Source organism: Pelobates fuscus, chromosome 10 (genome assembly GCF_036172605.1).
Source record: "Pelobates fuscus isolate aPelFus1 chromosome 10, aPelFus1.pri, whole genome shotgun sequence".
NCBI classification, from domain to species: Eukaryota; Metazoa; Chordata; class Amphibia; order Anura; family Pelobatidae; genus Pelobates; species Pelobates fuscus.
Window position 1 is genome coordinate 143,581,682 of NC_086326.1, and position 65,359 is coordinate 143,647,040.

Genomic DNA, 65,359 nt, shown 5'->3' on the forward strand with positions numbered 1-65,359 from the left:
AAGGTCTGTGGTTCGGACAAAACATTTCTCACACTCAGTGCATTTAAAAGGCTTCTCTCCTGTATGAATCCTTTTGTGTATTGCAAGGTCTGTCGCTTGACGGAAACCTTTCCCACACTCCGGGCATTTAAATGGTTTTTCTCCCGTGTGGGTCATTTTATGTGAAGCAAGTTCTGCAGCTCGCCGAAAACATTTCCCACATTCGGGGCATTTAAATAATTTTTCTTCTGTGTGAACCAGTTTATGGGAAGTAAGACTTCCGGCCTGTGTAAAACATTTCCCACATATAGTGCATAAAAACGGCTTTTCTCCTGTGTGAATCCTTATATGGGAAGCAAGATTTGAGGCCTTACTAAAACTTTTCCCACATTCGGTGCATTTGTGTGGATTCTTCCCAGTGTGAATCAATTTATGTGAAATCAGCTGGGCTTGCCAAGTAAAACATTTCTCACATTCAGAGCATTTAAATGGTTTTTCTCCTGTGTGAACTCTTGTATGAGAAACAAGAGTCGAGGCCTGGCGAAAGCTTTTCCCACACTCAGGACATATAAATGGCTTTTCTCCTGTGTGAATCCTCTGATGCTTTATAAGCACGGACTTTCTATTAAAACATTTCCCACATTCAAAACACGAAAACGTTTTTTCTCCTGTGTGAACGGCGTGATGCGCAGCAAGTCGTCTGGCCTGAGCAAATGCTTTCCCACATTCCATGCATTTAAATGGTTTCTCTTCTGCGTGAACAATTTGATGTGACGCAAGAAGGGTTGGCCGACTAAAACACTTTCCACACTCTGAGCATTCAAATGGCCTGTCTGCAGTATGAATCATTTTATGCACAGCAAGAAACTTGGCCTGGGTAAAACCTTTCCCACACTCTGTGCACTTAAATGGCCTTTCCTCGGTGTGAATCAGCTTATGCATAGTAAGACGTCTGACTTGGGTAAAACCTCTCCCACATTCAGAGCATTTATAAGGTCTTTCCCCAGTGTGAACCATTTTATGAACGGCAAGCAGTTTAACTCGGGTAAAACCTTTCCCACATTCTGGGCATTTAAAGGGTTTTTCCCCAGTGTGAATCATTTTATGAGACTTAAGCAGTGCTGCCCGAGAAAAACCTTTCCCACATTCAGTGCATATAAATGATGATTTCCTTGTGTTAATCTTTTCATTTAAAACAATATCAGACTTGGAAAATAAGACATTCTTCGTACCAGAAAAAGCCTTTTTGCTTCCATTGCAAACGGGTAGATATTTGACAAGTTCCAAGTTACCATCACAATTCACTTGATAATCAGAACAATGAGATGTTGCTTGTGTATCGGATGTGGGTTGTCGAGATTGTTCCATAATAGAATCAGTTCTCCCTGATTCAGTAAGGGGACTGAAAGAAGTGCTGTTTGAAGTATGTAAATCATTCAAAGAACATTTGCTAAAAATGAATGCATCTTCGTTCTCTGTATATTTTGGAAGAGAATGGTTGTGTTCTGTAGGAACAACTTTACAGATGGTGGCTTCCTCGTTAATTCGAGTAGATGTACATTCAATTGGTGTCTGTTCTGTCGGTGTGTAAGTGACAGTGGCTGGGAGATTTTCTTCTGCAAATGAGGCAGATTGCTCTTGAACACAAGTCAATATATATTCTTTCTGTGTATGATCTGAAGGTATTTGAATCTCAGTATGAGGAAGATTACATCCTTCCAATGAGGTGGATTCCTCTTTAATAAGAGTAGGTGTATATTCTGTTTGTGTAGGTTCTGTGTTTGTATAAATGTCGGTGTCGGTGAGATTTTCTTCTTCACATAAGCCTGATTCCTCCTTACTATGAGTAGATGGATGTTCTGTCTTTGTAATTTCTCTGGCTGTATAATTGTCAGCAACTGGGGGATGTCTACCTGCACATGAAGCCGATTGTTCCCTAATATGAGATGACGAATATTCTGTTTGTGTATAACTGTCTGTATCTTCGCATGACACGGCTTCCTCCTTAATATTGCTGGTTGAATCTTCTATTTGCATGTGATTTTCTGGTGTGTAAATGTCTCTGACATTTTCACATGATAGGGATTTGTGTGCCACGTATGGCATAGCGTTGGCATCTCCTTTCCCTGGTTTGCCGATTTTGTTTCCAGTTTCATCTTTGGTTTCAATATCAGGCAAAGAGAGAGGTGAATGGAATTTACCAAGTTCAGATGTATCTGTTTGAAGAAAATACACATTATTGTATGATAAATAATTTTGTAAAGAATTCATTGTACATATAGGATAGTGATTAAACCTTGTCTTACCCAGAACACTGAGCCTCTTGTGATTCTCATTTATTACATCCTTGTAGAGATCCTTGTGTCCTTCAAGATACCCCCACTCCTCCATGGAGAGATGGACAGTGACATCCTCACACCTTATAGGAACCTGTCACACACAATGATACAGTCACCATCCAGACACATCCCTTGGTTATACTGTATAATGTCCCATTCCCAGCAGCCTCACCTCTCCAGTCAGCAGGTGGATGATCTGATTGGTCAGTTCCAGGATCTTCTGCTCATTGTTTCCCTCATGGATCAGTGAGTGAGATGGAGGCACTGTGTTCCGAGAGGATCCTTGTGACACATGGGGACTGCTATTGTTTGTGGCACACTCACAAGGCTTCTTCACAACCATATAATCCTAAATATGGACAATGACATTTCCAAAATTAGGACTTAAAGGGACACTCCACTGCCCAAATACAAAATAAATATCACTGCTTAGTAGATACACCCCAAATGAAAACTTGCATGCATTTAATTATGTTTTTTCATTGGGTTATATATAAAAACAGTTTGCGGGGGGCGGGGCTTAACCGCGGATCGGAGCGGACGCCATTACTCGCGGCTCCCGAGAAAAACGGCACAATCCACTCAAAATCGGGGGCAGACTCGACCATCCGACCGGCAGACCGGCACCAGCACGACCCAAGGAGCCGGTACATGACGTTTTTCCTGCAACCCGGGCTGCAACGGCGGAAAAAGAGGCTTGCGGCCTACCACCTACCCCAGGGCCTCAACCTCAAGTAGTGGCAGCACCCGCTCCAGTTCCTGGACGATCAGACAAAGTCAGCCACAACCATCACGCCCGGGGAACTTGCCTGAAATGGGAAGGAGATCACAAAGACCCCCACAGGGGACACCAGGAGACTCCAGGGACATCGGCTCCATGCTTCAGAAGCAGGCCCAAAGTAAGATGGCGACGCCAGAAGCAGGTACAGCCACCAACACTCCCCAAAGTCCCACACAGGAGGAAACACAGCCTCAACTTGAACAACGGAGCTGTGCACAAGCAGCTCCACCTTACCCTGACCTCTCCAACTTAGCCACCAAGGAAGACATTAGGGCACTACTAGCAGACTTCAGACAGACCTGGACAGCAGATATAGCTGTGCTACAGACAGATCTGTAGATGGTGACAGACAGAGTCCGCGCCACAGAAGACGACATCATAGACGTAAAACAAACGGTGTCCACTATGGGCGAATCGCTCCAAGAAGTGCAGAAAGCCCAACAAACACTTTCCCTACAGCTCACTATGCTGGATGATCGCTCCAGACAAAACAACCTGAAGATCAGGGGGGTGCCTGAGACCATCTCAAAGGAGGAATTGCCCCACTATCTGAGGCGCCTGGTGACTTCACTAGTAACACCAACACAAGTCAAAAAAGTAACAATCGACAATATATTCCGCCTACCCAAATCATCCAGGGCCCCATCGCAGGCTGTCAGCGACATCCTTATCCACTGCACATCCGCTCAAGACAAGCGGACACTCCTAGCGGCACTACGAGACCGCACGCCCTACCAGTTCGAGGGCTCAGACCTGTCATTTTATCAAGATTTATCACGACACACCCTACAGTGGAGGCGCACAATGACCCGAGTGACAAGCCGACTCAGAAATGCCGGAATAACGTACCAATGGGCGTCACCAAGACTACTCAGAGTGCTCCACAACGGGAACACACACACCTTATCTTCGACAGAAGAAGCCCCAGCTCTCTTCAGGACACTGGGACTAGCCGCACCACCTGACGACCCAGCAAACACCCACACTAAGGACCCGGCGACGGTAGTCCCCTTCACCCCGAGACGCAGACAGGAACCACGGAATGGGACTTGAAAGACTGCCAGACAAGGCCCACGCAAACAACCAAAGGCCGCACCCGCACTACCTTAGCCCCAACACTTTTGTTAAGAGTTATTACTTCTGTCCGAACTGCCTACCTAGGCCAGCCCCATACCAGGGTGGTCATGTTCTACCCCCCACCCCACCCCGCCTCCCCCATGGTTAGGGGAACAACACAAGCCTACCTATTCGCACTCAGCCACATAGGCCCCCAACGAGCCATACACCTGATCTCCAGCCACCACAGTCATACAATGCCGGTACATTTTTGTTTCATATACTACTACCAAGCCCATAGGCAGTGCTGTACTCTACTCTACTGTATCATACTCTACGCTACTAAACTACCCTTAAGTATGGCTCACTACACACAAACCACACTCCTGTAACCTTAAGAGCGACCAGCTCTATCCTACGCATAGTTCGCTCAACAAGTTATGCCACACACATAACGCCCACACAACCGATAGCCCCTTACAGTATAACAAAAGGGGGGGCTGATAAGCTACGATCCGGCCACACTTATATAAAAAAACGTGCATTGCTTCTCATGTTACTTAAATGCTATAACCCACTTGAAGATCCACTTGTTTTAACTACTGTCCTGTTAGTACGCTAAACTTGTTAATAAAATTGTAGACAGTTACAAATATATAAAAGGAGGCAGACACTCATAGGATTATGTTAGCATGCTCCCAAACTGTATGAAAAATGTACATCCCCTTCATTCTATTCTGTATCCCACTTAACATGTGCCTCAATAAAAGAAAGATTGACAAAAAAAAAAAAAAACTGTTTGCAAACCCTGCATTTCTCTTGTCTGCTGCCTTTTTTTATAATTAAAACATTTGAACTAGTCCCCAAATCACTAACCTCTCTAATCAGTAAGTAGATGATCTCCAGGGTTAAATCCAAGATCGTTCCAGTTATCGGATTCTTGTCCTTGTTCATTATCACAATGTTCTAAGAATGGACTCTGGTCCCATTCACTACAGCAGGTCTGTACTCCGACATGTATGATCGGTTTTCAGTGTACACCTGTACGAACATAAATTCAATAATGCACTTGTAAATACGTCTGAACAAAGTGAAATATATTTAAAGCTTCGGTTCTCTCCAGATTGTGACAGCAACAAATGGCAAGAACTATGGCTCCTGCCAGTGACATGATAACTTTTATACACGTCTGTTTTAAAGGAACACTTCAGGCAGGCTCATATGAATCATATAGATAATGCATAAATATACACACTGAACAAAATTATAAACGCTTTTGTTTTTGCCCCCATTTTTCATGAGCTGAACCCAAAGACTTTTTCTATGTACACAAAAGGCCTATTTCTCTCAAATATTGTTCACAAATCTGTCTAAATCTGTGTTAGTGAGCACTTCTCCTTTGCCGAGATAATCCACCTCACAGGTGTGGCATATCAGGATGCTGATTAGACAGCATGATTATTGCACAGGTGTGGCATATCAAGATGCTGATTAGACAGCATGATTATTGCACAGGTGTGCCTTAGGCTGGCCACAATAAAAGGAAGATTTGACTGACAAAGGAGAGCAGAAAAGACCACACAAGTGGTTGTTCTGTTCCCCTAAACATAAAACTTATGGAAACCACTAGTGCTGCTAGGGAGCATGAGTTGCCCAGGAGGAGGAATAGAGTGAATTCAGGTACCGGCATGCTACAATGAAGCCAGCGTAGTGGAGTTGCCCAGGAGGAGGAATAGAGTGAATTCAGGTACCCACGTGCTACAACGACACCAGCGTAGTGGAGTTACCCAGGAGGAGGAATAGAGTGAATTCAGGTACCGGCATGCTACAATGAAGCCAGCGTAGTGGAGTTGCCCAGGAGGAGGAATAGAGTGAATTCAGGTACCGGCATGCTACAATGACACCAGCGTAGTGGAGTTGCCCAGGAGGAGGAATAGAGTGAATTCAGGTACCGGCATGCTACAACGACACCAGCGTAGTGGAGTTACCCAGGAGGAGGAATAGAGTGAATTCAGGTACCGGCATGATACAATGAAGCCAGCGTAGTGGAGTTGCCCAGGAGGAGGAATAGAGTGAATTCAGGTACCGGCATGCTACAACGACACCAGCGTAGTGGAGTTACCCAGGAGGAGGAATAGAGTGAATTCAGGTACCGGCATGCTACAATGAAGCCAGCGTAGTGGAGTTGCCCAGGAGGAGGAATAGAGTGAATTCAGGTACCGGCATGCTACAATGACACCAGCGTAGTGGAGTTGCCCAGGAGGAGGAATAGAGTGAATTCAGGTACCGGCATGCTACAATGAAGCCAGCGTAGTGGAGTTACCCAGGAGGAGGAATAGAGTGAATTCAGGTACCGGCATGCTACAATGAAGCCAGCGTAGTGGAGTTGCCCAGGAGGAGGAATAGAGTGAATTCAGGTACCGGCATGCTACAATGACACCAGCGTAGTGGAGTTGCCCAGGAGGAGGAATAGAGTGAATTCAGGTACCGGCATGCTACAACAACACCAGCGTAGTGGAGTTACCCAGGAGGAGGAATAGAGTGAATTCAGGTACCGGCATGCTACAATGAAGCCAGCGTAGTGGAGTTGCCCAGGAGGAGGAATAGAGTGAATTCAGGTACCGGCATGATACAACGACACCAGCGTAGTGGAGTTACCCAGGAGGAGGAATAGAGTGAATTCAGGTACCGGCATGATACAATGAAGCCAGCGTAGTGGAGTTGCCCAGGAGGAGGAATAGAGTGAATTCAGGTACCGGCATGATACAATGAAGCCAGCGTAGTGGAGTTGCCCAGGAGGAGGAATAGAGTGAATTCAGGTACCGGCATGATACAATGACACCAGCGTAGTGGAGTTACCCAGGAAGAGGAATAGAGTGAATTCAGGTACCGGCATGATACAATGAAGCCAGCGTAGTGGAGTTGCCCAGGAGGAGGAATAGAGTGAATTCAGATTAACTGGGTGGTCCTAGTGCTTAACAGGGTGGTCCTTATGGCCGTAAAACTTTGATAAAGCATGCTATTTGGCAAAACAAAACGCATCAAGTGTATTTTTTATCTTTAACCCCTTAAGGACACATGACGTGTGTGACATGTCATGATTCCATTTTATTCCAGAAGTTTGGTCCTTAAGGGGTTAAAAGGGTATACATTTTATCCACCCTGGACCAGCCTGATTGTTTTTCGAAGATTTTGACAAGAGGACTCCTGAAATATCCTTAATGGGGATTATGCCACTTATGCTATCTGGATTGAGCAAAACCTATTTTGCTCTCCTTTTGTGCATACCTCTTCTTTTATTTAATTTTATATTGTTCTTATCAGTGAGAACTATTGGCTGGTTTTTTTTTAATTCTTTTACATAATATCTACATCGGTGGCAAAAGGGAACTAATGAGGTCAGAGCTCCCCCTAAAAACAGGAGGAATCTGGAACCCACTGGAATTACCTCTAAATGAAAAAATAATTTTAGGTAATCTTTATTATGAAGAATAACCGACACACACAAATAACAGAAATGTAGTTCATAACTGTGTTATATCTACATCTCAGAAAAGTATACAATGTAACAGGACATCAAAGTATCCCATTCGAGTAGGAGAGATGTAGTTAAAAGAAAGAGGACACCACACGATTATACTTATCCAAGCATGCAAATATCTATTAAGAAATGGTTGTACCAATGGTTGGACCACCAGGGGGTTAAGTTAGAGTAATAAATGAAATTTGTGATTAATATTAGATCATTCTATAGGTAGATGCCACCACTATTCTGGCATCAAATAATTAGTTACCCATTATCCACATTAGGTACTTAGATTGAATAAGGTCTAGAGTAGTGATATATATATCTAAACAGTCAATTAGAATATTATACCTTAACAACACAAGCCACCTACAAATGTTTGACACAGAGGGAAAGCGAGATCGGCAGATTCAAATTAAAGATGGTTACACTGTTTCGCACTTTTAACCGACCAGTAGTAGTGATGCCAAAACAGAACACCAGTACCATGGGGACTTGGATATCTAAAGAGGGGGAAGGAAGAGGGGTATATAAGGAGACGGTAATTATTCAGGTATATCCACACATACATAGGGATAAAGTCACTCCACTACCCAAGTCTGTCAACCCACAAAACAGCTGCTTCGAGGCAGTCACCCCCACCCCCCGCCCTTAATTTAAATACCAAATTCTAGCCAAACTCTGCCACTGAAAAAGTATATGATCATGTCCCTAGCCACTAGAAACTAAGTACTAGCTTACTCCATCCTAAGACATACAAAATCAAATCAAATCACATAAAGGTACATCGGCACAAGGGCTCGACGCGCGTTTTGGTGTGACTGCCTTTATCAAGAGCTGAATTGCATCTGTGTTATGCCCGGTTTTTAAAGGGAGTTCTGTTCCCCCACTGTACATGATCTGCCAATCTAAACTGTGTAGCGCCATCAAAAGGGCGGAGCAATCCCCCCGTTACAGCTCTCCGGCCAATACCTGTGCTAGTTTCAAACAGGGGGCGGAGTCCGGTGATGTTTGCCGAAATAGGCACAGCTCAATACTACAGCTCCGTTAGGCTCCCTGAGCTTTCCCCTTTTCTCCTGAAGGACAAACAAAGTGTTATAATATGTCTGATACAGTAACTTACTACCCCAAAGTAATTGTATATACATCTCCCTCACATATGCCCCAAAAGGGTTCCACGTATAGCGGAGAGAGAGCATAAGAGAAAGGAAGAGTAAATCCTAATCCCCACCCATATTATCCAGTACAGATTAGTTACATTGCATAATTAAATAGTATGCTGTTAGAAATATTATCAAACAAAGACTGATATGAGCCATCGGAAATAAATCCCATCATGTCCCAGTTGTCATAAATACTACCTTGGGATGGGAGGAAAAGAAAATAAGATTTAAATGAGGAAATAGCAGGATAAGAAGGGGAGAAAAAGGTAACTGGCAAAAACTAGCACACCAGCCTGTGTGTATATATACCCAAACATTGACATTATGGCTGCAGTCTAAAAATATATGCAGTCTTGATGAGAAGAAGCAATACAATTTATGTAGTGTGCCAAAAGGCTCCAAATCCACATTTAGTCCATTATCTAGAGTTAAATAAAATGATCATTCCAGACTCAAATTCTTTCTTCCCTTTGAGTATTTTCCATATTACGTTCCTGAATGGAATGGTTTATTTGTGTGAAGTGGAGTCCAGCCAGTATTCAGTGATGGTCTTCTTCAGGGTGCGTTATGGAATATTGTGTGCGTGTTCCATTCTTTCATTCAATTGTTGGATGGTTTCACCAATGTAACATCCTTGGTCGCATTTCTTGCATTTAATCATGCAGATATGCTGTCACGGTTTGCCGAATGGGTTACTGCAGGGTTTGGATCCATTCTCTGTAACATATATAGTGGATTCTCGCGTTGCAATAAATCACACTGCATACGGTGTCAGAATATCTACATAAAAAGCATGGCAAACTAATCAAGGATGTTCGTTTTACTTTCCTGTAACTCGTTAATTCTCATATTACATGTCAACACTTTCATGTGCTTTCCAGCTGCTTAATACAATATATATTCTAGATATGGTATAGCTTATGCTTAGTCTTACCCGTGTGATGTTATGGCTAATTATTAATGAAAGAAACTAGAACCTTACATTTATTTAATGTGAAATGTCTATTTTTCAAACTCTACCCAGATTCTCTTTGATAGAATATGCTATGTTAAACGTTGTCACTCATTCCACATCTCCGACGTTGTACATTTAAAAAGATATGGACACTACAATAACTCTGCCAGCATTACTATTTAATTATGACAATTAATATACTTACTGCAACACAATAGTAAGGGAGAGAAAAAGGAAATATTATGATATCGTCACCCCGTTCCTGTAGGAAATAGAGGTTATATGGCAGCAAATAGCATGTGCCATGAAAGATTACTAGATAAACATAATCCCAATAAACTGTGATATAAAATAATCCAGATATATGTGTTAATAACGCAGAGAGTGAATCTCAGCGTCTGACACACAGTCAGTGACAATCTCAGCGTCTGACACACAGTCAGTGACAATCTCAGCGTCTGACACACAGTCAGTGACAATCTCAGCGTCTGACACACAGTCAGTGACAATCTCAGCGTCTGACACACAGTCAGTGACAATCTCAGCGTCTGACACACAGTCAGTGACAATCTCAGCGTCTGACACACAGTCAGTGACAATCTCAGCGTCTGACACACAGTCAGTGACAATCTCAGCGTCTGACACACAGTCAGTGACAATCTCAGCGTCTGACACACAGTCAGTGACAATCTCAGCGTCTGACACACAGTCAGTGACAATCTCAGCGTCTGACACACAGTCAGTGACAATCTCAGCGTCTGACACACAGTCAGTGACAATCTCAGCGTCTGACACACAGTCAGTGATAATCTCAGTGTCTGACACACAGTCAGTGATAATCTCAATGTCTGACACAGTCAGTGATAATCTCAGTGTCTGACACACAGTCAGTGACACTCAGTCAGTGATAATCTCAGTGTATGATACACAGTCAGTGATAATCTCAGTGTATGACACACAGTCAGTGATAATCTCAGTGTCTGACACACAGTCAGTGATAATCTCAGTGTCTGACACACAGTCAGTGATAATCTCAGTGTCTGACACACAGTCAGTGATAATCTCAGTGTCTGACACACAGTCAGTGATAATCTCAGTGTCTGACACAAAGTCAGTGATAATCTCAGTGTCTGACACACAGTCAGTGATAATCTCAGTGTCTGACACACAGTCAGTGATAATCTCAGTGTCTGACACACAGTCAGTGATAATCTTAGTGTCTGACACAAAGTCAGTGATAATCTCAGTGTCTGACACACAGTCAGTGATAATCTCAGTGTATGATACACAGTCAGTGATAATCTCAGTGTCTGACACAGTCAGTGATAATCTCAGTGTCTGACACAGTCAGTGATAATCTCAGTGTCTGACACAGTCAGTGATAATCTCAGTGTCTGACACAGTCAGTGATAATATCAGTGTCTGACACAGTCAGTGATAATATCAGTGTCTGACACAGTCAGTGATAATATCAGTGTCTGACACACAGTCAGTGATAATAGTGTCTGACACACAGTCAGTGATAATCTCAGTGTCTGACACAGTCAGTGAAAATCTCAGTGTCTGACACAGTCAGTGATAATAGTGTCTGACACACAGTCAGTGATAATCTCAGTGTATGATACACAGTCAGTGATAATCTCAGTGTCTGACACACAGTCAGTGATAATCTCAGTGTCTGACACACAGTCAGCGATAATCTCAGTGTCTGACACACAGTCAGCGATAATCTCAGTGTCTGACACACAGTCAGCGATAATCTCAGTGTCTGACACACAGTCAGTGATAATCTCAGTGTCTGACACAGTCAGTGATAATCTCAGTGTCTGACACACAGTCAGTGATAATCTCAGTGTCTGACACACAGTCAGCGATAATCTCAGTGTCTGACACACAGTCAGCGATAATCTCAGTGTCTGACACACAGTCAGCGATAATCTCAGTGTCTGACACACAGTCAGCGATAATCTCAGTGTATGATACACAGTCAGTGATAATCTCAGTGTCTGACACACAGTCAGTGATAATCTCAGTGTCTGACACACAGTCAGTGATAATCTCAGTGTCTGACACAGTCAGTGATAATCTCAGTGTCTGACACAGTCAGTGATAATCTCAGTGTTTGACACACAGTCAGTGATAATCTCAGTGTCTGACACAGTCAGTGATAATCTCAGTGTCTGACACAGTCAGTGATAATCTCAGTGTCTGACACAGTCAGTGATAATCTCAGTGTCTGACACAGTCAGTGATAATCTCAGTGTCTGACACAGTCAGTGATAATCTCGGTGTATGACACACAGTCAGTGATAATCTCAGTGTCTGACACAGTTAGTGATAATCTCAGTGTCTGACACACAGTCAGTGATAATCTCAGTGCCTGACACACAGTCAGTGATAATCTCAGTGCCTGACACACAGTCAGTGATAATCTCAGTGTCTGACACACAGTCAGTGATAATCTCAGTGCCTGACACAGTCAGTGATAATCTCAGTGTTTGACACACAGTCAGTGATAATCTCAGTGTTTGACACACAGTCAGTGATAATCTCAGTGTCTGACACACAGTCAGTGATAATCCCAGTGTCTGACACAGTCAGTGATAATCCCAGTGTCTATACTTTGCTATCAGTGGGTGATTATATTCCATTTATAATAAATACATGGTTTACAAGCCCCCTCCGTATCTTTATAGTACTGGACACACAGCCATAGAGTAATGCCGAGTATATCCCGTCATAATACACACCTATTGGTCCAAGAACCAGATTGTTCATCGTTGACCTTCCGGGTAACTACTTCTGGTGTCTCCCTGGCTGAAGTGCCTGATTGAGCAGCGCACAGACTGGCAGACAGACATGCCGCCATTTTAGAAGAGGGCAGATCTCATTGTAAAGTGTATTTTTAGAAAGAGCAAGTGTGGAGCAAGGGAATCAGTTACTGCGATGGAGAGAGGGGGCATTCTATGTTATTGGTTAAATAGTTTGCCAATAATCAGATAGTGACTATTTCAGGGTGAGTATGAGCAGATACAATGTGAGGCCATGTGAAAGGTCTGTGGGAAGACCAGGACTCCAAATCTGCATTGCTCCCAACTGCCCCTGGTTATAAGGGACTGTCTGCCCATCTCTTCTATCCTAATGTCCCTATTTACCAGAAACCTTACATTACCTTTACTATTACTTTTACAGTTAAAACTGGGATCAATTGGAGAATCAACAGGCACAGCACCGAGTGGGGAACCAGGTCAACATACACACTAACACACACACATATACACACACTAACACACACACACACACTAACACACACACACACACACACATACACACTAACACACACACACACACACACATATACATACACACTAACACACACACACACACACACACATATACATACACACTAACACACACACACACACACACACATATATACATACATATACACTAACACACACACATATACATACACACTAACACACACACACACATATATACATACACACTAACACACACACACACACATATATATACATACACACACACACACACACACACACACACACATATATACATATACATATACACTAACACACACACACATATATATATACACACATATACACTAACACACACATATATACATACACACTAACACACACACACACACACATATACATATACACTAACACACACACATATACATATACACTAACACACACACATATACATATACACTAACACACACATATATACTAACACACACACACATATATACATATACACACACACATATATACATATACACTAACACACACACACATATATACATATACACTGACACACACACACACACACACATAAATACATATACACTAGCACACACACATATATACATATACACTAGCACACACACATACATATACACTAACACACACACATATATACATATACACTAACACACACACACATATACATATACACTAACACACACACACACACACACGTAGAATTATTAAAAAATCTTTATTGAACTTGTATTGAATTATTGCACTAACTCCATTTTAACTTCATACTGTGACAAATCCTCCATTTTGCCCTCATAACCTGACTTCTTCATTTTAAAACTACATTACATGACAGAATTTCCCAGCACATCTAACACAATGGACAAAGACTGTATTCTCTATAAAGACATGACTAACTCAGGAACTGCTGAATTTCCCCGCAACATAGTATAAATTGAAGGCCATGAGAACACTGTAGTAATGAAATGTTCTATTCATAAGAGACTCTGCACCTGACTACAGACCTGACATCATGACAGTGTAAATTGACGCTCAAGCCCCCCTTTCCACCGAGTAAACCTCATGCTAAGGGAAATGGCGCTTGAGCCCCTTGCCCCCACCCGTGTCCAGAACAATACCACCTATTGGTGGGTGGACACCTAGCTAACCACTTAGTTTTTGAGCCAATTAATTATATTGATAGGTGGACACTAATCCAGACACTTAACAATTAATCCAATTAATGATGTGTATTTACTGATATTCTGATAATCAATGATGACGCAAAATGCCTCTTAAAAGGGCCTGCGCACCCGCTTTTCTTCACTTGCCAATAAATTTTCTCGAAGTTATTTTAACCTGAACTCTGTGTGTCAGACTTAATTACTTCAGCGTATATACGCAATTCAATTTTCTTAATTTGGACAGGAACAGATAGACATTTAAACATTTTGGTTTACTGCTAAAAAGTACCATAACAACTTGGCGCCCAACGTGGGGCACCGGGCTATGTCCGGCCGGTGAGCCGTCCTAAGGAAGACGCTGTTGGACGGAGGAATCCGGGGGGAAGGAAAAGGAGACTGATCACCTCCAGGTACACGGTAGAGACTTCTGCAGAGCCACCGGTATGTTCCGGCCCCTTTGATTGACCCGTCCACGTGTCTGTGACTGCTTCCCGGGAGGACATCAAAGACAGGTAAAATCTTGCCCGGTGTCTCGTTACTCACTTGTTTACCTGCATTTAGTCTATCTGTTGCCTGGGTGTGTTTGAATTGTTTGCCTGTTTCCCCTTTTTGAGATAAAGGGGGGTGGACCTGCGGGGGTTTTGCCTGGGGTTCTCTGTTTCGCCTGTTTTCCCCTTTTTGAGATAAAGGGGTGTGGACCTGCGGGGGTCTTGCCTGGGGTTCTCTGTTTTGCCTGTTTTCCCCTTTTTGGGATAAAGGGGGGTGGACCTGCGGGGGTCTTGCCTGGGGTTCTCTGTTTTGACTGTTTGCTTGCTTACCCCCTTTTGGGTTAAAGGGGGGGGGTGGACCCGGGGGATTTGCCTGGAGTCCTGTTGCCTGTTTTACTCCTTTTAGGGGCCACGGGTCTGTGGCTGTAAGGAAAAAGGGGGGTTGACCTGTGGAAACTTTCCTGGGGGTCTTCTTTGCCTGTTTACCTCTTTTAGGAGCCTCGTGGCTGTGGCTGTAAGGAAAAAGAGGAGTGTTGGAACTGTGGATTTTGTGTAGACTCATAATTTCCTGTGATCCTTCTTGTGTCACCTTGACAGCCTAGCTAGCGTCATTGTGCACGTAACTCTGCTTGCAGAGAGGTGGTAACCCACAGCTTCGAGCGCTGAGGCTGGTGGAATTCCAATTTTCTTTTATTTGTGGCGGGGGGATTCAGGCAGGCATTGCTTGTCTCCCGCACCACGTGGTAGTGAGACCTATAAGTGGGTTTTATAGGGGCACTACGGGGTTGAGGGAGGTGACTTTGGAGTAAGCACACGAGTAAAGGAAAGGTTTACTGTTGATTTTATTTGAACTGTGATGCATGCACTGTATTTCAATTGTACTGTTGTCTTGTTTGTGTAATTAGGAGTTATTTAAACTCCTGTGTCTGTCTCTAAGGATTTTTCCTTGCCTTTTCCCTTTTCTATACTTCCTATATTATTATTCTATCCACTCCTATTTCTCTTGATAGAGAAGTGATTGGTCACACACTTCTCACCTCGCTCCAATCCGTGTCTACCACCTCGGGTAGGCGGATTCAGTGACTAGTCTACGTTTTGGGAAGACGCACTTGAGGGAGGGACCACCCACCCCCACCCCCACCCCCACCCCCTCCCTTTTCCTTGAGTGGCAGTCGAGCATTGTAGACGCTCTTGTTCCTTTTTCCTTTTCTATCCCTATATCTAGGACGCTGGTATAGGGGGGGGAGGGGGAATATGGGACAGGAATTGAGTAAGCCCGGTAGGGGCTGGCTCGCATGTGATTTAGTTGAAGACAGAGAGGGAGAGGAAATGGTTAAAGGTGTTGAAAGAATTGCTAAAGTGTGTAAAATTGCTGTGCCTTCATGTGGTAGATTACAACCAGAAAGCTGGCGTAGATTACTGACAGAGAAGAAAGGCAAGCTTACAGATAATGATTTATTAAAGACTGCTGAAGCATGGTACAGAGTAGCGAAGGCTATTCAACAGGAAGGTTGGGTTGAGGAAGAAATCAATCACAAAGGTGTGAAATTGTTTGTGTATCATAATAACTGTGTTGCTGGGGTATTCCCTCAGCCAGCGCCCCAAAATGGCGCCCAGGGGATGTCTATCCCCAAGGTTCAGTCAGCAATAGGTGATAGCCAGCTGACTATGTTCCCCACTCCCAATCCTCCCGATGCCCATCCCATCACCTCCCCTGTCTGCCCGGTCCTGAATTCTGACGGATCTTTCTTTTCCCCTTTCCCATCTCTAACATTCCCATCATCCTCATCCATCCCTGCACTACCTTCTGCACCTAATCCTAACATTTCATCTGCCATTTCTTCTCTACACTCCCTCTCCGTTAACAGCTCTACCCTCCCCTCTGCATCCGCTCAACTAACTACCTCCTCCTCCCTTGCTCCGGCCTCTCCTTCTACACCCACCCCTACCAATCCTTCTCCGTCCTCTCCCGTACCCGCCTCCGCCCCGGTCCAATATCCCACCTCCTTCCCAAATCCCCACCCAACTCTCCTGCCCTCCCCAGCCTGGCCATACCCCTTCCCGTACCCCATGGCCCTGCCCTATCCAAACTATCCATACCCCCTTCCCCAAGCCACTCCCCAGGTTCCGGTCATGCCCAGTACGGCACAGTCTGCCCCGGATGTGCCCACATCCAACATGGCCGCCACTTCTTCCCTTAACCCCAATGCAGCTTCCTTTCACGCCCCCAATATGGCGGCCCCCAGTCATTCAGCCCTGATGCCGGTACTTCCCGGTGACTACTTATCCCAAGACTACGACCCACAAGCCACCCCTGCACCTGGGACTCCCTCCCATCCCCCGGTTCTGTCACCTCAAGCGGGCCCCTCACGTAGAAGGGCCCAGATCATAGAAATAGAGGAGGAAGAGGATGACAGGGTATCCCAGGATTCATTGGAGGCTGCGGGAGCCTCAGCTCATCGTTCTATCGATGATCCCTTTGGACACAAGGGTCGGGGAGAACGGGCCCCTCCTAAATATGTTGCCTTCAACCCCACTCAAGCTAGTGCTTTAATGAAATCACTCCCTGACCCAGAAAAGCAGCCTATGCCCTTTTACCGAGGGATAGTTCAAATTCAAAAGACTTATTCCGCCGCATGGCGTGACTTACTGAGCATTTGTGCTATCAAAGCAGGGGATGCATATTGGCCCAGCATGGCCCGCCACCTCAGTACAGATCTGCTCTCCAGTGATGTTGATTACCCCTCCGGGGTGACTTTTTGCAACCAATTAAGAGAATGGGCTAAGGACAAACTTGCAGATCAGGCAGCTGGCCTTACTGATGTTATACAAGATAAAGGAGAATCAGTGGAAAGGTTTCATGCAAGACTGTATCAAATGTTTACAGATTTGGGGTTTGATCTTACTGACAAGATCCATTCACAAATGCTGTCCGGTGCATTTGTCCAAGGTGTTAAAGATTCCATACGCAAGGGAATCATTGCTGCACGCCCTGAATATAAGGTTGTCCCTCTGGATACTTTACTTTTAGTTGCTAGAGGTCTGGAATCTGCCCAGACCCCAAGAAGACCCACCTCAGCTCCTCTCATGGTGTCCCGCTCCACCCCTGTCCCAAAAGGCACCAAACCTGAGGATGGACATTGTTTTAATTGCGGGGCCAAGGGACACTTTAGAAGTGATTGCCCTGAACCCCTCAAGAGAGATCCTAAGAGACTGCCTAAGCCTGCCCTGGCTCCCAAAGCCACTAAAACTGTTCCAATAGTTGAGGAACCAGATGAATAGGAAGCTGGCAAGCCTGTGTCATTAACCCCTGTCATGGCAGTGTCTACAGGGGATAAGGGGGGGCCACTTGCTACAGTGACTTTACCCATTGAGGGCCAACCAACCACATTTCTTGTTGACACAGGTGCAGCCCGTAGTGTTCTGCGAGACAAGACCTGCCAGACCCATCTTTTCTGTCCAATATTGATGTCTCTTGTGTTGGAGTGGATGGCCAGCCAAGACACAGCCCTTTAACAACTCCACTACGAGTTGGCACTAGCCTGCTTGCTCGCTTTGTGGTATCCTCCACATGCCCAATTAACCTGTTAGGCGCTGATGTTCTCTCACGCCTGCAAGCATCTATCACCTTCACTCCAGACGGACAAGTAGAAATGTGTACACCTCTATCTGAATCAGACACCTCAGCCTTGTGCTCCCTACCTCTGATGCTGCATTTAGAAGGTCCCCGTGGGGAGGCAGCAGAACCAAGGTCCAATTTCCCTGACGTGTTAAAAACACAGGTACCTGCTAAATTATGGTCCTCAGGCCCAGAGGACATAGGTCACCTAAATGTCCCTCCTGGGGTGGTAAAGCTTATTCCAGGAGCTAAGTTACCAAGAAAACCACAATATCCTTTGAAACCAGCACAGGCTGCAGCCATTTCTATCCAAATCAAAGCACTCTTGGAGAAGGGTGCTCTAGTGAAATGTAAATCTGAATGCAATACTCCATTATTTCCTGTGAAAAAGAAAACTCCAAAAGGTGAGCCAGAGAAGTACAGGATGGTTCAGGATCTCCGTGCCGTCAATGAAGCTACTGTCCTGGACACCCCTCTTGTACCAAATCCTCATACTCTGCTCTCTGGAGTCCCACCATCTGCAAAGTTTTTCACAGTCATTGACCTGGCTAATGCCTTTTTCAGTGTCCCACTGGACCCATCTTGTCAATACCTGTTTGCCTTCACCCATGAAATGCAACAGTATACCTGGACTGTCATGCCCCAAGGGGCACAAAATTCTCCAAGTCAATTTGCAAAAGCCATGGGCACCATTCTTGACCCATGGCAAGCTGAACACCCAGAAGTTGTCTTGCTCCAGTATGTGGATGATTTACTACTCTGTGGAGACGATATACCCACTACTGAGAAGTGTTCAATTAGTCTCCTTTGCTATGATGCAAAGCTTCACTTATCAAGCTGCAATTCTGCCAACCTTCAGTAATTTTCCTTGGACATTGCCTATCTCAAGGTACCAGACATCTTACTCGGGACCGGGTAAGAGCAGTTCTGGATATCCCACCTCCAAGGACTTCAAAATCTCTTCATGCCTTCTTAGGCCTCATTTCCTACTGCAGAGCATGGATCCCAGAAGCCTCTCTGCTTATGCAACCTCTCTATGATGCACTCAAGTCAGACCCATTCTGCCTGACCAATGAAGCTCCTGCCTTAGGCCTACCAGACTACACCAAACCTTTCAAATTGTTTGTCTCTGAAAGACAAGGCCATGCCACAGGAGTTCTCACCCAAACTAATTACTTAAGAGGCCGCCAGAGGCCTATTGGATATTTCTCATGTCAACTGGACATTGTGGCCAGAGGGACTCCTTCATGCCTTAGGGCTGTTTTTGCTGCAAGAGAACTCATAGAAAGAACTTCAGACCTGGTCCTTGGCCACCCCCTGGTTGTTTTGGCCCCTCATGACATCTCTGCCATTATCAACCAAGTCCAGCTCAAGCACGTGTCTCCTGCTAGACACCTGCGTCTGCAATGTCATCTTCTTTTACCTGACAACATGTCTATACAAAGATGTCAAGTGCTTAATCCATCCACTCTTCTTCCACTCCCTGAGGGGGGTATCTACTATGGATTTATCACGGATGAGACCTACATCTATCTGCTCTGTGGATGTATCAAGAAAGTCATGCATCCACATTTGACATTTTACGAAGATGAGACACCTCTTTGTGAAGGCCCGGATTACGCCTTCTGTACCATGTGGTACAAGCCGAACATTACTCCTGAACCTTGCTATGAAGATGAGCTTTACCACTGGATTGATGTGAAGCTCACTGCTCAAGATTTCTATTGTGACTCTGAAGGCAATAGCATGGTTCTGATCCAATTACCTCCAGAACTCAATTACCTGTACCGTCATTGGGATACTGCTATCCCACATATTCCTGTTACCAAGTTGAAAACAAGGTCATGGAATGATCTTGGGCCCATGGCAAAGCTATGGGCCACCATGGATGAAACACAGCTACAGGAAAATGGTATTGCCAAATACCCAACAACTGACCTTCTGGAAGCATGGCCACGCCATTTCCTGGAAAAGGAGTTCCAAGATCTGGTCATAGTGAATGATTATGACCCAGAAACACCTCATGACTGTTTTGAACAGATGAAAATGGAGACAGTGCACTTACCAACTGTGCATGAGAATCCATTACCAGACCCAGATTTTACCCTGTTTGTGGACGGTTCAAGATATGCTGATGAAGAAGGAAAATACCATACAGGATATGCCGTAACCACAACAGATGAAGTTATCAAATCATCATCTTTACCGCCAGCAATGTCTGCGCAAGAAGCTGAATTACAAGCCCTGACTTCAGCATGCAAAATTTCCGAAGGAAAGCGTGCCAACATCTATACAGATTCAAGATATGCTCTGGGTGTGGCACATGACTTCGGACTCATTTGGAAGACAAGAGGATTTCTTACCACCGCCGGTACACCAGTTAAACACAGCTCTGCAATTAAGGAACTAATGGATGCCCTCCTACTCCCTGAAGAAGTGGCCGTTTTGAAAGTCAAGGCACATGGGAAGTTGGATACAGATGAAGCAAAGGGCAACCATTTGGCTGACCAGGCCGCTAAGCAAGCAGCCAGAGATTTGCAGGAAGTGGATGAAGAAATGTCCGGACAAGAAGAAGAAGAAGTCCCTATTTTTGCTCTACAAACTCTTCCTACTGATTTAAGAATTCTGCGAGAACAGCAAGCTGCAATTACCCCTGAAGAAATCCAGAAATGGAAGAGTAAAGGAGCTATCCTAAAGGATGGGATATACTACAACAACTTCAAATTCTGCCTTCCGAGAAATTTATACCCAGCAGTTGTCCAATGGGCACATGGACCTGCACATTTGTCAAAAGACTTAATGGCCGCCCTCATACAAAAGTATTATGAAGCACCTGGAATCACAACATTGATCAACAGCTTCTGCAGGGCCTGTGTCATTTGTGCAAAATGCAATCCAGGAAAACCAATCAAAGTGCCTTCAAAACACCTGGCAAAACCCATGTACCCATTCCAGAGAATTCAAATTGACCACATCCAAATGCCCAAGAGTGGGCCCCATGAATATGCACTAGTAATAGTGGATATGTTCTCAGGATGGCCAGAAGCATACCCAGTGGCCAATATCACTGCAAAAACAACCGCAAAACGCCTACTTACAGATATTGTATGTAGATTCGGACTTCCAGAAGTCATTGAGAGTGATCAAGGCCCAGCCTTTACAGCAACAGTGACTAAAGAAATTTGGACTGCTCTAGGGGTGACCCTAGCCTTCCACACCCCTTACCACCCACAAAGTAGTGGTAAAGTAGAGCGCATGAATGGCACTCTAAAAGCCAGAATGTTAAAAATGTCACAAGAAACAAAGATGCCCTGGCCAGAAAGCCTGTCAATAGCTTTATTCAGCGTTAGGCACACACCTAGAGGGAAGCACTCATTATCCCCATATGAGATTCTATTTGGGACACCACCCAGACTAGGTTGTTATTTTCCGCAACAGTTACAGCTCCAATCAGATGTTTTAGTAGACTATGTAACTGAACTTGCAAGTGCCTTAAACAAAATACATGCCCAAGTTTTCTCTTCAATTCCAGATCCCGATTTGGATACAGGTACCCACAGCCTGCTTCCCGGAGATTGGGTTCTGGTTAAGAAATTTGTGCGGAAAAATACCCTGGAACCAAGATTTGACGGCCCATTCCAAGTTCTCCTGATCACCGCAACCTCCGTCAAAGTGGCCGGCAGGCCAAATTGGATCCACGCTTACCACTGCAAGAAGTCTCCTGCCCCAGAGGAAGCAGATACCGCACAAGCATGTACCTCTGGTACATAATCTCCTTAATTAGCTCAATTAAAGCCCAACAGGTAGCCATTACTAAGGATGTTAGTGGGTACACCTTTTGGTATAATTCATCATGTACCCATGTAGCTACCTATACCTTTGATTATTGTGATATTATAGAATGCCCGTTCCCTACATCACAAATTCAGAATATCTATAGAGATATCCCTCATTCAAAAGACCCATATGTTTGTGTAGTGGACAAACAATGGGGGCACAATTGTGACCATTGGGGGGCGGCGGGATGGAATGCCGGGCCTGCCTGGGGTTACAAACCAAAAAGTGCCTTATCTAAAGTAGATGATCATGGTAGATCCCTTCTCCAGAGAATGACTTTGAAAAAGCCTGGGGGGGGGGGGGGGGGGTACACCAATGAAATTAATCCTTAATATTGAGCATCCAAGTCCAACAGATGCAGACCAATATGTGATGGGAATGTATTGGAAAAAGGGTTCCTACCGCAAGTTAGGGCATTTCTACCTCAAAGATATGTGCAACTCTTCTGAGTGGCAAGGGGCCACTCATATGGTCCCTAACCCATTAAAACCACACATCCAGACCTTTCAAGACATGATGGCCATTTCTAACCCCACCTTTGAAGATACCATGGCCGCTGAAACAGGTTTTAATGATGTTAATCTATGGTTAGAATGGATGAAATATAATGCTAATAAGCATAATAAGACCGCATGCTATGTGTGTGGCGGTGCCCGGCCTCACCTGGGCACTGTGCCTTTAACCCTGCCAGTAGATATAGAAGCATGTGTGTTGAGCCTTTTTGCCTATCACTATGATTTCAACAGGTCCATATGTAAAGCATGGACAAAGGAGTATCCTCTCCTAACCAAGGATGTCAAACCCCCAGATGGTATTACAGTATATAAAGGTAATTACACTTGTTATGCCAATTATGATGGAATTGGTAAATTCTTGGGTAACTTCTCTAAGGGGTATTGTGCTACCTACAGAAATGTCTCCATGAACTTGTTGCAATTTCACACTAGGTCATTGGGGGATATTTACTGGTTGTGTGGGGATTTACAGCTAAGATCCAGAATGGACAAAGAATGATGGGGGGAGTGTACTTTGGCTAAAGCCATCATGCCCATATACATTATCTCTGACACACACCTCAACACCCATGAGTCCAGTCACACTAAGGTTAAGCGCGAAGCCCCAGTGAAGGGAAGTTTTGATCCTCATGTTTATATTGATGCTATTGGTGTACCTAGGGGGGTACCCAATGAATTTAAAGCAAGAGATGAAGTTGCTGCAGGATTTGAATCACTTTTTGCCATAGTTACCACAAACAAGAATTTAAATTGGATAAATTACATTTGTTATAATCAACAGCGTTTTGTTAATTATACCAGAGATGCCCTCCAGGGATTGGCCGAACAGTTGCAGGCCACATCCCAAATGGCCTTCCAGAATAGAATGGCCTTAGATATGATTCTAGCTGAAAAAGGAGGGGTATGTAAAATTTTGCCCGACACCATGACATGTTGTACCTACATCCCAGAAAACACAGGCCCTAATGGTAAAGTTACATTAGCCATAGAAAAATTAAATGACCTTTCTGAAGAGTTAAAAAGGAATTCTGGGATAAAAGATCCCTGGGAAAGATGGTTTGGTTGGATGACAGGATGGCAAAAGGCTTTAATGCATATTGGTATGGCAATACTAATTTTTCTTTTTATCTTTGCTCTTCTCTTTTGTTGTGTCCTCCCTTGTCTGAGAAAATCCCTCATGAAGACTGTTGACCAAGCGGCACCCACTTTTACACATCTCGAAGTTGATGACCAAGATTTCCAAGATCTCAACTCACCCTGTTTACCGCTGCAAACTATCCCTTTTGTTGATAAAGTGCGAGAATTCTAGGAAGGGACCAGCTTAGGGACAGCATCTGTCAGTGAATGGTAAAGACCCCGTGTGGAGAAGTGGTGGGCAAGCCATCATGGGCCACCCATGGGAGTGAAGTGTTCGAGAGCCATGCTGACGATGAGTTAGCCTATTAGGGTCAGATCTAGGGACAGACTTGCACTTTGCATTAACACCTAGCTAGCGGCCACGGGGTTTCTGTGCCTTTGGGTTAACACGTCTTCTGGTACTAACAAATAAAGTTTTATCTCTTAGAATCTAACATTTCATAGGGGGGACTGATGTAGAATTATTAAAAATCTTTATTGAACTTGTATTGAATTATTGCACTAACTCCATTTTAACTTCATACTGTGACAAATCCTCCATTTTGCCCTCATAACCTGACTTCTTCATTTTAAAACTACATTACATGACAGAATTTCCCAGCACATCTAACACAATGGACAAAGACTGTATTCTCTATAAAGACATGACTAACTCAGGAACTGCTGAATTTCCCCGCAACATAGTATAAATTGAAGGCCATGAGAACACTGTAGTAATGAAATGTTCTATTCATAAGAGACTCTGCACCTGACTACAGACCTGACATCATGACAGTGTAAATTGACGCTCAAGCCCCCCTTTCCACCGAGTAAACCTCATGCTAAGGGAAATGGCGCTTGAGCCCCTTGCCCCCACCCGTGTCCAGAACAATACCACCTATTGGTGGGTGGACACCTAGCTAACCACTTAGTTTTTGAGCCAATTAATTATATTGATAGGTGGACACTAATCCAGACACTTAACAATTAATCCAATTAATGATGTGTATTTACTGATATTCTGATAATCAATGATGACGCAAAATGCCTCTTAAAAGGGCCTGCGCGCCCGCTTTTCTTCACTTGCCAATAAATTTTCTCGAAGTTATTTTAACCTGAACTCTGTGTGTCAGACTTAATTACTTCAGCGTATATACGCAATTCAATTTTCTTAATTTGGACAGGAACAGATAGACATTTAAACATTTTGGTTTACTGCTAAAAAGTACCATAACACTAACACACACACACATATATACATATACACACACACACATATATACATATACACTAACACACACACACACATATACACTGACACACACACACACACACACACATACATACATATACACTAGCACACACACATATATACATATACACTAGCACACACACACACACATATACATATACACTAACACACACACACATATATACATATACACTAACACACACACACATATACATATACACTAACACACACACACACACACATATATACATATACACTAACACACACACATATATATACATATACACTAACACACACACACACACACACACACATATACATATACATATACACATTGGCATAGATACACATTCACACATATACTCACTCAGACACACAGACACACTCATATACTTAAAGAGAAGTCCTGCGCTTAAGCAGCAAGGACTACAACACACATCAGCCCCAATATATAGTAAAAACCAAAGAAAAGAAAATGTTACTTGCGCTTTTTCCTTAATCCCTATGTATATTTAGACAAATGGAGGTCATTTAGTTGCTCCAATGGCCATTGGAGGGATGCCCGCCTGCCAACGTCAAGGCAGACCCCCCCTAAGCGGGTCCTAACACTGACCCTTCAGCCTGCTTCCTTGAGCTTCTGGCAAAGATATCTCTAATGAGACAGAAAGGGGTATTTTTTATATACACCCCTTTACTTATTAACCCTTAATAGGGAACACATGGGATGGGTAGCAGCATTGTAACCAGGCTGTGTGATACAAAGTAAATACAAATACAAAAAGAGAAGTCCTGCGCTTAAGCAGCAAGGACTACAACACACATCAGCCCCAATATATAGTAAAAACCAAAGAAAAGAAAATGTTACTTGCGCAAGTAACCTTTTCTTTGGTTTTTACTATATATTGGGGCTGATGTGTGTTGTAGTCCTTGCTGCTTAAGCGCAGGACTTCTCTTTTTGTATTTGTATTTACTTTGTATCACACAGCCTGGTTACAATGCTGCTACCCATCCCATGTGTTCCCTATTAAGGGTTAATAAGTAAAGGGGTGTATATAAAAAATACCCCTTTCTGTCTCATTAGAGATATCTTTGCCAGAAGCTCAAGGAAGCAGGCTGAAGGGTCAGTGTTAGGACCCGCTTAGGGGGGGTCTGCCTTGACGTTGGCAGGCTGGCATCCCTCCAATGGCCATTGGAGCAACTAAATGACCTCCATTTGTCTAAATATACATAGGGATTAAGGAAAAAGCGCAAGTAACATTTTCTTTTCTTTGGTTTTTACTATATATTGGGGCTGATGTGTGTTGTAGTCCTTGCTGCTTAAGCGCAGGACTTCTCTTTTTGTATTTGTATTTACTTTGTATCACACAGCCTGGTTACAATGCTGCTACCCATCCCATGTGTTCCCTATTAAGGGTTAATAAGTAAAGGGGTGTATATAAAAAATACCCCTTTCTGTCTCATTAGAGATATCTTTGCCAGAAGCTCAAGGAAGCAGGCTGAAGGGTCAGTGTTAGGACCCGCTTAGGGGGGGTCTGCCTTGACGTTGGCAGGCGGGCATCCCTCCAATGGCCATTGGAGCAACTAAATGACCTCCATTTGTCTAAATATACATAGGGATTAAGGAAAAAGCGCAAGTAACATTTTCTTTTCTTTGGTTTTTACACTCATATACTTATACACACTAACACACACACACACACATATATACATATACGCTAAGACACACACACACACACACACACACACACACACACACATATATACATATACACTAACACACACACACACACACACATATATACATATATACATTGGCATAGATACACATACACACACACATATACTCACTCAGATACACAGACACACTCATATACTCATACACACTAACACACACATATACACATACACATTGGCATAGATACACATACACACATATACTCACTCAGATACACAGACACACACATATACTCATACACACTAACACACATACATACACACTAACACACACATATATACTCATACACATTCGCATAGATACACATACACACATATACTCACTCAGATACACAGACACACTCATATACTCATACACACTAACACACATACATATACACTAACACACACATATATACTCATACACATTCGCATAGATACACATACACACATATACTCACTCAGATACACAGACACACACATATACTCATACACACTAACAAACACATATACTCATACACATTGGCATAGATACACATACACACATATACTCACTCAGATACACAGACACACACATATACTCATACACACTAACACACACATATACTCATACACATTGGCATAGATACACATACACTCATATACTCAGATACGCAGGCACACACATATACTCATACACACTGACACACATACACAATAACACACACATATACTCATACACATTGGCATAGATACATATACTCACTCAGATACACAGACACACATATATACTCATACACACTGACACGCACACATATACTCATACACACGGACACACACACACATACTCATACACACTGGCATAGATACACATACACACAGATACACATATATACTCACTTAGATACACACTGACACACACACATACTCATAAACACTGACACACACATATACTCACTCATATACACATACAAACTGACACACACATATATACATACATACACACTGGCATAAATACACATACACAAGGACACACACATATTGACACAGATACGCATACACACTGACACACACATATACTCACTCAGATACACATACATATACTCATACACACTGACACATATATACTGGCACAGATACACAGAGATACACATACACACATACACACATATATACTCACTCAGATACACATAATTACACAGCTACACAAAAATACTGATACACATACTGACACAGACACATACTCACTAAAAATACACACAACAATACAAACAAGTCATTATTTCCATACTTTTAGCCACCTTCCTGTTACTATACCGTTTGGGTGCTGGAAGGTGACTTCACCTGGAGTCCTCCTAGCAGCATCTGACAGGCCAGGCCCCTGATCAGTGATGCCAATTGAGTGTCCTTAAAGGACCACTATAGTGCCAGGAAAACATACTCGTTTTCCTGGCACTATAGTGCCTTGAGGGGTAACCCTCCCGCCGGGCTAGATGCAGAGGAAGGGGTTAAACACTCTCCTTTCTCCAGCGCCGGCTCCCTCGGTGCTGGAGAATCTCCTCCCTCTTCTTCCGTCATCGGCTAAATGCGCATGCGCCGCAAGAGCCGCGGGCGCATTCAGCCAGTCTCATAGGAAAGCATTCTTTCCTATGGACGCTGGCGTCTTCTCACAGTGATTTTCACAGTGAAAAGCGCGGAAGCGCCTCTAGCGGCTGTCAATGAGACAGCCACTAGAGGCTGGATTAACCCTAAAGTAAACATAGCAGTTTCTCTGAAACTGCTATGTTTACAGCAGAAAGGGTTAATCCTAGGTGGACCTGGCACCCAGACCACTTCATTAAGCTGAAGTGGTCTGGGTGCCTATAGTGGTCCTTTAAGAATAAGGGACACCTGATGGGCCCCAACTGCGTGCTGACCCTGGTGTAGCCGTGTGACGCAGGGACAGTACTTAGAAACAGGGACAATCACAGTAAAATCGGGATGTCTGGTAACCCTACATATTATGGGTTTGTGTGAGTGTATAACAGAGCTCCACAGCAATCATACTCCCAGTAATGTATCTGAGTATATAACAGAGCTCCGCAGTAATAATACTCCCAGTAATGTGTCTGAGTGTATAACAGAGCTCCACATTAATAATACTCCCAGTAATGTGTCTGAGTGTAAAACAGAGCTCCACGGCAATACTACTCCCAGTAATGTGTCTGAGTGTATAACAGAGCTCCACAGCAATAATACTCCCAGTAATGTGTCTGAGTGTATAACAGAGCTCCACAGCAATAATACTCCCAGTAATGTGTCTGATTGTATAACAGAGCTCCACAGCAATAATACTCCCAGTAATGTGTCTGAGTGTATAACAGAGCTCCACAGCAATAATACTCCCAGTAATGTGTCTGAGTGTATAACAGAGCTCCACAGCAATAATACTCCCAGTAATGTATCTGAGTGTATAACAGAGCTCCACAGTAATAATACTCCCAGTAATGTGTCTGAGTGTAAAACAGAGCTCCACATCAATAATATTCCCAGTAATGTGTCTGAGTGTATAACAGAGCTCCACAGCAATAATACTCCCAGTAATGTGTCTGAGTGTATAACAGAGCTCCACAGCAATAATACTCCCAGTAATGTGTCTGAGTGTATAACAGAGCTCCACAGCAATAATACTCCCAGTAATGTATCTGAGTGTATAACAGAGCTCCACAGTAATAATACTCCCAGTAATGTGTCTGAGTGTAAAACAGAGCTCCACAGCAATAATACTCCCAGTAATGTGTCTTTAAATTGCAATAAATGAGTTTAGAAATCAGTTTAGATTCTGTGAGAAGCCAACAAGCACTTCTAGCCTGGTACTTGTGTATGCGCGATAGCAGTGGGAGTGGTCAGCCTGGCACTTGTGTATGCGCGATAGCAGTGGGACTGGCCAGCCTGGTATTTGTGCATGCGCGATAGCAGTGGGAAGTGACAAAACTTGATAGTGAAAAGCATTATCTTTTGTCAAACTTGGGCTTTACCATTAGACAAAGAAGTCCCTGCTTTGGAATTTCAAGATTATCAGGGTTATTCACTAAACTGAGAATTTAATGTGAATTTCAAATTTAAAGGAACAATACAGGGTCAGGAACACAAACATGTATTCCTGACCCTATAGTGCAAAACCCACCATTTAGGTGGCTTGTCCCCCCTTTAAAGTTAATAAATCTCACCTTATTTCCATCACCGCGTGGGTCCGCCGGCGCTGGCTCTGTCCCTTTAGTGACATCATCAGAATTGCCAATTTTTTGCCAAAAAATGTTTTCTATAAAATCGGCAAGGGGCGGGTGTGGCGAAACCGAACTCGCCACGTGTCCTTGGAGGGGGCTGCTTGCCCGCCTCTTGCCTTTGGACTATGGACCAGACTTTATGGGAATGTGATACCCCAGATAGCCATACCATGGAGCCTATCTATATAATGAAAGACTATGGGAAAGACTTTAGCTCCATGGCAATTGTACTGTGTGAGTAGGATCTGCGCGCTATTCGGTAGTTTTGTGCGTGCAGATCCCAGCTATCTGGGGATAGGTGAAATGTCTGTGTGTTATGTGTAAATGTGACTTTATGTATTTTAAAGTGTTTTATGTTGTTTTGCAACCATGTGGTTAATGGAGTCTGCCTTTAGTCCTGGGTAATTGGATTACTTCTCCAATTAACTCCAGGGCAGAAGGGAGGAAACCAGGGTGCATTGTGGGGATGTTTTTCTGCCAGCCAGAAAGGAACAAAAGATACTTTTAGTAACTTTTTAACCCCTGGTCGGATTCATGCCATTTTTTTAATATGTTGTTCCCCTGAATGGATTGATTGTGGATATGTATTTTTATGTGAATGTGATGTATGGTTTTAAAGTTATGAAAGTTGTGTAAAAGTATATGTTACACTGTATGCATAATGGGATTATGTGTCACACTAAGGGGAGGGGATGTGTGGGAGGTAACATCTATGTCATTGGTTCTTTTATGCCTCCCCCTGGGTGTGGCCTGTATGTGTGAGTTGGAAATAAAAGCCAGGCTGGATGAGCCAGTCCAGAGTTCCTGTTTTACCCTCAAAGTGATGTGTCGTCTCATTATTGGGGGGAAGGATTTATTGCATGCTGTTCCAGTTGACTGCTAGGAGTACAAGCCTATTCGTATGGTTCCTATTCAATGGTCTACAGCATTCATACACTTGGGAGAATTTAAAGGTTTCTCGGATTCGGTGATTATGGTGTCTGCCAGAGTGCTTGGAGTCCTCAGGAAGCGCTAGGAGCATCCATTAACGGAGGTACCAAGTCGGGGTGCCAGGCGATCCGTTACAGCGGGGTCAAACACTGTTTTGTCCAATCAGCACCTCCTCATAGAGATGCATTGAATCAATGCATCTTTATGAGGAAAATTCAGCGCCCCATGCTGAGCGCGGAGACGCTGAATGGCACTGCTGCCTACTGTGCAGCACTGAGCCAGGAAGCACCATCTGAGGAGTGGCCACTTGAAGGTGTCCCTGGAGGCAATGTACACACTGACTTATCTCAGAAAAGGCAGTGTTTGCATAAAAATGCCTGAAGGTTATGATTCTATTCACCAGAGCAACTACATTAAGCTATAGTTGTTCTGGTAAATACAGTGTCCCATTAAAGCCAAAATAACACACTCAGAAATTTTGCTAAGCCAGCTATAAGTTCAGTTCAGCTATTTTAGCCTACAATTTGAAATTCACTTTGAATTTTCACTATAGTCAATAGCTCTGTATATTGTTATTAAAAACTCATAAATGTTATTGTGGTGACAGAGATACTTTAATATGGAGTAACAGGCACACATGCATTTGATTTAAATCCATGTATAACGGTTTATTTAAAGGATAATATTAATAACAGACACATACAGTAAATGTAACTTAGTTTAGGTTTGGTATTCAGTGCAGTCTGGACAGCTGTCTGGTAAAATCATCTTTTTCTCAAGACGCTCTGGAAGATAAGACTGTCCTGGCTGTATGGTATGGGTAGGGGAGTGTGGTAATGGTTGTATGCTAGAGTGTGGGTATAACTGAATATACTTATGAAAACCCAGTATGTTATAACCACATTCTCTCAATGTACAGTGCTCCATCTTATTACTTAAAAAAGGTACCCACAGCAACTGCCTTGTATAGCCCAACAAAGTAGCAAAGAACGTCACTCACTCACTCATAAAAATATACCAAAATCAATAAAGAAGATCTCAATATTCATAATTTACAACTGCCATTGGACAATCTGGAGCATTGCGCCATGGGCACCCAAATGTAATGTCCACATCCGATTACATGAATTAACCATGTAATGCATGCTCGAGTCATGCACGAGCATCAAATGACACGTCTCCAAGACAACACGCTCCAATTCGGACCAAATGAAGAAATATTTGATATTAAATAGTGATAAATATAGCAAACCTGGTAAATTGATCAAAATACCCCTAGCTTTCAGACAGTTCATAAGCATGCACAAAACCTAGATTAACAGAACATACACGATCAATACATTATTCACTCCCTCACATAACAACAATTCCTGTCCTATTGTGTTTTATAACCCACCTCCTATAGAATGTGAGCTCGTTTGAGCAGGGTCCTCTCCAACCTATCGTTCCCGTAAGTTGTCTTGTAATTGTCCTATTTATAGTTAAATCCCCCCTCTCATAATATTGTAAAGCGCTACGGAATCTGTTGGCGCTATAAAAATGGCGATAATAATAATAACATAATATAAATATGAAATAAATGATACTGATACCGGAGAAACTGACGGAAGCGAAGCACAGAGAGATGGACACAGGTTTCTTCAGGAAGGAAGAGATTCTTTATTGGATCACCGATCGGGACTCAGAGGGACTAATGTCACCAAAATACAGCAAGTTCTGAGCCCCGGACAATAGTGCAGGCTCCTTATATAGGCACATAACTCCTCCCATATTAAACTCCACCCGCACATTCTCTTGACCAATCAACACAAATAAGAATTAACTTCCTGCTTGACCGCATGGCCTGTCCAGCACAATGGAGGAGGGGAATACTACATCCTGTATTCTTGCACATGCTCCGTACACTACTGATCGTATCTTGCCTCGTGCAACCAACTGATCGATACGTCAGCATATGCACGTACACATGCCACGTGGTAATCTCGGCCTACTAAATTTATTTTTACCGAGATTCCACCACATTCCCCCCTTTGATGCCTCTTGATATTCTACAATTACTTGAGGCATCACTTAACCTTAGTTTGCATACACCGCAAGTTACCTTGAACCAGACCAGACTTAACTCATGATGTGAATCTTCAACACTCATCTTCCTGCATTGGTTCTCCCTGATCTAGAGCCTCATATTTATATATTGCCATTATCTGTGCTGCAGCCTTCCTCTCTGCTATATTTTCTATCAGGCTTTGCACAGACCTAACTACTAAGGGTATAAGACACGGTAGGAGTAGACACAACATTAAAATCAGTAGGACTCCACCTACCACTGCCTTAAGCCCTCCAAACCACTCATACCAGCTACCAAACCAACTACTTGGATTATACCCTTTCCATACCTGAGTAGGCACATGCGCTAGTTTAACCATATGGCTAGTAAGCTCAGCTATTGCTTGCCCTTCGTCATCTATTTGAAGACAGCAATTGCTTAGGTTAAACTTCCCACATACACCTCCCTCTACTGCCAAAAGGTAATCCAAGGCTAATCTATTTTGGTAGACTGCTGTCCTCATCCTGGTATTATGCTTCGCTAGAAGATTGAGCGCTTGTGATGTCTCGTTAGTGATAATCTCAACCACCGCCTGTAATCTTATAATACGGTTGAGCATATAAATAGGGGTTCAATAACCAAAGGTACCATCTTCTGCCCACGTGGCTGGCCCATAATAATCTATAATACGCTGGGGAGGCCATTCATTATCTTCCCAGGCGCCTATCTCTATGGGTCCCCTTTTCTTCCTATGATTCACATCATACACTTTAACACCTAAAGTCTCACCTGTTTCAATAGGTAACAAGAAGAAGGATGGTTTGAGCATACCCAACACACATGCCCCTTCCCAGTCCTGTGGCAACTCCGAATAGGCTTTCTTACCACAGATCCAGTACAAATTTGCTGGGGCTCTCCAGGTAGATGTGATGGATAGATCAAACCACACATCCTTTAAATTGGCGTATCTAGCAAACGGGTTAGATGGTTCTGAGACATTTGAAGCCGACCACCAAGTTGTATTCTTAGTATCATCATCATAAGCTTTTTGCCCTAGACAAGTTAATTCTCCTACAGAAGTATTATACATTATTCCTTTCCTTGCTATGCAAACATAACCTATGATGGAGGTCTTTAATCTCCACTCAGATTTACCTCTAACACTCATATGATAATCGGCTTGTGTAGATATTAGTTGGTCAACTGCCTCAGAACCGGACATTACCTCCTTTGCTTCCCAAGGCCATTGGTCTCCCATGTTAGTACCTCCACACACATAGCAGTTGGTAACATTAAGACTACCGGCAATACTTTCGGCTAAATCAATGAACAGGTTTTTAGCATTATGGGGGATCTTATTATCTATACTCATCTCTTCATAAAAGGAATGGTATACTTGATGAGTCTGGGAGGATACCGTATCAGTCTCTATCCCTATAAACAATATTGTCCCAGGATCTAAACCCGTCCCATATATTTGAAACCCAAATAAATTGCCATACTTGTCTAAGAACTTGTCGGGGTTATTTATAAGTATATGGACTGGGTTGCATTCCATAGACTTACAATATGGGCTAGTAGGCAACTTAGTCACTATCATGTCCTTGTCTACTGTCTGTCCCCAAGTTGCCCACCCCACACAAGACCAATATGGGCAAAAGTTATACTCTCTATTTGGGCATCTAGGACTCACATATTTATTTTTACTACTGGGACAAATATATTTATCGTTAGACCCATACGTCCTCTCCCATCTAAGATCCCCACATACATTCCACGGCTTTCTACCACTTGATATCGCCTTACATGCATCAAATAGCAGAACACCCGAAGAATGTACGGATTCTAACACCGTCTTGTTAATTAGGGTCCCCTGAGGATCTCCATTCCTGAGAGTCAACCAAATTGTACGAGGTTGATACTCCGGACTGAAGCACTTAGGTTCTCCTACTCCTAAATGGCACACACTATATTCTATATTAAGGTATCTACATCTTGATACATCTCCTTTACACTCGTATTGTGAATGCCAAATTAGGGTTTGGGAAATATGGTTACCTGTTCTCGTAGTCTTAATGCATACCTCACAGCTAGGAGTGTCGGTACCTCTACCTTCCTGAATATAAAAACACACATAAATAAACACTATCAAAAACACATCTTTCGCCGTCATCCTCAGTCTTCGTCCGTGCGAAGGCACCTCAGCTTCCAGGATGTAAGGGCTGCAAGGAATGGAGTTCTGCTCGTCTTCACAGGTGTCCCTTCGAGACTTTCCTGGCTTATATACTATGTGCTGGTGAGCGGACAGGCTTTATTATGGCCGTCTAAAACACTCACTTCACCAAATCCCTGTAACAATAAAATTTGTAATCCACACGATTCCTCGTTACTCCGACTGAGTAGTGCGTTTTAACCGGATCTTGCAGGGATTCTCTGGATCTGCTGTAACTTGCCAAGAATCGACTGCTGCTGGTTTAACCCTGGAGTGATGTATCCACGGAGTCACTTCGGCTACTTTTATCGCTGTAGGGGTAGACAAAAGAACAACATAAGGACCTCTCCACTTGGGCCCTAACGGTACATTATTCCACTCTTTAATCCACACTTGATCTCCTGGATGGTAACTATGAACTGGGGGATAAATATTCACAGGTAATCTATCTTGTACCCATTTCTGTACCTCCTCCATAGTCTTACCCAACTCTACAACCTGCTGCCGGGTAATTCCTTCTCCCAACTGACTCAAGTCCCCCCTTAAGTTACCAAGTACGGGAGGTGGTCGCCCATACATGATTTCAAAAGGAGAGAGGCCCATCCTTCTGGTAGGGGTACTGCGGATTCGCAATAGAGCTATGGGTAAGAGAACGTTCCACTTAAGTTGGGTTTCCTGACACATTTTAGCCAACTGGTTCTTAATAGTTCTATTCATTCTCTCTACCTTACCAGAACTCTGGGGTCTATATGCCGTATGAAGCCTCCACTTTATACCAAGCATATGAGTCAGTTGTTGTAGGCACTGGTGAACAAAAGCTGGGCCATTGTCCGATCCTATAGAACAGGGTAGTCCATATCGGGGTATTATTTCTCGTAGCAGGAATCTCACAACTTCTCCTGCTTTCTCTGTACGAGTAGGACATGCTTCTACCCAGCCTGAATAGGTGCACACAATTACCAGCAGGTAACGATGTCCACCCGATTTAGGCATCACTGTAAAGTCTATTTGTAGATCGGACATGGGGAGTCCCCCCATAAACTGGACTCCTGGTGGCTTTACTGGTCCTTGTCTTGCATTATTTTTAGCACACGTTACACATCTGCGTACAATGGCCTGAGTCAAGTTGGACAATCTTGGTATGTAGAAATGTTTTCTGAGAGATTCTTCTGTACTGTCTCTCCCAGAATGTGTCCCGTTGTGATAGTTTTGGACAATTTCTACCGCTAGTGATGCTGGTATGACTATTCTTCCATCTTCTAGCTGATACCACTTGTTCTCCAAATACTTTCCTGGTTCAGTCTTTAACCACTCCTCTTCTTGAGCTGTATAAACTGGAGTCCATTGAGACAGTGGGGTTGGTATTAGAGCAGCTATATGCCCTACATACTCCTGTCTTCCTGATTCAGCGGCACGCTTAGCTGTACTGTCTGCCATCCGATTTCCCTTGGTTACATCACCATCTCCTCTCAGATGCGCTCGACAATGTATGATACCGACTTCTTTCGGCTCCCACACTGCTTCCAATAGTTGTAGGATCTCAGCTGCATATTTGATTTCTTTGCCTTCTGAATTCAGTAGTCCTCTTTCTTTATACAAAGCTCCGTGGGCATGAGTGGTTAAAAACGCATACTTGGAGTCCGTGTAGATGTTCACTCTTAAACCTTCAGCCAATTGTAACGCTCGTGTCAGTGCTATCAATTCTGCCTTTTGTGCTGATGTTCCTTTTGCCAGTGGCCGAGCTTCTATCACCTTGTCTATTGTTGTTACTGCATATCCTGCATAGCGGATCCCTTCTTTCACATAACTACTGCCGTCGGTATAATATTGAACATCGGGGTTCTGGATGGGAAAATCACGAAGATCTGTCTACTTGAAAATACTTCATCCATTACTTCCAAACAATCATGTTGACTTTCAGTAGGCTGTGGCAAAAGGGTAGCTGGATTTAAGGTGTTTACAGTCTCTAAATGCACTCTTGGGTTTTCACACAACATTGCTTGATACTTGGTCATACGGCTGTTACTAAACCAATGATTTCCTTTGTAATCCAACAACGTCTGTACTGCATGCGGGACTCGTACATAAAGTTCTTGACCCAGAGTGAGTTTATCGGCTTCAGCTACTAGCTGTCAGGATCGGGTCAGGGATCCAACACGCAGAGTACAAAGAGTAGCAGATACGTATACCGGTCCTTAGAATGGCCGGACTTAACGTAAAACTACGATAGAATGGTCAGAGACAAGCCGAGGTCGAGGGAACGAGAAGACAGGTAAGCGAGAGACAAGCCGGGTCAAGGATAACAGAAAGACAGGAGAGTAAATACCAAAGCCGGGTCAGAACCAAAAGGCAAGAGAACAACAAAGCACTGTGTGACTAGGCAGACTAGAACCACGACAGGGCAATGAGTAAATGAGAGAGCCACTGTTAAGTATCCTGGTTAGGGAGAGAAGACACGCCTCCGGCGAGTCCTGATTCGTCTCCCGAGATTTGAGTGACAGGACGTTCCGGGTTGGCGTCATGACGTCGATCTCCGGTCCTCCTGCTATAAAAGGAAGTGACTCCCTCGCGGCCGGCGTTAGCAAGACCGAGTGAACCGCGAGGGGCCGAGGAGACATGCCGTCCGGACGGATAAACTTCTAAGTCTCTACCTCTCTCAGAGGTAGAGGCTTCAGGTACCCTGACAGTACCCCCCCTCTCAGATACGCCCACCGGGCGGAAGGAGCCGGGGCGAGATGGAAAGCGGGAGTGAAATGCCCTGCGAAGGCGAGGAGCATGAACATCCTCTTGTGGTACCCAACTCCTCTCCTCAGGACCATAACCCTTCCAGTCAACCAAATATTGTACTCTCCCCCGGGAGACACGAGAATCAATAATGGAGTTAACCTCATACTCCTCCTGACCCTCCACCTGAACAGGGCGCGGAGGGGCGATTGTGGAGGAGAATCTGTTACAGATTAGAGGTTTCAGCAATGACACGTGAAAGGAGTTCGGGATGCGTAAAGTAGCTGGGAGAGCTAGACGATACGCCACTGGGTTAATTCGAGTCAAGATCCTGTAGGGACCAATATAACGAGGAGCGAATTTCATGGAAGGAACTTTAAGGCGAATATTCCTAGTACTCAACCAAACTCTATCGCCTGGAACAAAATTCAGAGCCGCCCTTCTACGTTTGTCAGCATGTTTCTTAACCAGCATAGAATTGTGTAGAAGAATCTGTCGAGTCTGATCCCACAACTTCCTCAAATTGGCCACATGGACATCAACCGACGGCACTCCTTGGGAAGGAGAAACCGAGGGAAGAATAGATGGATGAAAGCCATAGTTCATGAAGAAGGGGCTTGAATGCATAGAGTCACAAACGAGATTGTTGTGCGCAAACTCCGCCCAAGGAATCAAACCGACCCAATCGTCCTGGTGTTCGGAAACAAAACAACGTAAGTATTGCTCAATCTTCTGGTTGGTTCGTTCGGCAGCTCCGTTAGACTGAGGATGATAGGCGGACGAAAAATTCAATTTGATGCCTAATTGAGAACAGAACGATCTCCAAAAACGGGAAACAAATTGGGAGCCTCTATCAGAAGTGATCTCCGAAGGAATCCCATGCAAGCGAAAAATCTCTTTAGCAAAGATCTCCGCCAATTCAGGAGAAGTCGGGAGTTTAGGCAAAGGTACGAAATGTGCCATCTTGGTAAACCTATCGACTACGGTGAGGATAACAGTGTGCCTTTTAGAAACAGGCAAATCCACAATAAAGTCCATTGCCACACAGGACCAAGGTTTGTCAGGAATTTCCAGAGGTTGTAGAAGGCCACAAGGAAGCGAATGCGGTAGTTTAGTTTTAGTACAGACCTCACAAACTCCGATAAAATCCTTAATATCCTTCCGTAACGAAGGCCACCAGAAATCCTTGGAGATCAAAGAATACGTCTTGCGAACACCCGGATGACCAGCCACCTTACTCTCGTGAAGACACTGTAAGAGCTCCAATTGGAGTTCAGGAGGAACGAAATGTCTGGAAGCCGGAGTCAGTCTAGGTGCCAGATGCTGCAAGCTCCTTATCTGATCAAGTAGCGGAGAATGGATTTTGAGAGTAGTGTTAGCGATAATGTTACACTTGGGTACTATAGAGGACAAAACCGGCTCAGATACGGCAGCAGGTTCATATTGGCGAGACAAGGCATCGGCTTTAGAATTCTTAGAACCTGGCCTATATGTGAGTACGTAGTTGAAGTGAGTGAGGAATATGGACCAACGAGCCTGTCTAGATGATAGTCGTTTAGCCTCTCCAATATAGGATAAGTTTTTATGATCTGTCAAAATAGTAACAGGATGCAAAGTACCCTCCAATAAATGTCTCCACTCCTTTAAGGCCATTATAACCGCTAGTAGTTCCCTGTCACCAATGTCATATCTGCTTTCAGTACCTGACAATTTTTTGGAAAAGTATCCACAAGGATGTAATGGTTTATCTACACCCAATCTTTGGGACAGAATGGCACCTATACCTGTCTCAGAAGCGTCAACTTCGAGTAGGAAAGGTAGTGTAGTATCAGGGTGAACTAAAATTGGTGCGGAAGCAAACAGCTCCTTGAGTGTCTTAAAAGCCAGAAGTGCTTCAGTAGACCAATTCTTAGTATCAGCCCCTTGTTTGGTCATATTGGTGATGGGAGCAATGATAGAGGAGTATCCCTTAATGAAACGTCTGTAGTAATTGGAGAAACCAATAAATCTCTGGATAGCCTTGAGACCCTTAGGTAAAGGCCAATCTAATATAGATTGGAGCTTCTCCGGATCCATTTCAAACCCCTCCCCAGAAATCACATAACCAAGAAAGGTAGTTTGGGATTGGTCAAAGCTGCATTTCTCTAATTTGCAGTATAAGCCGTGCTGAAGAAGTTTGTGTAAAACCCTTCTGACTTGTCCGTGGTGAGTTTCAATATCCCTGGAATGTATAAGTATATCATCAAGGTATACAATCACACAGTCCTCTTGAAACTCCCTAAGAACCTCATTAATAAGGTCCTGAAATACCGCCGGGGCATTGCAGAGACCAAAAGGCATTACAGTATACTCATAGTGCCCATATCGAGTATTGAATGCAGTTTTCCACTCGTCTCCGTCGTGAATTCTCACCAAATTATAAGCACCTCTAAGGTCTAACTTAGTGAAAATCTTAGAACTTTTTAATCGATCAAAAAGCTCGGTGATCAAGGGAATCGGATATACATTTCTAATGGTTATCTTGTTAAGACCTCGGTAGTCAATGCAGGGTCTTAAAGAACCATCCTTCTTTTTAACAAAAAAAAATCCAGCCCCAGCAGGAGAGGAGGATCTTCTAATGAACCCCTTGTCTAGGTTTTCACGAATATACTCCTCTAGAACTAAGTTTTCATTCGTAGACAAAGGGTATACATGGCCCCTGGGAGGCATAGTACCAGAAAGTAAATTAATTTTGCAATCAAAAGGCCTATGTGGTGGTAAGGTATCAGCCTTTCCTTTGTCAAATACTGCCTTTAAATCTTGATACAAGGACGGTATCTGTACTTTGGTAGAGTCGGTAGCGTTATTAAGTGCGTTGACACTACAAAGAGGTGACACTTTCTTTAAACAATTCTCTTGACAATCCTGACCCCACGAAACTATTTCCCCTGATCTCCAATCTATAACGGGGTTATGTCTCTTAAGCCAGGAGTATCCCAGGACTATGGGAACAAAAGGAGATGAAATGAGTAGTAGGGATATTTCCTCCTTGTGTAGAATACCAGTAGTTAAGTTAAGAGGTGTGGTCTCCCGGAAAATCACAGGCTCAACTAAAGGTCTACCATCAATGGCCTCAACAGCCAAGGGTGTCTTCCTTAACTGGGATGGGATAGTGTGTTTGGTGAGAAAATTTTGGTCGATAAAACTCTCAGCAGCGCCGGAGTCTATCAATGCCATAGTCTCTAAAGTTCCCTTTTCCCAAGTTAAAGAGGCCGGTAATAGGAGTCTATGTTCTTTGTAGTTATGAGTAGAGGACAAAATCGAAACACCCAAGGTCTGTCCTCTAGAGAAACTTAGGTGCGAGCGTTTCCCGGACGACTGGGACAGCTCAAACGTACATGACCTCTGGCTCCACAATACATACACAGTCCCTCCCTTCTCCTGTACTGTCTCTCCTCCTCTGACAGACGAGTAAGGCCTAACTGCATAGGTTCTGAAACCTGTGGAGTTTTGGTTTCAGAAATTTGAAATGATGGTGCTAGTCTAAAGGAAGATTTACCGGTTCTATCTCGAGTATTCTGCCTCTCCCTTAGACGTTCGTCAATACGAGAGATAAAGGAAATTAAGTCTTCCAGGTTCTCGGGAAGCTCTCTTGTCGCTACCTCATCAAGTATTATATCGGATAATCCATTTAAAAATACGTCTATATAGGCCTGTTCATTCCATTTTACCTCTGCCGCCAAAGACCTGAACTCTAGTGCGTAATCCACAAGTGTTTGGTTGTCTTGTCTAAGGCGCAACAGTAATCTGGCTGCATTGACCCTCCTGCCAGGAGGATCAAAAGTTCTTTTAAAAGCAGCTACAAAGGCATTATAGTTATAGACTAATGGATTATCATTCTCCCACAACGGATTAGCCCATCTCAGAGCTTTCTCAATGAGTAAGGTAATAATAAATCCCACTTTTGCCCTATCAGTAGGGTAGGAACGGGGCTGTAGCTCGAAATGGATACTGATATGGTTCAAAAACCCACGACACCTCTCAGGAGAACCAGCATAACGTACAGGTGGGGTAACTCGGGAAGAAGTACCTACAGTAGCTACCTCTAGCCCTGAACCCACAGAAGAAGCAGACGTATTACGCATCTCCTCAGGTGGATTAATAGGACGTGATAGCAGCGCCTGTAGTGCTAGAGCCATCTGATCCATCCTATGATCCATGGCGTCAAACCTAGGATCAGGAGAACCAAGCTGACAATTTGTACCTGCAGGATCCATGGCCCTGTCGTAATGTCAGGATCGGGTCAGGGATCCAACACGCAGAGTACAAAGAGTAGCAGATACGTATACCGGTCCTTAGAATGGCCGGACTTAACGTAAAACTACGATAGAATGGTCAGAGACAAGCCGAGGTCGAGGGAACGAGAAGACAGGTAAGCGAGAGACAAGCCGGGTCAAGGATAACAGAAAGACAGGAGAGTAAATACCAAAGCCGGGTCAGAACCAAAAGGCAAGAGAACAACAAAGCACTGTGTGACTAGGCAGACTAGAACCACGACAGGGCAATGAGTAAATGAGAGAGCCACTGTTAAGTATCCTGGTTAGGGAGAGAAGACACGCCTCCGGCGAGTCCTGATTCGTCTCCCGAGATTTGAGTGACAGGACGTTCCGGGTTGGCGTCATGACGTCGATCTCCGGTCCTCCTGCTATAAAAGGAAGTGACTCCCTCGCGGCCGGCGTTAGCAAGACCGAGTGAACCGCGAGGGGCCGAGGAGACATGCCGTCCGGACGGATAAACTTCTAAGTCTCTACCTCTCTCAGAGGTAGAGGCTTCAGGTACCCTGACACTAGCAGGGCGGCTGCAGCTACGGCTCTTAGACAAGGTGGAAGTCCGCTGGCCACTGCATCCAGTTGCTTAGACATGTAGGCAACAGGTCTTTGCCATGATCCCAAGTACTGTGTCAATACTCCCACAGCCATTCTTCTTTGCTCATGTACGTACAGGTAGAATGGTCGTGTGTGATCAGGTAGACCTAATGCTGGGGCACTCATCAAAGCCTTCTTCACATCTTCAAATGCCGTTTGCTGTTCTTGAGTCCATAAGAAGGGGTCGTGCTCTGTACCTTTGATAGCTGCATACAGAGGTTTTGCCAGTATCGCGTAGCTGGGAATCCATATCCTACAGAAGCCTGCTGCCCCCAAGAATTCTCGCACTTGTCTTCTATTCTTGGGTATCGGTATTTGGCACACAGCTTCTTTTCTCTCTGGCCCCATAATTCTTTGACCTTCAGAGATATGGAATCCCAGATATTTGACAGTTGGCAAACACAACTGAGCCTTCTTTCTAGACACCTTGTATCCTGCCTTCCAGAGAATGTGTAGTAGATCGTGCGTTGCTTGCTGACATTTTTCTTTTGTAACTGCTGCTATCAACAAGTCATCTACATACTGTAACAATACACACTCTCCTGGGATAGACTCGAAATCCAGTAGATCTTGACTTAGAGCTGAACCAAATAGGGTAGGTGAATTTTTAAACCCTTGGGGCAGTCTTGTCCAGGTCATTTGGCGTTTTGAGCCCGTTACAGCGTTTTCCCATTGGAAAGCGAAAATACATTGACTTTCTGCGGCAATTCGGAGGCAAAAGAAGGCATCTTTGAGGTCTAAGACTGTAAAATAGGTAGCCCCGCCCGGAGTTAAAGCAAGCAGGTTATATGGATTGGGTACAACTGGATGTATACTAACAACCGCATCATTGACTGCTCTCAAGTCCTGCACAGGTCGATACTCATCTGTACCGGGCTTTTGAACAGGCAGCAATGGGGTGTTCCAGGGGGAAGTACAGAATTTTAGGATACCATACCGTATGAACTTATCCAGATAAGATTGGATGTTCTTCTTAGCCTTCTGCGGGATGTGGTATTGTCTTAGGCTCACTGGATAAACCCCAAGTTTTAGTTCGATTTTAATAGGTGGAATATTGCGGGCCAGTCCTGGTGGGTTGTTCTCTGCCCAAACTCCTGGTATGCTGAATAAGGATTCATCACTCCTAGGGTTTTGGATAGTCAACGCTGTATAAAGTCGCCACTCTTCTTCCTTTGGTACGGATAAAGTCATAATACCTGAAGGTCCATTAAACTTTAAGGATGTTGTTCCATTTGGTAGGAACGTAATCTGCGCTTGTAATTTAGATAGCATATCACGTCCCAGCAATTGGACTGGACATTCAGGCATATAAAGGAATTGATGTTTTACTACGTGGCCTCCCAATGTACAGAGTCGACTTTTAAGAACCGGTTTTTCAGCACTTCTTCCAGTTGCTCCTATTACAGTAATAGTCCTTCCAGATGGAGGAGCAACTAGATTAGTCACCACTGAATGTTCAGCACCAGTGTCGATCATGAACGCACTCCTTTTTCCCCCTATTGATACATCGACCATAGGCTCCGCTCGACCAAGGGGGATGGAGCCCGGTCGGTATCAATAGTCCTCCATGACCGTGTCAGCCAATCCTACAAAGTCCCTACCTTCTCTATCGCGGGACCTTTGCGCTGCTGGAAAATACCTGTCTTCCCTAACACTTCCTCTGTTCCCATTGCTCCCTCTATTACCATTACTCCCTCCGGGGCCTCCTCTACCTCTCGCTCTGCCTCTAAAGTTTCCATAACCTGTCCTAGGTCTGTTTCTCTCAGACTGTTCTCTTCGCGGACACTCATTTCTCCAATGCCCTTCTTCCTTACAGTATGCGCACTGATTTCTACTTAGAGGTTCCTCATTCCACTTACTATCGCCTCTATCTGGGCCCCGTCTATCTACGCCTGCGATTTCTTCCGCTAGCATATCTGCCTTTCTACGCATCTTGCGCTCTTCCTCTTTCTTACTTTCTGTTTCCCTATTCATATAAACCTTATTCGCTACCTCCATTAGTTGGGTGATAGACATACCTGCAAACCCTTCTAACTTTTGTAGCTTGCGCTTAATATCTCCGTAAGCTTGGCTGACAAAGGCGGAGTTCACCATTCGGGAATTATCTGCGTCTTCCGGATTAAAGGGGGTATACAAGCGGTATGCCTCCAATAATCGGTCATAAAAGACACTGGGCGCTTCATCACTTTTCTGAATCACCTCAACTGTCTTCGACATGTTAATGGCTTTCTTTCCTCCTGCTTTCATGCCAGCAATTATAGCGTCTCTATAGGCTCTGAGTTGAACCATATCAGCACCATTTACATTCCAATCGGGATCGGTGTTGGGATAATGTGTTGCGGCCCATGCTGCTGGATTAGCTTGGTTCAAAGCACGGGCTCTATCCTTTAATGGCCGCTTGATTTATTCTTGTCCTTTCCTCATTGTTAAACAAAGTCATTAATAACTGCTGGCAATCAGCCCATGTCGGGTTATGTGTCTGTACTATTGAGGTGAACAGATCAGTCATAGCTTGTGGTTTCTCAGTATACGAGGAATTGTGGGTCTTCCAGTTTAAAAGATCAGTTGTCGTGAATGGGACATATACGAAGACTGGGTCAGCATGTGCCATTTGACCTGCGGCATCGATATAGGCTGACCCGGGATTCAGACGAAGAGGCATCTGATAGTGCTTTAATTGTTGGGTACCGGTCAGTTGTCGGGTTTGTATGGGGCTACGTAGAGGGGCGTCAGTCATGGGTTCCGGTCGGGGAGAGATAGGGCATGAGGATGTGGGAGCTTGGTTTTGGGAAAAGGTAGTGAATAAAACACTTCGGGTCGAGCTAGAAGAAGCTTGACCGGAAGTCTGAAGTGGCGCCAAATCAGGATATTCAGACCTAATGGGGGTTGGCTCTGATTCCGGAAGGGGAGATTTAGTACGAGAGGGGGTGGATCCTGTACTGGAGGAGGAAGCGGAAGTGGATGAGGGTAATGAGGGGAGGGGTGCAGGACTTCCTGCATTTGCGTCACTTCCTCTTAAAGGAAAGTAAGGGGGCGGCAAAGGGATCTCGGACTCAGGGGGCGTGTCCAAAATGGGCCTAACACCAGTCCTAGTGGACAAACAAGTCCTAGCCACCATGAGGCGACACTGCTCCTCGTGGCATGTCTGAATCCATTTTGGCGAGTCATTTACGACCTGTCTCCAACAATCAATATAAGGAAACTGGCCGTAAAGTTCAGGCCTACCTGATACAGCCACGTGTAAGCGCTGTACCAGAGTTGGATCCAAACTGCCACGTGGCGGCCATGCCGCAACCAAAGTAGGCCACTCCCTAGTACACAAAGTGACCAAACGTACAGGAGACATTTTAACCCCAAAATCACAAGTTTTGAATCCCTTTTAAAAATTCTTCACCATACAACCTAAGGGATCCGGAATCGTTGACTGCGACGCACCCATACTTAACAATGGAACGTCGTCGACAACGAATACTATACACGCGTACTATTCAACAGTCACACCCGTTTCCTCTGGCAACAGCACCACGTGGTACGGTTACCAAGTGAAACGTATACAATAACACAATGAACACTCAGGGAATTCCCGTACACACACAGCTGTTACACCAGTCACTATATAATCAATATTATGCCCTTTGGCGAAACTATACAGTCACCCACGCTATAATTCTCTATATACGAATTACCCGTCTATAACACACCCCAGTAACATCGTCTTTTACAAATAGCAGTTACAGTACGGTTAGCATAGGTCAAAGCACAAGTTAAGGTCACAATACAATTATTAGTGGTTATGGTGTTAAACATGCATTAGACGACAGTGATTAGTACTTATATACAGTGTCAGTAAATATACAGGGTTATGGTACCGTGCACTATAATACAGCAACACACTATTAACACTCTCGCTAGACGGCTGAGCTCGCGCTATCTAACAAGATATACACTTTACTAAACAATCTTTAACACATTTACAATTCCCAACTAAACTATTGGCCAGTACCTTGAATGGACTACCTAAAAACAATCTACATACGTTTTGGTTAGCCACACTGCCCAAGCACCACATATAATCGAGCTAGAGGACCGAATTTACACAGACGCCTCTTAGTCGAACTATCAAAAGTCTAGTGGGTTCCAAATTTACACGCCTTCCCACTTAGCCCAGATAGGTTGAGAGCTAGCGAACCGAATTTACACAGACGCCGCTTAGTCTCCCGGTCCCTCCGACCTAGCGAACAAAATATACACCCTAGAACGCTAGTCTAGACAAGACACCGGTGTCCGGCTAGGGCTATTTACACCAGAGCCCCGCCTGACTAACAGAATCAAACGGTCTGACTAAAGAGCGTTCGATCGAGCGGTGCGCCTTCGCTCCTTCCCTCCGACAGAGGGGGCAGATACACAGATTCAAACCCCTTTGGGCCTACCGCACAATCGGTATACCCCTAGTGGGTTCTGCCGTCTAAAACAGCAGTTGTCTTACCTCCTCGTTCCTGAACCTGAGTTCACACTCATCGACGGGGACACCCCAGCACTTCTTACGTAGAGGCCGATGATCTCCTGGACAACAGACCAGTGGCGCCGAGACGAAGGGAGGTCCACGCAGAAGTTCAGGGGTGCAGCCGTAGAGAACGTGGGCAAAGATAGACCGTCTCACGCCTCTGCCTCTCAGCTACCGTTGAACGATGAGCTTCCCGGCCAATGCACCAAATGATACCGGAGAAACTGACGGAAGCGAAGCACAGAGAGATGGACACAGGTTTCTTCAGGAAGGAAGAGATTCTTTATTGGATCACCGATCGGGACTCAAAGGGACTAATGTCACCAAAATACAGCAAGTTCTGAGCCCCGGACAATAGTGCAGGCTCCTTATATAGGCACATAACTCCTCCACATCCACCCGCACATTCTCTTGACCAATCAATACAAATAAGAATTAACTTCCTGCTTGACCGCATGGCCTGTCCAGCACAATGGAGGAGGGGAATACTACATCCTGTATTCTTGCACATGCTCCGTACACTACTGATCGTATCTAGCCTCGTGCAACCAACTGATCGATACGTCAGCATATGCACGTACACATGCCACGTGGTAATCTCGGCCTACTAAATTTATTTTTACCGAGATTCCACCACAATACTGAATATAAGGGTATTAGAAAAGATAACACCTCACAATGCATTGCATAACCTGTACATCGATCTCTATCCGCTACAAACAAAAATAAATAAATCTCTATAAGTTACAACGAAAAGCAAAGCTAGTGAGGGGCAAATCTACTATAAACATTGACATAATTCTCTATCCACATTATAATAACCAGTGGAAAACCCAGTGAGAGACGCACTCCAGCTGCTGGGGACTCCAATTCCCATCATGCTCTGCCAGGTGTATGGCTGGATGTGTGTGCTAGGAGTGGGCAGTCAGTCACTGTGACTATATTACAGATAAATCTTACAGAGAGATCACACAGGCTCCTAATACATGCTATATACAGCTAACACTGGCTTTCTATCACACCGGCTGCCTCGGCACCATCACCACTGACACATTGCAATTAATGACACAGCAAACCCGGAAGCAGTTGGAACGCAGAGCTTAGACATGAATGGAACGCAAACAGGAAGTGATAGCTATCCATAACCCGGAAGTGGTGGGGCGGAGTCTGCGTGCTGAGCGTGGTGATTGTCCCCTGTTTAATACACATTGCACAGTCCGTGTACCGCGAGGGAAAGGTAATCAGACTGCATGTCACCCTGGACGGATCCATTATGGCGGGGGGAGGGGGGTCTCCAGCAATAACACTACCAGTGATGGGGGTTTATCCTCCTTGGGATCAGCCATTACAGATCAAGGAGCCTTCAGGGGGCTGGAGAGCCCAGGGTTACAGAGAAAGAGGGGGTCACACATTAGGGAGAGATTAATGAGACTGAGGAGGGATTTTAAATGGACTGGAGGGAGAAAGACAGGACATTGATAATGGTGGGTATAGTAAGATGTGGTGGGACATTGATAGTGGGGTTGTAGTAAGGTAGTGGTGGGTATAGTAAGATGTGGTGGGACATTGATAATGGTGGGTATAGTAAGATGGTGGTGGGACATTGATGGTGGGGGTATAGTAAGATGGTGGTGGGACATTGATAGTGGGGGTCTAGTAAGATGGTGGTGGGACATTGATGGTGGTGGGTATAGTAAGATGGTGGTGGGACATTGATGGTGGTGGGTATAGTAAGATGGTGGTGGGACATTGATAGTGGGGGTCTAGTAAGATGGTGGTGGGACATTGATGGTGGTGGGTATAGTAAGATGGTGGTGGGACATTGATAGTGGTGGGTATAGTAAGATGGTGGTGGGACATTGATAGTGGGAGTGCAGTAAGATGGTGGTGGGACATTGATGGTGGTGGGTATAGTAAGATGGTGGTGGGACATTGATAGTGGTGGGTGTAGTGAGATGGTGGTGGGACATTGATAGTGGGGGTTGCACTAAGATGGTGGTGGGACATTGATAGTGGTGGGTTGCACTAAGATGGTGGTGGGACATTGATAGTGGGGGTGCAGTAAGATGGTGGTGGGACATTGATAGTGGTGGGTGTAGTGAGATGGTGGTGGGACATTGATAGTGGTGGGTATTGTAAGATGGTGGTGGACATTGATAGTGGTGGGTATAGTAAGATGGTGGTGGACATTGATAGTGGTGGGTATAGTAAGATGGTGGTGGACATTGATAGTGGTGGGTATAGTAAGATGGTGGTGGGACATTGATAGTGGTGGGTATAGTAAGATGGTGGTGGGACATTGATAGTGGGGTATAGTAAGATGGTGCTGGGACATTGATGATGGTGGGACATTGATAATGGTGGGTATAGTAAGATGGTGGTGGGACATTGATAGTGGGGGTATAGTAAGATGGTGCTGGGACATTGATAGTGGTGGGTATAGTAAGATGGTGGTGGGACATTGATAGTGGGGGTATAGTGAGATGGTGGTGGGACATTGATAATGGTGGGTATAGTGAGATGGTGGTGGGACATTGATAATGGTGGGTATAGGGAGATATTGGTGGGACATTGTTAGTGGTGGGTATAGTAAGATGGTGGTGGGACATTGTTAGTGGTGGGTATAGTAAGATGGTGGTGGGACATTGTTCGTGGTGGGTATAGTAAGATGGTGGTGGGACATTGTTAGTGGTGGGTATAGTAAGATGGTGGTGGGACATTTCTTAGTGTCAGCTAGAGTTATAACTTCACACCAGCCTAAAGCTCTGCTCGAATTAATGTTTACTCCATTGAGGGCCAGATGGAGAATGCATTGTAAAACAAAATAGTTGTTGTTTTTCTTGCGTTTTTAATTTCTTGCCTTATTTCTTTGTATCCCAAGTTTTGGTTTGTCCTTTTTTTTAGGATTAATTTTCTTTCTAGTTGGAATTTTTAATAAACATTTTTTTAATTTGCTATACATATCTGTACAACCTTTCAGTTTGTTGTAGTAACATTCATTTTTTCTTTCTTTCAAAACTGGCTCTGTCCATTAAAGGATCTTGCAGGATCCTCCATAGACCTCAAAGCTGTACTCTTGTGCATGTGCAAGCGTACAGCAGCGATATCAACTCCTGGTAACTAACCTATACTTATTGCCCCCTGGCCACCAGACCCCCAGCAGTGATGTCACTGTCTGGGGCCATTGAGAATTCTGCAAAGTCCCGTGACCGTGATGCTTTAAAAAGAGACTGCAACCAGTCATATAGCATACTTAATATGGAGTGAAGTCACAGTGGTTCAACTAAGTATAACCTAATTTACGTTTTATACTTTTCTATATATTTACTTTTTCAAATTGCACAGTGACTTTGTTAGCATAAACCAAGAAGATAAATTATGTAAAAGAACAGTCATCACATTTTTCATTGACCAGCTGCAGCTCGATTTAACCTGGTACTCCGATTGCTCTGTGCGAAACTGCGGCAGCAAGCAGGTTACGTTGGGCAGGAGTTGTCAAAATAACAGTAGAGTCTGACCAACATGGCTGCTCAGCCAGATAAAAAAGTGAAATTTTTCCAGAAAAAAACAGTATGCACACTTTAAAAAAAATTATCATAAAGTTTTATTTAATTTAATAAACTTAAAAAAAAATGAAAAGTGAACATGTTATGATTTTTTTATTCCACTTTATAATTTATTTGGCAAAAAACAGCATACACAAATAATGTCACAGAGATGCTATTAAAGGAACACTATAGTGCCAGGAAAACACCTGTTTTCCTGGCACTATATGGTTAATGGGTCACCCCCTTCCGCTGGGTTGAAGAGGTTAAAACCCCTTCAGCCACTTACCTTTATCCAGCGCCAGGCTCCCTCGGCACTGGTGACCTCTACTTTCTCTGCCGACGTCATCTCCCGAGTGGAGCCGAATGCACATGCACGACCAGAGCTGCACGAGCCTTCAAATTGCCCATAGGAAAGCATTCATTAATGCTTTCCTATGGGCATCTGAACTCACACTTCGTGAGTTCAATGCGATTTTCACACTGACAATCGCGTTAGTGGCCTCTAGTGGCTATCAGGGAGACAGTCACTTGAGGCTGGATTAACCCTGCAATGTAACCCTGCTATGGTATCAGCTGCAGGGTTAAAACTAGGGGGACCTGGCACCCAGACCACTTTATTGAGCTGAAGTGGTCTGGGTGCCTATAGTGGTCCTTTAAGAGTAATAGATAGAAGCCCAGTTGGAGCTCATGCTATTACATGTAAAAATAATAATTAATAAACACAAATAAAAAAGGGGGACTAAAGAGCAAAACTCAATATGTGCAGCGTCAAGGTGAAACGCTGCACGTTCAGACTCCAGGTACCATGGGCACTTCAACTTCCTGAAGTGATCATGGTGCTTGGAATAACCCTTTAAGATCCACTTTGCAGTGAAACCTTGCTATCTCTTTTCATTACTAGGGAGGAATCCATGTCAGGTCTCGATTGCTGCACATTTATTTCTGGTCTCTTATCGGCCTTGCCACCTTGACTTGTTATATTTTAACTGGCAGAAAATACTCCGTAATATCATTAATAAAGGTGAAAAATTCAAAGCTATATTCTTATTATTCTTATTTTTATTTTTTTATAATAAGATACCTCAGGAAGTGCAAAAGCTAATTCACAGATCGTTCTAAATACAAAAAGAAGCTGAAACATATAAACAATTTTCCCAATAATTCTATAAAATATTAGAAAGTAATGTCAGCGCTAAAATACATTTGGATTTACTTTGATATTTATTTTAGCTCTGACATTACTTTCTATTATTTGTTTTTTGTTACCGTATATTTGTAATTGTCTGTATAATGCATTAACATGTTTGTCTGCTTCAGCCCGCAGTGTCTGGTTAATAGGAGATTGTCGGTCTGGGGAGCTGGTTGTTTATACAGAGTGTGTTATTTTTACAAGCCTGTTTGAGCAAGGTCCATATCAACCTATTATTCCTGCAACATTTTGTGATTGGCTCATTTATTGTTAAATTTCTTGTTATTGTAAAGCAGGGATTGACAGATTTGCTTTGAATCTAGGAGACAGGTTTCTTTAAACTTACAAAGCTTTTATTTTCAACGACAAAAATAAAATTCTTAAAGGGACACTATACTCCTCAGGACCACTACAGCTTGGTGTCTATAGCCTGTCCCTGCAGGTTTTTGAAAGTAAACACTGACTTTTCAGAGAAAAGGCAGTATTTACATTGCTGTCCTGTGACACCTCTAGTGGCAGTCACTCAGACAGCCACTAAAATGCTTCCTATCTCAGTGCTGCACAGTCAGTAGCACCTACATTCAGAGACAATGGAGGTGCTGAACATTCCCCATAGAGATGCATTGATTAAATGAGGAGACAGGGCCCTGGAAACTTTTTTTATACCAGCCCTATAACACATTGCCTCAGTATAGTATGCAGATATAAAAGTGCAAGGAAAGATTTAGCATTGAAGATTCTTTCTGCAGCTTGAAGGAGCCCTAATGCACTTCAGCTTGCTAAAGTGCTTTAGGGGTTAACTGCATGCCCCCCAATTTATATAACTGTCAATTTCAAGAGGAATCATCACCTCTATGAATTAATTTGGGAACACCTCCTTGCAGTCAAACTGACAGGCAAATAAGGGAGCTATCAGCCAAACAGCTTCCTGATTTAAAGGGACACTATAGTCACCAGAACAACTACAGCTTATTGAATTTGTTCTGGTGAGTAGAATCATTACCTTCAGGCATTTTGCTGTAAACACTGTCTTTTCAGAGAAAATGCAGTGTTTACATTACAGCCCAGTGATAACTTCACTGGCCACTCCTCAGATGGCTGTTAGAGATCCTTCCTGGGTCATGGCTGCCTAAAATGCATCCAAACATTCAGTAGCTCCTCCCTCTGCATGCAGACACTGAACTTTCCTCATAGAGATACATTGATTCAATTCATCTCTATGAGGAGATGCTGATTGGCCAGGGCTGTGCTTGAATCATGCTGGCTCTGCCCCTGATCTGCCTCTTTGTCAGTCTCAGCCAATCCTATGGGAAAGCACTGTGATTGGATCAGGCTACCACTTCTGCTGATGTCAGCAGGCAGTGGGCAGGTCTAAAGGAAACCGTGACAAAGCATGCAGCTCCAGACTTGAATACAAGTAAGAGTTTACAATATTTACGGAGGCATGAGGGGACCGGGATGGCTAGATGGTGGTTTTAACCCTATAGGGTCAGGAATACATGTTTGTGTTCCTGAACCTCTAGTGCTCCTTTAATAACTTTAAATATGGCAATCCTAGATAAGCAATTTTTTTAAATTGTGATCTTTCAGCAACTTATTAGATAGCTGCCTAATATTCTATTATTTTGAGGGATTGCTTTATTTAAAGATACCAAATTAGGGAGCTATTTACTAAACCTATACACATTCTCATACAAACATTTAATCACAGACATACACAACCTCTGTTGCGGTCACCGGCCCGCCGAGCCTCACGGTCGTGCCCGACCGGCACGAGCGCACCGACTACACGAGCTTACCTGCTCGTCGGCGAGCCGGGAACCGCGCACGTAGTTCTTCCGGGCATCACGCCCGAATCTAATATGGCGCCGACCACGTGGTCGCGTCTATGGATAGCCCCGCCCCCGAGAATTATACTAACGTGTGCGTGACGTCACGACGTCAACGCACACGCACGTTCTGGGGTCAGAGGTCGCCCTCTGACCAATCATAGCTTAGAGAGGGGTATTTAAACCCCTAATTCACCCCAGTACTTTGCCATGTCGTGGTTTCAGTTTCCTGGTTTCCTGAAAGTGCTATTTTCGTGTTCCTGACTTCCTGGTATCCTGATTCTTGGCGTTTCCCTGGTTATTCTGATCTCTGGTTTCCCTGACTTGGCTTGTTTTATCGGTATTGAGTATTTTCTGGCTTCCTTGACCTCTGCTTTCCCTTTGACCATTCTCTGTCTCTAGCGTATTAGTCCGGCCATTCTAAGGTCCGGTTTACGCTCTATCCTGTTATTTTTCCTTTTCTTACTTATGTATATGTTTACATAGTTTCTGCGTGCTGGACCACATTACTAGTCGTGACAACCTCCCTACCTGTGCCTGGGAGAGCTGAAATGGATCTTCTCGCTGGGTTCATTGGGGCTACTGGGTTCATTGTGCTCTACCTGCACAATTCCCATCCTCCCCTTGCAGTGATGCTAGGGTGACATATACCGCTGCTGTCACACTACGGGGTGCAAGAGGGAACTGTGCAGGAGGAATACATTTAGTACAGTACATATTATAGAATTATAATTTTTCCTTCACACTGACCCCTTCCCACACACTTACCTATACACACATTGGCACCAACACAGACGTACATAAAGTGACCCATACACACTGACTCATACAAACAGTGGCACAAACACACACACACACACGCACTGACCCATACACACAATACTACAAACACACATTTAATGACCCTTACACACATTGACACACATAAACTGGCCTATAAAGAGACAGACATACTGACACACATATACTGACCCATAAACACAGACACACTGACATATACCCTGACCCAAAAACAAACACAGACACACTGATGTATACACTGACCCATAAACAAACAATCACAGACATATACTGACCAAGAAACTGACACATTGACATACACAAATTCTCTCTCTGCACAGTGCCATTACCTGCTGCTTCCCAATGGCCATCATTAGGTCTGCATGTCTGGAGTTGAATGAGGGCTGTCACTAGGTCTCTTTCCTGCTTCCATTGTCGGCCGCCGGGATATGACGTCATGCGTTATCCCAGCGGCCTGCTGCACATCTATTCACTGCGTGGAGCAACGATATGATGCCGCTTCTCGCAGCTCCTCAGAAATTGAAAAAAAAAACCTTTTAAAGCTGCTGCAGCCTTTGGCTGGCCCCAGCTTCAACAGCCCACCGTGAAATTACCCGGTCTCCTGGTGGGCCAATCCGGCCCTGTGATGAGATGCTGATAAGGCGCAGCATTTTGTAGCGCATGCGTAATAGTTTTTTTTAATACTTTCCTGTGGTAAAGCATTATATTGGCAGTTGTCATAAATCGTGATTATCTGAGCCATAGAGGCAGGGACAGCTGTGGGGAGACCAGCACAGCGTGGGAAAAAAGATGAGTAAAAACACCATTCCCATGTGATTGGAGGGGGGCTAGTCACCTAAAGACACATACACTGACAGACACACATGCCATGACAGAAACACACATACACTGACAGACACACATGTCATGACAGAAACACACATACACTGACAGACACACATGTCATGACAGAAACACACATACACTGACACACACACATGTCATGACAGAAACACACATGCCATGACAGAAACACACATACACTGACAGACACACATGCCATGACAGAAACACACACTGACAGACACACATGCCATGACAGAAACACACACTGACAGACACACGCATACACTGACAGACACACACATACACTGACTGACACACACATTATTTGTTTTAATGCGATTCTATTCTATCCAGCCTTCCTACCTTTGGGAGAGCTGGAGTGGATCAATTTTTCCTGGGGTCCAATGTGCAGTCGGCACAGTGAAAGCAGACGGCCAGCTAGGGGAGAGTGAAGGGGGGGCAGCCGGCTGCACGTTCTGTAGGCTGGTGGCGAGGGAGCTGTGATCTCCCTTCTCTGATCCCTCGCGTGTCGCTTGTTGATGCCGGGGTTGAAATGACGTCATATTCTGGCCCGGTATCACTAAGCTGCACGCGAAGAACCAGAGAAGGAAGATCATAGCTCCCTCGCTGCCTGTCTCTAGTACGCGGACGCGGGCCAAAGGTAAATAAACCCATCACTTCACTTGTCATTAGACCAAAGCAGCATAATAACAAGGGTAACACAACAGGAACTTCAGATATAATAATCCCACACAGACCGACATGTAAAAAAATAGAACACAGGGAGAGAATGTGCAGAGGCAACACTATACAAAGGATAGTCTAGTTTAAGGCTAGACCAAGTTAGGAGTCAGGAGGACATATCACTCCAGAGCTCAACAAATTCCAGGCGCCGGGGCAAAATTCTTGGTCGACCCGGCACCTGGGATTCCTCGAGCCCTGTTGTAAAGCCTTGCAGATTAAGTTGGTGCTATATAAATGATAATATTTAAATGATAAGTGTAAAATAAAGTGATTACCTTACGGGAAGCGTGGTGTATGGCAAATCACTGTATACAACGAGTAATATTATGGCTGTATGTCAACAATATGAAAATTAACACAAAACGTTTTTTTCAATATCAGGGAAACGTATGTTCCTCCAAACTAAAGCTGGAGATTCAAATGAGTGATTTATTTTAATTCAGAGGAATTTACTAAACTCTTATTAATCCTTGTATTTCATATTAATACAGGTTTTAATTGAAGTTGAACATATATCTCAAATCACAGACACTGCAGTTACTCAATCACGCCTACATTGATCAGAACCCATTCTCAGAGTATTAAAGGAACCCTGTAACTATGAACAAGGACAGGAATGAAATGGCTGAGATGATCTTGGATCTCACCCTGGAGATCGTCTACCTGCTGACTGGAGAGGTGAGAAATTCTGTCATTTCTAGTGAATTCACATTAATAGAACATACTATAAAAATATCTTGAGATTTTGTCTTGCTTAGTTGTGTGTGTGTGTGTTTCTTTGAACTATTTTTGTTTGAGAATACATTTTAGAGTAATATTTCAAGATCAAATTGTTTTCAGGACATTTGTCAAGAAAGTAAATAACTGCCCCAAGGTCTAACACATCCACATCTTATATAAAGTCAAAGGAGCTGCACACAAGTAAGTTTACGTAGGAGCTCTGTGGAGGGGGGTCCACAGCCCACCATGAACAACAAGAAGTTCCATTGGAGTCACTATGTAGGGTGAAGGCAAAAAATTATTCATCTAGATCTAAAAGGACAAAATAAAGATGCAACGTTTCGGCCTAGAGGCCTTAATTTGAAATCAATAGATCAAAGAATGAGATACGAGTGAAAAATCCTGAGAAATTTGAATTGTGAAGATACATATATTTATCTGTTATTGTCACTTTCCGTATTAGGTTCACATGTTTGTAAAGAAACCTGGGGAACATCCTAATCATAGCAGCTGTGTCCCGGCGTCTGAAGAACTCAACAAGACTCCGAGTCCCAGCACGCAGAATGCAGATGTAGTACGCCTACCTCACTTATTGATACATGAGAGAAAGAATGACAAGAAGATCCTGGAACTGACCAATAAGATCATTCACCTGCTGACTGGAGAGGTGAGGCTGCTGGGAATGGGACATCATAGAGTAAAACCAAGGGATGTTCCTGAATGGTGACTGTATCATTGTGTGTGTCAGGTTCCTATAAGGTGTGAGGATGTCACTGTCTATTTCTCCATGGAGGAGTGGGAGTATCTAGAAGGACACAAGGATCTCTATAAGGAACTGATGATGGAGACTCACCAGACCCTAATCTCACAAGGTAAGATGGGGTTTCATTACCTAATTTTTCTTTTTGTCATTATATGCATTCGTAAAAAATGCACACAAAAAAATCATCAATTAACTTGATTTTGAGGTAATTTATCTGCTATTGATGTGAATTTTCTTCCAGAAGATAAATCTACATCAGGTGGATTGCGCACATCTGTTTTTTTTCCTGACTTTGAAACCAATGAATCTGGACATGAAATTAGCAAATATGGTAAAATCAGCAAAACAAAGAAAAGACAGACTGGATCTATAGAATGTGTCTCTCGGGAATCCCAATTATATCTTGAAGAAAATTGCCCAGATGTAGACATTGATACACCTACGGGATGTTTACAAAAAGCATATGTATCGACTCGTACTGATCAAGAATCAGCCTCTTGCAAAGAAGGACATCATACAAACTCTGACAATAATACGTCCTCGCAAAATCCACAATCAATATGTCCACCTAACCATATTAAGGAAGAGCCAACATCATGTGAAGCGATAACCGCTACCAAGGTTTCTACACCAATAGGAAATAAACAGATTGAGGAAAATCACATAGACGATGACATTTATACACCCACAGAACATACACAGACAGAATATGCATCTACTCATATAAAGGAGGAATCAGCTGTGTGTGAAGTAATTGTCACAGAAGATCACAACAATATTCTATCAGAAGTTATACAGACAGAGGATGAGTGTGGCTATAATGAAGATAATCTAAATTCACCTGAAACAAATAAAACACTTTTAAATGAATGTACAAAACTTGATAAAAATATTGATCCTAAATCTAGTATATATCCCAAGAACAAAGAGGCAATATGCTACTGGTCTGAGCATCCAAAAGTGTCTTATGGTAATTCGGAGCATGTTCTTCATTCGTCCGCTCTCACTAGAAACGAAGTGGCTGCATCTGAAATGGATAATGTCTTTTTTTACACATCGGCCCATGTGAACCCTGTGCCAAATAGCACCCAAGAGAAACCGTTTTCATGTTCTGAATGCGGGAAATTTTTTAGTGTAAAACGTAGTCTTACTAAGCATCAGAGTATTCACATAGGGCTAAAACCATTTAAATGCAATGATTGTGGAAAATGTTTTAGGGTGAAGTACAATCTTACTGTACATACGAGGATTCACACAAAAGAGAAACCGTTTGAGTGCTCTGACTGTAAGAAATGTTTTAGGCTGAAGCACAGTCTCACAGTGCATCGGAGGACTCACACAGGAGAAAAACCGTTTGTATGTTCTGATTGCTGGAAATGTTTTGGGAGGAAGGATGAACTTGTTAAGCATCAGAGGATTCACAGAAGTGAAAAACCGTTTAAATGCAATGAATGTGGGAGCTGTTTCAGGGTAAAGCACAGTCTTACTGTACATCAGAGGATTCATACAGAAGAGAAACCTTTTGAGTGTACGGATTGTGGCAGATGTTTTAGGCTAAAGCCCAGTCTTACGGTTCATCAGAGGATTCACACAGGAGAAAAACCGTTTGTATGTGGTGAATGCTGGAAATGCTTTAGGAGAAGGAATGAACTGATCAAGCATCAGAGAATTCACAGGAGTGAAAAACCGTATAAATGCACCGAATGTGGAAAATGTTTCAGCCAGAAAGGAAATCTTGCTTCGCATAAATCCATTCACACAGGGGAAAAACCATTTAAATGCTCCGAATGTGGGAAATGTTGTAGGCTAAAGTATGACCTTATTAAGCATCAGAGGATTCACAAAACAGAAAAACCCGTTTAAATGCTCTGTATGTGAAAATTGTTTTACCCAGGCCGCATATTGTGCGTCACATAAATGGGTTCGCACTAGCAAGAAACTATATATTTTTTTTAAATGAAGGGTACTGAATACTAAATCCTAGAATCAAACACTGCCCTTTAGTAGATAAATCAATGTTTTGATTGTAGGATTAAACACACCTTAGTGTCTGTTTTGTTGACAGCCACTAGAAACACTTCCCCTACAATGACAGAGTTTCATTTAGTCATGTCGTATATCATCAAGTGCAGCTAATAGGAAACGATTTGTTTGGACGTGTCACGCATGCACATCTCATCCATAATGAGAATCCTTTAATTAGATGATGATCATGCAAGCTCTCACTCACCTCGGTCACTCACATCTTGTTAACCATCAAAGTTAAACACAGATAAGATACACAACCTTTTTGATGGTTATAAAGTCGGTTTTCTTATAGTGATTACTCAATAAATAAATACTCAACTTTGAAGATCATGCTCGTCCTGCAAACTTCAAGGTTTTGCATGTAGCTGAACCTATCACATACACCCTTGCCCAGCATAATATTCAGTACTTGACAATTCCATTGATCAGGTAAACTGGAACTTTTACTTAAGCTAATAGCAGTCATGACATGAGTTATATCAGCTGGCTGACAACTCCCATTTACTTTTTTGTTGTGAATAGACGTATAACTGTGATCTTGGAAATGAAATTAATGAAAGAAGCATATGCGTTGTCTTATACTGCAATGCTTGGTGGTCATAGATCTCTGAGCCAGGTAGCCTGCACCCTACATGAATAACAGTATTCTGTATATAGTATTATCACATGTACATCGCCAATGGCATACATTCACACAGACTCACACGTGGACTTTGTTAAGGTGGATCTCATCCCTTGGTCAGTTCTGTAATTATCTTATGTCTGTAGTTCCCATACCCTCCCTTTAAATGTATACTACACCACTAATGCACATCCTGGAGGAACCCTGTGCCACATTTATTCCCATTCCCATTAAAATAAAATGGAAATTTGCTGCACAATACGTAGAGAATTAATTGAAGAACTGCTTAGCTGCAAATTTGTGGTGGGTAGCAGGCTTGGGTTAGCCTATAAGTAGAGAAAAAAATGTGTTTGAATCCAATTTGTTGTCTGCACTTAAATGTGTTTTTGTTTTATCAAGCATACATTAAACAGAGAGGATTGCGTGGGGTTTGTAAACGTAACCATATAACATAGGGATGAAAAAAGTGACCCTAGGACAGGATTGCGCTAGCTAGAGTCATGTATCACGAGAGCAGTCTGGACATATGGGAAGATACTTTAACACAGTCCTAACTGCTTGTTGGGTGTGCACATCCTCTTTATGCATACCAATTAAACCTAGAGGTGCCAGGGAGATCAAGTACGGTAAGTTATGATTCTCTCTCTTTCTTCACACTGTGCGGCGGTGCTTAGTAATGGAAGGCCCTGGTTTATAGGTGCTGTGAAACCCTAGCACTGTGTCTCTTAAAAGAGCAGAAAAAAGAGAACTGAGCAAAATGCTAAACTGGGAGCCTCCCTTACTGCGTAAAGGGTAGGAAGTGGAAGGTGTAGTCCTATATTATAAGGAAAAAGGTAAAGTATCATAGGGCATCTTGGAAAATATATATATTAACGAGTTTTATAGCTGTGGAACTCTGTAGTAAGCTCATACACACTGCCCATTACTGTGAATTTTATTGCTGTGGAGCTCTTTGATATACACACTGTTAAATACTTTGCGTTTTATTGCTGTTTAGCTATGTCCAACACTTGTTCATGTCACCCATTACTGTAAATGTTATTGCTGTGGAGCTCTATGATACACTCGCATAGTGCTTCCCCAAACTCCGACCCTCCAGATGTTGCTGAACTACAACTCCCACGAATCTATGAATGAAATGGATAGGCTGAGAATCATGGGAGTTGTAGTTAAGCAACACCTGGATGGGGACGGAGTTTGGGGAAGCCTGCTCTGGAGGAATAAAACTGTGATATTTCAATTTCACATTATTGTGGAGCTCTATCAAATACATGTAAGGAGGCAACAAAATGTATCATTCATAAGACATCATTTATGAAAATATATATTTATATATGTGTAGCTTGGAACATTTTGTCTCATTAAAGTGTGCTGTAAACTAAAATGGTTTGAAGACATTTAGCTATGTTTAGGGCTACATAACAACACCGTAGAGTCGGTAGAGTAAACCTCCAACTCCTAAATGTATTGTATCGCCGGCTCATAATATTATAAACACTATTTGCCAAAATTGTGGAAACCTTTTTGAAAACAAAATTGCATGTATAGATGTGTAACTTAGTAAGATGACAAAGCGCAGAGTTAAAGGTGTAGTGTACTCGCTTAGAAAGCGATGTAAAATATTATGTTTGCGTGAAGGCTTTACTTATGAGGAAAGCTAACCAAAGGAGGTATTTCTAAACTGTGCAAGAGGTATCTGCAGACTCGGTGAATTCACAACCAAATTGGTAAAGGCAAAAAAGGGTGCACAACAACATGTTATGGTAGAATCCTTTTTAAAAATGTGTTTAATTGACAGAAAAATCATCTCAGCCAATTGAAGATGAGTGCTAGGACTGTTACACGCAGACTCAAAGACTTTGGTTAAAATTCTAGAATTCCATAATTAAAGTCAATTTTCTCATCTCTTCATTCTTTGTTTGGGAGAAAGAAAGGTTTTTTTTATTTTTTATTCTAGTTTTTCCCCCTAAACAAAGAATGAAGAGATTAAAATTGGCTAAAAGTTACTTGGCATGAGTAATAATGGACCGTGTCATCCTGAGGGATGAGGCCAGAACATCATAAATTGGTAGTTATGGAATAACATATGTAAAAAGAACTGGTGAATTGCTGCCCGAATGCATTACAGCTACCATAAAGCATTCCGTTTGTTTTATGATCTGGGGCTATGTGACAGCCAAAGGGGTGGGAAGATATTGTGCGACTGATGGTTCTGAAAAAAAATACATCCGTGATATACTTGAGTCAAAACTGAAGCCTTTGGCATGTGTTTTTGTCGGGGATCATGAAGCCTATACATTTCAACAGCATTCAGCTCCTTGTCGTGTAGCTGCTGTGTGCAAAAAGTGGTTTCAGGAAAATCATATTCCACTGCTAGAACGGCCAGGTAATTGCCCTGACCTTAATCGAAGAGTAACTCTGTGGAGCTGATTAAAGAAACATGCAGTAGCTAATACACAAACTAAAACACTTGGTTCTTTCCACGGGACAACTTTGTAACATTGCAATTGCAGCAAAAGGATTCCCAACTTGGTGCTAACATAAATGGTTAGAAGTTATGAAATATGCATTGCCATTACGGTATTTCCTTTGCTTTATCATGGTTTACTGTGTGTAATTATTTTAAAAGGCATTTTTTTAATAAAGTGTATTGCATCACATTCTGCATTAAATTATCTTTCTAATTATGAATCATTTTATGGTATTATTCTAAAAAGGGCTGCCTTTATAAGCCATCAAACCTCAGAAACACAAACTTTCAAAAATTTTGATCACTAGTGTAGACACTTTTATTGCAGTTACTGTATTATAATTTACCGTATGTCGGAGTATACGCTAACATTTAAAAGATAAATAAATCTCCCCAAAAACTACTGGTCAACTAATACGCTGAATAGAAAGTTTTTGATACATGGCCAAAATGAAACTGAGGCCTTGGCGTAATGTTTTATTGATACATGCACTGCTGTCACCCTTCTCATACTGCTTTATCCCCTTCAAATAGAATGTATGAAGTGCTCACCATCACTGCTATCACACGAATTGAGTACACTTAGGAGACATTATTTACTCTATATACCCAAATTTCAGAACTTGCAGATGACATTGCGGTATCATATTGGGTGAGATACATACTATCGTGCACATTTACGGATTTATCGGCAAATGATTAAACTACGCGCTAATGTTCTATGAACTAACCATTTTATTTGTATAATAAAGTCATTATTATATAACAGAATACAGTATGGTTTTAAAAGTTGCACATTACTTTGGGTGTGGACTTACCTAGTCCTCTGTTATGAAATAATAACCCCATCATGGGTGGAGGCATCTACAGACGTCTGCAAGTACTCCCATGCTTTTTTTGTTTGTTTGTTTTAGAGCTTCCACCCATGGCTAGTGAAAAGCCCAGCTACATTATTACTTTTCAGCCCTCACGTGTGAGAGGGCCTCCCATTTCAGCCCTCACCTGTGAGAGGGCCCCACATTTCAGCCCACACCTGTGAGAGGGCCCCACATTTCAGCCCTCACCTGTGAGAGTAGTAAACCAAAAACAAAAAACTGAACTGTCCAGTGACCACACAGTATGATAAAAATTAACTTTTAATCAAAGCAAAATATAAAAAGAGCAGGAAAGATACCTAGCTCTGGACAAACACCATGAAAAAGAAATCAACGAGGGAGAGAAAAGTAGACCATAATAAGTCACAATATACTTAAAGGTGTCTCTACCTGACTGTTATAAATCACCTTCCCTGGGTACAAATAAGCCCAATGTTACTAAACTGTAAGGTGGTGCTAGATTACAGTGTATCTGTAACCATGGGAGAGTGTTTATATCAGTACAATGTATCCAAAATAATGATACATAGACAGAATATTAGCCACGTATATGCTTGGCCTGACAATAACTAGTATCAAAATACTGAGTAACAAATAGCTAAATAGAATGTTGCCAAACCTCAGCTGTATGCCTGAGGCACAGAAAGAGTAGAGACAGCAGAAAGGAAATAAATAGGTAGCTCAGGACAAATGTGTGTGATAGAGAGAAAGTATATATCAATGAGGTCAATTAGCTGAACTGGTGATATAAATAACTGAAAAATAAACCGCTAAATAGTATATGTATATAATCTCTTAGCCCTGTAGGGGCAATAGGCTGAACTTGCCGAAACAAGGTAAAACTAGCTTGGCTGAAAATCCCTGCTACAGCCTAAAAATAGGTACAATAATAGCAAGTGTGCTCAGCTAGGACGTGCCCAAAGAAATGATCATAGAGGTCCTCAAGATTCTAAGCTTGCTAGATAATCGCGTCTATCTGTCTAAGAACGCTGGTCTGTAGCTAAAATCCCGAACCTATGAGAAGCATACAACTAAAGAACCTGAATCAATTCTAAAGTTCTATCTAGTGCTCAAATGTCTACGTCTAGCTAAATCAAAATGGCAAAGCTTGTAACGAGGAGCTACACGAGAGAAACCCCCAACGCGCGTTTCGCCTGTAAGCGGCTTTTCAAGGCTTTTCTCACCTGTGAGAGGGCCCCACATTTCAGCCCTCACCTGTGAGAAGGCCCCCCCCATTTCGGCCCTCACCTGTGAGAGGGCCAGTGGCTGCTCACTGTTTAGTACACAAACCCTCACCATTCAGTATAGCAGATATGAGCATAAGGGAGGTTTAAAATCTCCCTTACATTAATAACTGGGTCATATTGACCCAGAAAGGCTTTTTATAAGTAAAAATAAATAAATATTAACACTCTCACAAGGAGATCCTGTTACACCAACTGTCAGTACAAGCAAAATAGTACTTCCAATAATTGTTTGCCTAATAAATACCAAATAGCCCATGATTTGTATTCTTCTGCAGATGGTTTGTCTAACATGCAGTTGGAGTTTGCAGTTTTTCGCCAA

The 65,359-nt window shown here is 43.3% G+C and overlaps 2 protein-coding genes and 1 pseudogene across 2 annotated transcripts in view; 1 reads left to right on the plus strand and 2 right to left on the minus strand.

Annotated features, from left to right (window-relative positions):
• The window catches only part of LOC134575159 (zinc finger protein 595-like), a 5,772-nt gene extending 577 nt beyond the window's left edge, over positions 1–5,195 (minus strand). Inside the window, exons 1-4 of the mRNA XM_063434380.1 lie at positions 5,032–5,195; positions 2,491–2,667; positions 2,286–2,409; positions 1–2,195 (exon numbers count right to left, since the gene is read on the minus strand). The exon at positions 1–2,195 is cut by the window's left edge and continues 577 nt beyond it. Coding sequence (XP_063290450.1) covers positions 1–2,195; positions 2,286–2,409; positions 2,491–2,667; positions 5,032–5,109 — 2,574 coding nt within the window. The 5' untranslated portion in view covers positions 5,110–5,195. The remainder of the gene's footprint in view (positions 2,196–2,285; positions 2,410–2,490; positions 2,668–5,031) is intronic.
• A 31,540-nt stretch (positions 5,196–36,735) lies between these two features.
• Positions 36,736–45,447, minus strand: LOC134574838 (uncharacterized; annotated as a pseudogene).
• A 3,080-nt stretch (positions 45,448–48,527) lies between these two features.
• Positions 48,528–60,667, plus strand: LOC134575183 (zinc finger protein ZFP2-like). The gene is made up of 5 exons (XM_063434415.1): positions 48,528–48,616; positions 56,807–56,993; positions 57,499–57,702; positions 57,784–57,907; positions 58,040–60,667. Exons 2-5 carry the CDS (start codon positions 56,916–56,918, stop codon positions 59,659–59,661), a joined length of 2,028 nt encoding a protein of 675 aa, XP_063290485.1. The 5' UTR covers positions 48,528–48,616; positions 56,807–56,915; the 3' UTR covers positions 59,662–60,667.
• Positions 60,668–65,359: the final 4,692 nt, after the last annotated feature.

Coding starts and splice junctions, on each gene's coding strand:
- LOC134575183 (XM_063434415.1), top strand. CDS start 56,916: ATGAACAAGGACAGGAATGAAATGGCTGAGATGATCTTGGATCTCACC. Junction 56,994..57,498: donor TCTACCTGCTGACTGGAGAG/GTGAGAAATTCT, acceptor TTTCCGTATTAG/GTTCACATGTTTGTAAAGAA. Junction 57,703..57,783: donor TTCACCTGCTGACTGGAGAG/GTGAGGCTGCTG, acceptor TGTGTGTGTCAG/GTTCCTATAAGGTGTGAGGA.